We start from the raw sequence: 72,089 nt of genomic DNA on the forward strand, positions 1-72,089 counted from the left end.
GGTATACGCAACAGCGAGTTTCAACCTATTAAAATGTCATCCCATCACAATCCTGTGCGTTCTCAACCAGAACATTTCTCGCAAGAGCGTACCTTCCTCCTCTATCAACCCTTCCTATGCCATGCATTTTATTGGACAGTGTGTACAACACTATGGCCCGAATTCACGAAGGTGGTACAAATGAAACAATGATTTAGACCATGGACAAAAACCATGGAGCGCCAAGTGTCGCATGGCCTATTTCATTACGAAATTAGTCATTTCGTCGATGAAATTATTATTTTGTAACGAATTGACAACATTTTGTAACTAAATGAACGTAATTCGTCCACGTAATGATAGTTTCGATAACGAAACGGTCATTTGGTCCAATTTCCCAATTTGCCCAATGACCAATTTCGTAACGATATATTCCGGGCGACACTTGGCGCTCCATGGTTTTTGTCCATGGTTTAAACCATGGTTTTTGTCCATGGTTTAAACCATGGCTTCATTTGTACCACCTTCGTGAATTCGGGCCTATATGAGATTTCCTGTGGCAATCGGCACTCGCCTCACAGCACATAAAGGTTTAAGGGGAAGACAGAGTTAAACGTGTGTTACGGATTAACCTAATTCTTTGATATAATGCTTATAGAGTGCACCTGTTAATCCTTTTTGTGCCGGAGACTGTGGACAGTGTGTACAATGCTATGGGTTTTTCTGTGTCAATCAGTACTCACAACACACAATGGCTTAAATCCATGGTAGGAAATAGGCATTACGATAAGCCGACGTGATAAACTGCCATCTAGCCCACACTGGCTAAATTCAGAGTACCTATTGATATCTATATCGGCTGTAACTACCCAGTAATATTAATTCGATTAGATTCTCTAATCACCTCGGCTGCACGGTAATCATATCATAAATACATGTTGGTAGTCAATATGGGCATTTGTAATACAGCAGTAACCACCTTCAAATAAATATTAAAAAAAAATCTACAGGCAAGAATCTAGGTCTTGTAAGAACCTTTAAGAAATGTACCTCTGATGTGTTGGTTGGTTGGTTGGTTGATTGGTTGTGAATATAATGGAGAACCCATCTCGTTAACTGATTTGACAAGGCTGGAGCTAGCCTGCTATCATCAGACCACAAACAGGTGCTCCTTTGTATACGCAAAAGGCCCTTTCTCAAACCGAGTAGAGAACATGCATCTTCCCCATGACTCTCCTTGATCTATTTTGTTCTCATTCTCTTTCTATCACCCCCCCCCCACACACACACACACACTCACACACACACACACACACACACACACACTCACACTTTATGGATCTTTAAGGCCTGTAATCCTTAAGTTTGTTTGCTAGGTTCTGATACAAATTTCTCTATTTTCTTCTCATTCTCCTTCTCTCCCTCTCTTTATGAGTCTTTTAGACCGGCAATCTTTTGTTACCATGGTTACTGATACCCTATGCCAACGTACTCTGTATTCTTGTATGTACACTGTTCGAACTGGTTTTCACATGTTAGATAAACAGAATGTGAGCCAACATGTTCCGACACAGTCGTGAACATGAAGGTAACCAAAAACAAAACACACAAAACACACAAACCCCCCAAAAAAACTATTGCGTGACAGTGAAATTTAAGTATTGATGTCCACTTATATCCCCACATGCAGTAATCAATGTGTACGAGAAACTAAAACGATCAATTCATTACAACCCCCGACCTATCCTTGCTGCTATTTAATCCGTTCCATTAGCAACGTCGCGACCCGTCGCTTCAGCATCAATCAAATGTCAAAGGATAAAACAAAACAACAAAAAATGCATTAGCTGATGACCTACTTTCGCGCATCAATGACAATGTCCTTTATACATCAAACTTGGGAAGTGGTGGATAACAATTAAAGTACCCATAATCCACAGCTGGGAGTTTATTACAAGCGTGTACAACAGTACGTTAGTGATAATCCATTTACGTGATTAATAATCTTGCGTTATATCTTCACACATGAAGGATCTTGTGCGTTAGAGCTGAAATCCAGTCCAAACATAAGTTAGTGTGATATGAAAGAGTAAAGTATTACGAGTTCAACGTTAAAAGTTTGATTGAAATTGGGTGAAAATAAGGAAGTTATGACATTTTGAAGTTTCGCAAATTTTTCAGGAAACAGTTCTTGAACGGTCAATAGGAATACGCAAATATATTGCCATATTTTGTACATAAAATTGTGAAATTTCCAGTTTTGCATTCAAACGCAATTATGCCCGAGGCTCAAATCCTCATATATCTAACTGATCACTATCAATGAGTATTCTGAGTTATTCAACCAGGAATAAAATCAATGTTTCAGACTTCAATAACAAAAACATTGATTTTCGTCATTTTTTGTATACGATCAATGGAAAATTGTGAGGTTATGATACGGTTAGCTCACTCGTTTGCATTTTCATATCCACTGCACAAGAACTGTTTGCAGAAAATAGCAAAATTTTAAAATATCATAACTTTCTTATTTTTCATCCCATTTCAGTCAAACTTTTACTGTTGAACTCACAAGATTTTACTCTTTTTTGTCAGACTAACTCATATTTAAACTGGATTTTCTCTTTAATAATTTCGATCGTATCAATAAAATTTATTGAGTTTATAGGAATAAAGTTTGCAATATTCATCACAAGGAGAGGTAATTGCTAATAAAGAGAAGAAAAATTACAGGTAATTGCAAAAATCTTTACAAGACAGTTACGATTAATGTCTGACCCTCCCATTTACATAAAACCCCTTCACAATCACATGCACTGTACGTACTGACCAAACCTAGCCAAAACAATACATTTTCAAATACAGTCAAGCTCGACTAGTAGGACCTCAACAAGTCGAAGAAAATTTTTACCCTGTGTGCCACAAACATGTGTTGATTCTACTGACTGTGTAGGTCGAAATTCACTTAAGTCGAAGATTATCACTTAAGTCAAAGATGATTATTTAAGTCCCTCTAAATTTGACTTTGGTAAGCGAGATTATTGTACTTGGTTATTTTTTCTGAGGTTCTGGTAAGTCCGATACGATTTCATTCTATTCTCTCTCTCTCTCTTTGATGGTTACTTCGTCCTCCTTGATCAGTCATGAAATATTCATTCGTTTAATTACTAAAATTTAAGGTAACAGACATGAAAAAAATACCCTTGGCTATAGATGTAGATGAAACAAACGGACTAATATTCACTGCTGATGGAGTACAATGCGATGCGATCCTGTACACACACATTATTCGAATTACCTTTAAAAAGCTGTCAAAACTTGAGACATCAAACCTGCTATTTGCCATTGGGAGAAGAGATTTAAGAAATGTTTTATTTATCACATTTGATGCATATACGTAGGTCAGTTGTATCACAAAATATCCTACTATATATAAAGCCTTAAATAAGCCCAAAATATATGGAGCTATCGCTATTTTTCTCAATAAACCATAACTGTCGTGACTGTCAATGACTGTAAACGGTTTACTCTAGAAACAATTTCATTGTTATCACAATTATTCACATTTTGTATATTTGATAATACTTTTACTTTTTAAGCTTCTTACGACAAGGAGGTAAATTGCAAAGCTCTGACTTAATTGAATCTAAGCTGTTGATGATTACAAAGGAGCGTATCTAGTCTTTTCGCACATGTGCAGTACATTGATTGTTGACCTTATTAACCATTATTCTTTGACTATGAATTATAATTAGATACTACCTTTTTTGTCATAAAGCAATGATTTCAATACACTGTACCGACTACTCTTGTTATGCTCCTGCATTTGGTTTCTACATTCTTTTGGAGACTTTTAACAAAAATGAGCGTTATATAGAAAGGATTAAGTTTTGCCGTCTTATACTTTGACAGAATACATGCGCTCCGAGACAACAGTTACACAGTGCAAGGGAGGAAATATGGACAGGATTAACAAGTATTGAACACTAGGTGGCGCAAATTCATTATCAACATTCAAGGGCTCTGATCAGCATCAGTAGTGTTGCGGAAAATAATTGTTAAATACCGAGGAACACGGGTTTTCTTGGCTAAGATTGACTGTGCAAAACACTAGATATTTACAGAGAATAATAATTAATACGTGTCTATGATTGCATCAATCCAAACGAATCTTGCAAGGAGATTGACAATGGGATATTGAAGTAACACAGTCTTTTGAAGCGAAGCTCATACAATAGACTCTTTCAAAAATTTACTCAAAATCCATGTCCGTTCTTTAAGTTTATGTATTCTGTATTTCATCTTACTATTTACTTCATGATCAAATTTATCCTTTTTAATTCTTCTCCATTAAAAGACGCTTAGTGCATAGAAACTTTAGTAATAAGCGTGTTATGAATGATAGTTTTATTATCATTATTATTATTATTATTATTATTATTATTATTATTATTATCATCATCATTATTATTATTATTATTATTATTATCATTATTATCATTATTATTATTATTATTATTATTATTATTATTATTATTATTATTATTATTATTATGAGCACCAGTGGCTCTGTATTTGAATAAAATAAACAATCAAACAAACAAACAAACAGCAGGACAAACACACAATTCTACATTTTATGGCTGTTTGTTTTCCTACATGCGGCCTAGTAACGAAGCATTTCATTTACCTGCTTCCTCCCATTAAGTTCCACGGGTAGGAATTATAATAGATGATGCTAGGTAGGGTAAACTGCGAGCTTTGTCTTTGTTTAAGGAAACTTTTGTGGACAAAGCATGCACAAAATCTGAATACATCACTGAACTGGTCTACTCGACGCATGCAATTTGTAAAAAGCTACAATGACTAGACGTTAGATTTTATAGATAAAACTAAACTTTTCTCAGCTTTCTGATTCCAGCCTAGGGAAAGAAAATATCGTTACAAGATTGTAGGCTATACATAGATCAAACAAACGCGTTGATACAGATAATGAAACAGATGGACAAAATCAGTATGGTGTATCGGTCTTTCAATTGCATTATTCTTGATGCCTTGATCCTTGATCCCTGACATTACATTTAGTGTACAGAAGGAAATAAAAAAAATACCTTGATAACTATTTTCACACTTCTCATGCTCTTTCGAAGTTTCTCGACTATTAATTTTTCAAAACACGGTTAATGATACAATATACGAGTGCATCGGTGATAAAACAATAGGCCTGCGATTAAACTGATGGACAAATTGCCCTGGTTATGAATTAAATAAAAGTCATCGTTACAATTCATTTCCAAATGGCATCTATGGAACATAATCAATGTCAATGTTTATCTTGAGGTCTCAGGTCTCCTCAACGCGTCTTTGCCGATCATGGTGAATTGCGCCATCTACCGTTCCACGTTTTGCTCATTCCTCCCTAACTTCACACTTCCTTCTACTGAAATCTCTTTGTATCAGCGCGGTATATTTTCATTAATCGAAGAAGTGATACATTCGTCTTTCCAGGAGGGAACAGTTTCAAACACCTTCACTACGCACAGCTCAGATTTGCACTTTTGCACATATTTTTGGATGGGACTGACGTTTGTTATGTATATACCTTATCATTAGGTGAAATCCCATTTCATAGTAAGCAAACAAGCAAGATAAAACCCGACATTATGTTAGCGTTCAAAATGAATCTTCAGAACGTTTAGAAAGATAGCAGCATCTAACCCCGATTAACCAAGGTACCCATGCACCTAGGAAATTCTTTTGTGCCCCCATAAAAACTGACAGCTATTTGAATAATTAGTGTAGCCAAGTCGAACTCCATCTCTTAAATCTCCTTGATAAACTATCTACAAAAAGGGTATTATAAAAGTTGAATAGAAAAAAATGTGACTTGTCATAGTCATTAGCAATAATCACGTCACCACAGAAACGATTCTTTTACATGAGAGATGCATTGTATCATTGTATTCATGTAGTCAGTAATCTTTAAAAGCATTTTTTAATGTAATGCAAACGTAGGCTTTACCCACAAAGAATGTCACTTTTTTTTTCATTAAATAGGCATTGATAAATAATTTACTTCTAAAATTTCAAGGAAAAAAACATGTGTTTGTATATCTTACAGTCAAATTGAATTTCACACAATCACAGATGTCTCATAGCTTGCTTTAATTTATATTCCTAGATTTTTTTTCCTAACTGTTGCCATTGTCTTTGTTTTTATTCACAGAATTCATTTAAAAGCTGCAGAAAACTGCTTCTCAAAAATGTCCAGCCAGTAAAACGTGACTGACTTAACAGTATAGCCTGAGCTTTCGATAGCAGAATCTTCGTCAAAGGCAAAATGACAAACATAAAGGGTAAGCAGACACTTAATGGACTATAACATAACATGCACTACACGGGAGGGGCTGGGGAAACAGAATGATGAAGAAAGGGGTGTGTCGGGTGTCAAAAGCAGGGAGCCAATCAGGACGAAAGCAACGGAAAGTGAATGGAGTGCGCGAAATAAAAAAGAAAGGTACCTAAAGGGCAAGTGGGTGGATGGGCCATGTCGGGCTATGTTCATGGTTTTTGTACAATACAAAACACATAATGGCCTCTTTTGATAAATACCTCAAATCGTGATGGTGTTGAACTTTCGGGGAACTAAATTGCCAAGAACTTGGATCTTGCCATTCGACGTATCACGGAACCAAATTCGACTCTCGCATTAATGTGAGCTATCACTATCGCGATCCAGCGCTACGCGGCACTTCCACGTGTAGTGCTCGTCGGGTACCAATACGACGTGCGCGTCACAAGAAGTGAAACGGAATTGCTTCCATCTAATATTTCCCGTCGTACAATATCGATAACAATTCCATTGGAGCTCAACTTGACGATAGACCCTCACTGGAATCGGTTCGACTGGAAGAATTCGAGCGACGGAGTGCTGAGTGTTTTGGTGTGTCCTGGTCCATTCGGACGTAACCAGTAACGGTAAATAATGTACTTTAACAAGCCCTTTGGCTCTTACTGTATTTCTTCATTGTGAATGTATGCTTTCTCCACCTTTTGAACATTTTATCATGTGCATCGAGGTGACGCGAAGTGAAAACTCTTCTCTTGTTATAAAATAAATCTGTTTAGATAGAGATGAAGAAACTCTTCAATATGCCTGTTTCAAGGCGTATAAAGGTAGCACAATCTATACTCTCTATTAACTCTACAGGTCTTGATGTACAGACTTCCGATCCGCCAATGCCACTGCCAAAGATGCTATATAGAATGTGGTTGGTATCTTGTTTAATTCACTCTTCCAAAATAGCTTATACTACATGTTGAGTCATTTCATGTTGCTCGTGAAATCGACCGCTTTTACAACTTCCTGTTAGCAACTATGATGGTAGGGCATTTCTTTCTCTCTCTCCCTCTCTCTTTTTAGTTTTTGAATGTGGTTCGTGATAATACCATTTTTAACTGGCATATGGCACTCGGGTGCTTTAGACCACATCGACTTTCTGTCTGAATAGATATTATGAACATTACACTCTTCTTGTTGTGTTACACTAGCGATTTTATTTTGTTGAGATTCTCGATGGAGGAAACTAAAATTGTGACTTCAGATATCTTCGTCTCGGTGTCCGCTAGAATCTGAAAGATCGTTTTAAGAATTTATGCAAACTGTGCTTTCAAATTGATGAGTTGATTGATGAGTCTCGGGTGATTATAATGTCGGCTTACATCCCAGCATGTCTCTGTGTTTATATTGCTGTTAACCAAAAAAAAAAGGACAAAAGAATAGACTGATGTGATTTGATCCTTGGTCTCTTATCTTAGATAAGTGCGTTACGATACAAACATTGCAGTTCTTCTTCTTCTTCTTCTTCTTCTTCTTCTTCTTCTTCTTCTTCTTCTTCTTCTTCTTCTTCTTCATTGTAATCTCTCTCTTCCACTCATGAAGATTCTTGCAGTGGAAAGTGGGTGTGTTTGTTTCGCCAAGGAAGTGAAGTGCCGAGTGTCCTATTCACATACGTATGGTGCAAGTAAAAAATATTCCAGAATGATTCTATGTTTGGGTTTAGGCACTGCATTTTGTTAGTATTCGAAGAGCTTGCAACCAAACATTTGCCAAAAGGCGCTAAATCCATTGGGAAATTATAGATTTAGCGCCTTTTGGAAGCAAGCTCTTCAAATTTCGACGAAGTGCTTCTGCGGACAGAGCCTTTACTACATCTGTTGGTAGACAGTAAAGAGTTCCTTGTACGCAAGGTCCTCGGGAAGAATGGTTGCTATGCCTGTGTGGTTCAGTATCATTATCTGGCGAATAATACAGGAATTCATCATTCGTGGCATGTCTTCTTACACTCAGACATCAATACAGATATCCAGCACATTAAAAAAAAAATCAAGTCTATCAAAAAACAATATGATTTATTGGCATTAATATCTCATTTAGATACCATCTCCTCTATACTTAGGCTGTATATTTCTTTCGGCTGTTGAGTAGTCGCCTCTTGTGTGTTATTGCATTCTTTTTTAATGTGTTTATTCTCGTGGGTATATATACATACACACACACACACACATATATATGTATATATATATATATATATATATATATATATATATATATGTGTGTGTGTGTGTGTGTGTGTGTGTGTGTGTGTGTGTGTGTGTGTGCGTATATTGAGTAAGTTGTCCACGTGTTGGCGTGATAATATCATCAAAAACAAAACTGAAACAAAGTTCATGCTGTATTCACCAACAGTATATTTCGGCACAAGTGTTGATACTGAGAGAACAATAACAATTGTTATTATTCTCTAAGTATCAGCACTTGAGAAAGAGCGATTCTTCGAATCGCTCGAATATTTGTGTGCCGAAATAAACTGTTAGTGAATACAGTATGAACTTTGTTTCAGTTTTGTTTTTGATGATTTACATATATGCATATATATATATATATATATATATATATATATATATATATATATATGTGTGTGTGTGTGTGTGTGTGTGTGTGTGTGTGTGATATATATATATGCCCTATATAGATATAGATACATATTTCCAATGACCCTCATGTCTTTTTTTATCGCTTCTGCAAACTTACTACTTCGGCCCTCCTCTTTTTCTCTTAGCAAATAACCCCCATATACATGCATCCTTTTCATTATTTTCCCTCCGGCATCATCCTTGCCCCGTGTATCCCCTGTCGCTCCCGGTGCTCTCATGTTTTGTCTGACCTCATCCATCACAAGGAATTCCATAGCATTAGCAGCCAGTCTTCAGCTCCTTCTTCCAGTGGGAGCATCACGGTACAGCTGACAAGGCTCTGTGACTCTTAAACCGAAGGTCCGGAGTTCGAGTCTGTTTTGGTGTTGTCATGTTACCTGCACAAAAAATGTCATACCCTCAGTCGCGGTCCTTGGTGATGTTAGTGGTAGCTAGACCATGATAATGGCGATGATACAGATCAACAGGGAGGAGTTCCTGTGGCTCCTTAATTCAATTTATGCAAAGGAGTGTTGTATAGTTCAAGCCATGATGAGAGTAATGAAGACAGTGGTCTTTACCCTACTCAGATGTAACATTGTGGCGCATCTGCAACGATTTTGCGACTGTTACACATAACAGGTGTACTGAAACCAATCACTTGCGCACCTCATCCGTTTATGATCGTATGGAGACTATATGAATAAGGTTCAACTTTGCACATCTACAAGTACGTGAGACACAATTGTAGCACTTTTATGGGTGCAACTTTGCACCTTTCAGACCAGTGAGCACCTTTGAAGGTGCAGCTTTGCACCATTCTGGTCTGAAAGGTGCAAAATGGCACGCGTAAAGGTGCTCCCAGTGTCCCACTGGTTAAGGTGCAGAGTTGAACCTATTTTTCTTTAGAGTGTGAAATGAAGAATCGATGACAAAAATCGACTACCAGGATTTATAATTCTAGAGTGTGTAACCTACAGATTGGATGCCACGGCACCACAGAATTTCAGCACAAGAGGCTCTAATTTCATTGATGCTCTTGTCATAAATATAGCTTGCCGGTATGAGTGGGAGAGGAAATCATTTGAAGTATTGGGCATTCTTACTGCCGAGGGACGTAACTCCACTTCCCTTTAATATCAAAGACCACATTGTACTAATGTGAAAGGAAGGTTAATTGCATGCATTGCATCACCGTGTTACACCAACCGGATCTCTTGGTGAAGAAAACCCCTTACTGAATTAAAAAAAAAAAGAAATTGAAGGCGAGAATATCAAAAACAAACACTACTAGAAAACTAGACAAAAGAACGAAAAACAAACCTGGATCTACTGTTTCACATTTTGTTAAGTCACGCGTGATGGGAACCTTTTTACTTCAAGCTCTGTCGTGAACTCGTGATGTCTGAAATTTGCTTGGGAAAAGGGGCGAAAACAGAGCAAATGGTAGACGGCAAAAGATAACAAGTAGACTTGCTAAGGGGGTAAACGCTGCATTTTTTAGTACAGATATCCTACTTGGCACAGATGTTCCCTAGGGCAAATGAAAAATTTTCATCTAAAGAGACAATCTGTATCTATGCCAATAAGCCTTAATTTGCATAATTTATGCAGAAATAAATATAAGAATCATTTAAAAATACATATGCATCCAGCAGAAGTACCTAATTTGGTAGAAGTATTCTATAGAGTAAGTGGAAACATTCCTGCAAAAATTGATTTCATACCTATTTAAATAAACATAAAATTTGCATAATTATACAAGTTATTGTGCAAAAATCTGCATTTTTGAAAGAATTTCTAATCTATTAAGCACTGGATCTTGTAGAACAAAGTTTGAACCTGGGATGGATGTTCCTTGGGTCAAAACCAAGTGATTCATCTAAAGAGACAAACTGTCTCTATGCAAACAACCTGTTATTTGCATAATATGCATATCAAAATCTACACGTAGATAATCAGAACTAACAAAAAGCAATTATGTGACAATGTCTTAAATCGCTTTGAACTTAACATCCAAAAAGCTAATAGAATAAGACAATATTCTCACAACAACACTTTTCAGTAGCTTAAAGTTGTTTCCATATTATTTAATCAACTTAGGTATTCTATGCATGAATTACATTAATAAGTATACAAGACGTGAAATTTCCAAACATGATCTTTGAAATGATTTTTACTATCAATTTTCCCTCATTGCATAAATGCTTTGCAGGGTGGGAAAAATAGCAATCGATAGTGACACTCTTTAAATATGATTATGCAAATATAAAAGTTGGGTCTACATAGGAACAGATGCAAATCGGAACAATATTGCTTACAAAAGGATTGTTTTTCCCTTGCAAACACAACTGAGGTCATGGTTAGAAATCATTACAAAAATCACTACAATAGTGAAAGTGTATATTCTGATTTTCATTGTGTTTGTAGGCACCCAAGCGAATAAGGGGCTTTTTATATCAAACTGATTATAAACTTGTGTAAATTCTGTGGATTATGTGGATTAAGGGTATCTGCACACATTATGAACTTAGAAGCTTGAGTTTAGAAACAAAGTCTGTTTCTGGAAAAAAAAAAACACAAACCGTTCCCTCAGTATACTATGAGCTGCTATGGCATGGAAACTATGCTAGGAATATACACAATAACATTTTGATAAGGCAATAATTTATGCAAAAATTGTCATGTGAACAATAATCTTAGTCTCTGACTGAAAATCAGTAAATTTCAACAATAAATCAAAGCAGAAATAATATGTTCATTGCCATTAAAGTGTATTAGAAGGCGTTCACAATTAGGATGTGATTTGTCAACAGATCGTCACATGCTATTGTTTACGAGGATCGTAAATATCATATTCTCCCTGTTTGAGATCGTTTTCCCTTGGGTAATGTAACTCCCTGGCGGTCCAAAGAATGTTGTATTCCACCACATACCAGCTAATACTTGTATAGATGATTATGACCTACATGATCTTGAAGCTTTTTCCAAAAAAAAAAAAAAAATCACATAGTTATGTTAACTTATTTTGTGTATAGATGTCAAAGGTTGAATAAAAAAAAATACACAGGTAAAAGTGTAAAAGGTAAGAATGTCAGAGGTTATACATGTGTATACATCAAACTTAACTTTCATACATTAAATGCAATGACGGTGATGACTATACCATGTCACTGACTTCCATGTCCTTTCCTGCTCATCAAGAGGAAACAAAAACACTTGAGAGGAGAGGGCTTAACATTTTTTCGATAATGAACAAGGGTATCACTGTCAGGAAAGAACATGCACAAATATGTACTAAGTTTCATGATACCTTAATTCACTTTCAAGATATGGAAGAAAAAGTGAAATATAGCACTTTCATCAGAGTTTTGACCTTTTGGCAGGAAATTTCCCAGAGAATCTTCATTAGGTAATACATGTGTATATTAAGTTTCAAGAAAAATCCTACAAGCATTGCAAAAATATCAGGGAAATAGTGAAATTTTGAGGGCTCAATTGACCTTGATCTTTGACCCTTGACCTTTGACAAATGACCTCTAAATTCCCTAGCATATCCCTGCCAGTACCAAGTTTCATGAAGACACCTTGAACCATTTGCGAGATACAGAGACAAAAGTGAAATTTTAACATTTTCACCTGACCTTTGACCTTTGACCTCTTGACCTGAAACTCTGAAGAATCTTATTTTGGTATGTGTATATATATATATATATATATACATAGTACATGTATGCAGTCACTAAGTTTCAAGAAAATACCTTCAGCCATTGCATAGATATGGGGGAAATAATGAAATTTTAGTATTGAACTTGAACTTTTTGACCTTTGACTTCTTGCCGATTTTACTTAAAAACTGCTTAATTAATTGCCCCATCATACGTCATCTTTGGACCAAGTTTGGTGAAATTTGCTTAATCCCGTCTTGAGTTATCACGTAAACTGAAACAAGTCGACCTTGACCATTGACTTCAGGTACATTCGGGTATTAATATGCACAATATGCTAATTAGATGGTATTTGCATAGAGAAATAGTGTTTTGAAACTACAAACGAGAAATAATGTTTTGACATTACAAACCATTTCCTTTTGACTAAAGGATATTCATAATACTTTGGTAGTTTATATCATAAAATGTTCTTATACTGTAAGAAAAACTAAATGTTTTTACTTTACTTTCTTTAGTAATTATGTAAATTAGCTGGTAATGATGGTTCAATTATTCAAATTCTTTTCTCATTTTGTTTCATAGAGTGTTTCTGAAGGGTTATATCTATCTAGGAAGAGATTTAAGGGGGGTTTCATTGTTTACGAATCAATTTGAATAAATCGCATAATTATGCAAATTTTATGTTTATTTACATAGGTATGAAATCAATATTTGCAGGAATTGTTTCCACATACTCTATAGAATACTTCTACCAAATTGGGTATTTCTGCTGCGGGATGCACATATATTTTTTAACAATTTTTATATGTATTTTTGCATAAATTATGCAAATTAAGGCTTATTTGAATAGATACAGATTGTCTCTTTAGATGGAAAAATTCCATTTGTACCGAGGAACATGTGTGCCAAATAGGACATTTGTACTACAAAATGCAGCGATCACCCCTTTTCTCGCCCTTAGCAAGCCTACTAGATAGCGCTCGTCTTGTTGCACAGCAAGTTCGCTCATGCGTTTCGAGCGCGTCGTATGCTGCCTCACCCGCAGCCGAAACAAAGATGAATCAATCACTTAATTAAAGTACCTCATCACAGCTATAGCTTGAGTAGAATATTATATCCAATTTTCAAAGGAGACAGAATAGGCTCTGTAATGCTATCATCACTGCGTGCAAGTTAAAAATAATGTGATGAATACGGACAAATAAAGCGATGAGATAAGAGTTTAAATTTTACTATGCCTTTACACTACGGCAATTACAATCGTAACATATTAGGCAAATTGAATTAGGTGTTTTAGTACGGCCTGCACAACTCTCCTTTGGTTTGTACATAACTTCATTAAAATTATAGTGTTTAATTGCCCTGTTCCTCAACTGTCATCAGTTGTAACAACTTTGTAAAGCACTCAATGCAAAGAATCTATTCTTATGATATTTCATTTCAAGAGAATGATACAATGCTGGGGATGGGAAGCTAGGACAATGACGTCATAGCCATCAAATTTGCATACTCAATTTTGACCAATCTGCCAGTATCGTGAAAGAAAAAGAATGTGAAGGAGTGAAATACAATATTTCCCTTATTTCGTGGGCGTATTCAATTTGACCAAAGCGACGTTATGGTGATAGTGACGCCAGAGCTATGCTTAAGAATAGTGCGGTGCTAACACCCGACGGATGTCTGGCTTGGTGATGCTCTGCGAATGCTATACGTACATGTATAATTATCATGCAGAATCTTGAGGGGATGGGTTGGTTGTAGTGCGGATATATATTATAAATAAACCCCTCAAAAAAGTCCTGCAATTCCAATTTGATGTATCATATTTCTCTAAAACTACATCATTTCATTCAAATGTGACACCGTAAGAAAACCTGATAAATTTTCTGTACAACGACAACTCATTTGTTTACATTATACATTCCTGGAATGAACAGTACGACTTAGTATGAGGAAAGGTCAAATGTGAAATGTTGCAAAATACAGCAAACGTGTTATGTCAAACAGTATAATTCTCATTTGCTTTGTCGTTTCAGGGAAGGAATGTGCTTGAAAAGAATGCATTATGAGATTATCATAAGATTCCAGCTTCATCCATGAATTAGAAATTGCAGTAGTACCTGCAGATTAAAATTAAACATAAAGGTTAACCAAACAGTCATCTAATGTCTGGGAAATGGGAGTTTTTGAAAGTGATTTCATTTCAGCATTGCCTATTCCAGTGGCCTTTTTTTCATCAAAACTGTACAATCAATAGCAGAATTGTCACGATTTTCACTTTTGATCTGTCTCCATACTCAGCTGTTTTGCACATTCCAAGAACACCCAATCATAGCAAGTGATGTGTCATTTTAAAGATAATTAATCAGGTTTTCTTATGATGCCATATTCAATGAAGATAATGCAGATATAAAGAAATATGATATATCAAACTTTAATTGCGGAACTTATTTTGAGGAGTTTATATACATATCCTCTCTCTCTCTGATATATCCTCTCATTGATAGGTAAAATTATAATTACCAATGAAATGGTGACACACATGTACAAATTCAAACGGCATCATTAGTACTATTCAGTTGCATTAAGGATAGTTATACATGTATATAATGAACGCAATTGTGACAGAAATGATTTTTAGTGATAACGCCATTATACTACCATTCTCGACACATTAAGCACACAATCATATTGATCTCGTTGCTTTCTCCCGATCCTAGACTTATTTAAAGTATCTCGCATGAACTGCACTAAACATACTAAACGGTAAGAATCTGAGCGATTAAGACGCATGCTGAAATTCTTTAAAATGTTCTTTACATGATTATCTATTCAAAATCAGTCAACGCATGATAATTAATTGACGTGCATGACATAATATACATGCTGGATTGTATAAACGGCTTGGTCCACATATACACCGCTAACTTGTTTTTGCATGTTTTTAACATCCGCTCTCAGTATTAGAATTACAATACTTTTTTCATGGTAGTTATGACTTCTATATGATACCACTATGAGACATCGTTTATTGATAAGTAAATAAGATTATTTGCAAAGAAAGGAGTTTGAGCTGTGCTATACAGAAAACCCGTTTGTCAACGTCAGAATAGCTACAGCGGCAAACAACCTGTTGCCATGGTAACGGAAGAAAGCCAGCGCCTCACGCAACAGAAGCTCAGATGTGAAGTATAATGTGTGTGGTGATTCTTCGCTCGCCAGTTGGTTTGTCCAAAAGCAAAGAAACGCAACGTTACGTCAAGCACGCATTCGTCTCATCCTTGGCATATATTCTCTGCGTGTATTTTATTCTCCCTTCGCTTTCCTTTTCTCCATATGTTGAGTAATGTCCCTTGATATCCCTACTGAACGTTGAAAAGTACGCACCGTAATGCAATGTATCACACTATCATATTACATATTGCGACACAATGGCACATCACATACGACCTACATTTTTTTATTCGAAAAACTCAATGTTGTTTTAATTTCCTCCAAGGTCCAGCTTGAGCATAGAATTCATTTTTCACTATAATAGAATGGTGAAAATATGTATGGTAGGAAAAAACTGCATGGAAGGTCAGAAACATTAATATGAATATCAATAGCAAGACTGCGAAAATAAGAAAAGAGATTTCTAGATTAACATAATAGGAAAAGATACAGAGGACAAGAAACAAAACCCCTTTGTAGAAGAAGTCATAAAATCCTACTTACTAGGCATCCGTCCAACAATGATCTATTAAAATCAGGGATAGCCGTCTACGTCAGAGACGTTTGAGAGACACTTGGACGTCTCCGATTTAAATCACTTTCATAGAAAAATCGAAGCGACTTTCCGGCTGCAAAGTTATTGATTCATGCATTATACGTTCCCTATATAGCCCTGTACATCCTGAGTTCTTTGACGAGGTAATGGCATCTTTTGGAGATAATAAGCTTTTCCCGTATTGTGAAATGATAACAAACAGGAACACTTTATAGATTTATTCTGCTTTCACGGACGAGAGGCTTCATGAAAAGCATTTATAAACAAGGACACGCATTTTCCTCGGATAATTGCTTACATAGAAAATGGTGGGATGAATAGAGAATATAGATAAGTTACACACTTGTTGTCAAGCGTGTTTGTGCTATCATATGAAGTACATCTGTGTCTGTCATGAAAGCATAATTCTGAATGCATAACCGAATATTCATGTTATCAAATTAGCTATTAAATTCTAGTATTACCGGAAGTATGTGAGATGAGTCGAATTCATTTCTTCAGTCTGGTTTCATATTGCAGTTATATGATGTCAAACTGTATTTTTCACAGCAAACTTAGGAATGGATATTAATGAATTATAGACATCAATTCTGAATTGTAAATAAACTCTAGTATGGTCATCAGAGTGAGGAAGAATAACCATGATGCATTTGGTTTGAGTTGCGACTTTGTTATGTAGGATAATTGTGAAAAGATGGCTAGATTCATAGCTTTAAGTATGATATTGTACGATTGCAATCCATGCTCATGGCGGCTTGGTAGTGCAATAGCAGCGCCCTTGAAAGGATGTTGTTTGGTGAAAGAAGGCCCTAGAAAGAGGAGAGTGAAGAAGGGAGACGTGGGAGAGTGTGAGGAAGGTAAATAGTGAGAATTGAACTGCAGCGGTGAGCAGGAAGTTGAGGTATCACTGAGGGAGATTGGGGAATATACAGGGCCGGCGCAGTGTTTTATAAAAAAAGGTCTTCAGAGAAAACACATAACCTTACCGCCAGATCTATATCTATTTCTATTTTAGTGCCACTTACGTACTTCCGGGTTGAAAAAAAAAGTGTGGGGGCCCAAAGTGATGACACCTTATGTATTCCTTTGTATGGTGCACAAAAAGTGTGGGGGCCCTAGCCCCAACGGCCCCCACGGCTGCGCCGGCCTTGATATATAGACAGGGACAGTTGTAAGGAAGAAAAGAGTGAGAATCAAGTGAAGGGTTCGGAAGGCGTTGGGAGAAGAAAGATGAACCAGAAAGGAGGGAGGAGAGGGGAAAGGGTATAAGGGGATGGTTAGAAAATCATGGAGATTAGAGAGAGAGAGAGAAGTGATGAAGATGTGAAATTTCGAACGATGTTTCAACAAATAATTCTCACAAAGAGAGTATCTAAAGAATCAAACGTGAAAACTCCGATGAATTAATCATGACACGAAAAGGTCCTGGTTTGATCTAGTTTATTTTTTTTTTTTATGCTCAAAGAAGTTGACTTGCATATTTTAACATTTCTTGTGGTTAGAGTACAATGGAAAGCTGGTGACTTTTTGGGCTAACCTTTGCTACCATGTGTTAAATAAGTAACAACAGCCTATCACAGTTCACGTTCTAAAAAAAAAAAAAAAAAACAAGTAAAGATGTTCTAAATATTTCACTATTTTGATTTCAATATTAAAAAACGTAATACGCAACACCCACAGGTAGAGGAGGGACTTTCATCCAAGTATCTAAAACAAACCCAGAAAAAGAAACATCAGCACGTAATCCATTTTTTTCTGCTTTGTGTATTTTTCATTTGTTTGTAGGCATTGCTCATTGGTTTCTGAATTTATCTTCGCGGACATTTTGTTAAAAAGCATAAATGGAAATCATCTTATGCAACTACAGGTGCACAAAAATGTTACGATATGAATCGATGTTTAGAAATGCCTCCTTGAGGCTCCGTCTGGGTATAGTATCTACACTCATTAATAGGCGCGGTTTGACGTATCATAGTAAACTATATCAAAAATATTTAAGTGCTTTGATTATTATTCATCTCTTGACGCTTAATTTTTGACTGTTCCGACAAGATGTGCCAAAAGCCTCAAAGATCTTAAGGTTATTCCTATCATAGACAATTATCGACGATTGCCTTTCACGCCAGAAATAAAGTAAATAAAGTGATGTAAAGTCGTTCACCTTTCACGAACGAACTTTTGTGAATGACCTACCCCTTCCCAGCTTCACAAGACCCTGATAACATATCGATTGAGTAACATGTAAATGTTTACATACTTGGAATTGCGATGGGGAAAAAAAGAAAACACACACACACACAACGACAAACAAACCACGACGTATCTCGGAAATAGGGCATGGTTCAATAACCGATCTAAAACCAATAATTTCTTCATTAGTGTTGTGTATTTTTTTTTATTTTTTTATTTTTTTAGAAGTGGAAGCACTGCTTGGTGTATAGTGGATGAAATCTCTTGACCTGTAGAGAAGAGATCGTGCACTCGAATGGAAACATTCGTTGACAAGATGAAGAAACTCACATTTCTCCTCTTAAGACAGGTGCAAAAATCGCTACCAGGCAATTGGGAGAGGGGGGGGGGGGATTGATGGTAGCGCCTTCTGGAAGATCACTATTATAAGTGAAAGAAGATGCCGTGAGTAAATCGAAGTCATACTTTTGCAATCTATACCTGCTGCTGCTTAGATTGCAAAGTATTGGTTTTAGTTTTCATCAACTGGATCATTCTTATGTCCGTCAAGTCTCAGGAAGGTTTCTTCGGTTGTCGGAAACATCCATTGTTAGGATTGGAGTTAGATTGAACGTGTTTATCAGTCGGTGTCAAGGTGTAGACATCACATCCATGAATACATTTGGAGTATCTTGGATGAAAGAATATAAAACATGTTCATTGTGTCGTTAAAAGACACGTTTTGAGATAACAGTCATAACCTTTCTGTAGTCATAATATATTGTGTGATGAAAGAACAACGCAGAGATTGCAAAAGACAATCTTATCTTTAGCAAATAATTTAATAATTTGATTCTCAACAGCTCCGATGCCAAGTTCCATCTGCGGATGTATGATTCTGTGAGAACAGGTTATACCTTAGGTAAACTTGTTTGCGGATGCGGGCAATGTTATGATGCATTGAGGTAGGGTAACCTGGCATACTTCATAGCTTTGATTTGCGCATGTGCAGATATTGGTAGTCTGTGGTTTGTAAGGTGAAAGGTTATAATCCAAAGTAAGATCTACCACTCATGCACTTTGATCTAGACGCACAATTATTAAAAAATACATTGTTCAACATTTATTTACATGCTCAAATATATGGATAGCTTTCCGTGAGTAGGGTAGGACACTTGATATTGAGTTTTTCAGTTTACCTATTCCCATTTCACATCACAATATTGGACATGCTGGAACATTCAAATTCATGAAATTCTTCCGTCGAGAAAAAACACTGATCAATTCAGTGGTTATTACGTCGATATAGGGCAATTTGTCAAACAGTTGCAATGCTGGACCATACTTTGCAGCATTCTTGGGCCAGTCTCTAAAAAAAAAACGTGCTGGTTGTCAGGAACAACATCTGGAAGGTGTATACGAGATTTGAATCATAGCTTGTTATTCCTTTGTGTGCAGTGAGCGCCGACTGTCACAGTATAACCCACAGTTGTGCCGTCCCAGGTTACTTAGGGAAAACAGTTAATATGTATGTCCGTCTTTAGCTAAAAGAAATTGACATATATAAATGAAATTACAATGATTTGTTTAAAGAGATCGCTCTGATTGAGTATCAGTTTTGGATCTACTTCACTGAGGATTTTGTAAGCTCATATCTGTCTAATTATTTTCCCACTGTGATCGTTAAACCAATTTTCGAGAGAAACTAATACGAACCCCGAGAGAAACATACAGCTTATAAAAATCTGGAAGGGGGGCATTTCATGAAACTTTTCTTCGGATTCTTTTTGTTTTGTTTCTGACAAATTTGCTTTCAGCCAATCAGATGCAAGGATTTCTGCAGCTTATAAAAGTTTGTCAGAAAGAACCCTGACAAAACATTTGATGAAATACCTTCTACCCCCTAGACTATCGATGTAATTGCTCGTGATTCTTGTGTGACGACATAATACGCCCTGAAAAGTTTGTTAACCTCGCTCTATTGTAGTTCTTTATTTGACAGGTGCTGATCAACACAACACACGCATGAGCACACACACACACATACACACACGCACACACACACACACACCACACAAATAAATGCACGGAAAGTTTCGTTGACTCATAAAGACCTAGAATAAGTAAAAAAAAAAAAGACACGAAACAGGACAGGAAAACAACAGTAATTTGCTGAATGCCTCCGTATGTTGCGGTTTGCACATGTACAATCAAGGGTGTGCTATCTCGTATAATGGGCGTACTTGAAATCCGACATTTCCGCTATTGGTGCAGTAAGGTCTAAAATTAACGTGGCATCCGAAGTCCTTTTGGCATAATGAAAATAGGAGCGAAACATGATAATTATTATTATTTGCTGAGACAATTAATTGCTTTCAAGCTTTTTTTTTAGCCATTTGTCATGTAGATTCTATTGAGAGGAAAGCAATTACCAATAGTAGGCATACATCATAAGAACGAATAAGATATCCCTGTGATAGTTTTTCTGCCTCTTTAGCTGGCAATCGAACTTTCAATCGTTGACGCACAGTAAAATAGGAAATAGTGCGCTGTATTATTTGTTGCGCGCATTGAAATTTCAATTTCTTTACTTTTTTGTCCACTGATTTCAATTAACCCTCTAAGCGCCATGCTTAGTTCCTGTCCTTCGATTTATATGTGCAATTTACTCGCTGACATAGAAAGGGTAAAAGGCAGCCAGTGAATTAGGAGAGTTACAAATGAGTCGTATCGAATCTTTCACTCATAATCTCCCTGTAAAAATATTAATCGCCAACATAGTTCTCTTACGGGGGCATGTTTTACATGTTCCCACATACATAAGTAGGTTTCTGTTTGTAGGTTTTAAGCGAATTTTCAACAGTGAAATCTAAAAGGTACATGAAATTCGATTCTATTGGGGGCAGTCTTCAACAAAAAAAAAAAAAAAAAAAAAAAAAAAACCAGAAGAGAAAATAGAGCAAGTATTAAATAGGACATAAAAATGAACTTGACAAACAGCCTGCAAATATAGCATGTTATGTAAAATGTTAATAAAATAAATGAAAATAGGTATAGATTTATTACGTTGAGGAGTATCAAACTGTAGATATCATTTTACGTACTGTTTGTCAGTCGGATCGATGTAGAAATATAACAAACATATTTTGATTCCTTTGTGTTTGTCCCGCTGATATTACGAAGAACGGAGATGCGGTGATGTTCAGTGATAGTGACAAGTAAATCATCCCAGAACTATCTCTTTGTCATGTAGGGCTGGTATCAGTGAAAACCGAGTAAAGTTCGTACTTTCTACTTAAGGTCACCTATTGGCCTAGATACTCGTACTCGAGTGCGTCATCTGGTCGTACGGCGATGTTTTGCCCTGTCAGCCTGTGTGTGGGTTTGTGTATGGGTGTGTGTGTGTGTATGTGCGTCTCTGTGTGTGTATGCGTGTGTGTGTGTGTGTGTGTGTGTGTGTGTGTGTGTATGTGTGTTTGTGTGTGTTTGTGTGTTCAGTGACATCATCCTCTCGTACCGTCTCTGTTGCAGATATCCGCGGTCATAGCTCCCCACAAGTTATCATGTCAACTTGCCTACGATTCGAATAAACAAAGCGATAGTAGCTAATCGTTTTTATAAAACTGTTTTTTTTTTATTAAACTCTTTCTATCGTATTTTACGGTGAATGCAGTTACTATAGCAGAAACGGAAATACTCGCAGTTGATTGGCTGCTGCCAAGTTATCACCATGGTGACTACAATGAAGTTCCAGTTATTGCTATGGTGACGGGCCGCTCTTGCGTACCGGCTAAGATTCTGAACGTATAATTACGACGTTATCTTCAATTCCTTTGCTAATAATATTTTCATATCTCTACTGCCTTTTTACTTCAACTTATTTATGTATATACACGTGAGGTCTTGTAAAACTGATGAAATGTGCCGCCTCCTTATCATTTTGGTGAGTGTAGGCGTGATCTCTGCTTTTCTCACCATTTCATGGTCAGTTAAGAACGCAATATACACAATTCGAACCAAAGTTTAACTACTAGGTCAATATGTGTTAAGTTGAAAATTATGCGTATTAGATTACTTTTTCGTGTTTGTATGTCTGTTTATTTGGTGGATGCCGTAGTGCAAATTGTATTCACTGTTCAAGATGAAATTAGTAAACAAAGTGAAATAAATTTAACAGATCGTTGAGAAGAGGTTACATAAATCGTTTATTCGTTTCGTCACAAATGCGACTTCGCAATAAATAAAGCCATTAAATTGCAATGATACAACGGGCTTCAACGCACATCCAGTCTCAAAAGATTTCTCAATTTCTTCATGTGTGTATTTTCTCCATCCATCTCCCTCTCCGTTTTAATTTATGCCTTAAAGGTAGGGGATACCTTTTACAGAACTCCCAAAATGCAGCAAAACATTAAATATGAACCTCAGGGGACTTGTTTAGGCCACTGCTTAGAAATTTGGAAGTCAACAGTTATCTACAATTTGAATAATGCACAAAACTCAACTACTCAGTAGTTCTGTGTGTCAGCCACACTTAAGCCTTTTTGTTGCAGTCTTCTGTATTTTTTTAATCTATAAACACAAATCTAAAAGTATAAGAGCTGATGTAATAACATATAGAGTGTGTGGCAAGAATGTATATAGAAATGTTTGTAAGTTTTGATGAACTTTATTCACAAAATATACATGATGGACACACATGCAGTGCAAGGGTCTGCAAAGGTAGCCTAGTAATGTACTGGAATTTACGGTGAGCCCCGAAAAGAATTCAATTCAAAATCTAACGGTCAATAAAAATGTACTAAATGTTACCTTCCACTTTCAATACTTTATGGGAGTTTCTAAAATGATACTCTCTTCAACATACCACTGTGTTTATACAATTCTTCATTTAAGGCATGCAAATGGGATTCCCTACCTTTAAGGTGTTGATGAATTACACGGGTCGGGGGGGGGGGGGTATTCGAGAGAGTATAGAAGAGCAAACGTGCGCCGGCGACTTATTCATAGGCCTAAATTATCCACCTAGTCTTTTATGATTGATTCGAGACATAGATGCTTGAGGTCGTGAAGATGTCGATTCAGAAATAGACCCAAAATTGAGTTAATGTATAACTTTTATTCAAACACCAGTCGTGTTTACCTTTCTTGCACACCAAAGGGGATTTAATTTCCTTTTATATCAACTGGATGTGAAAAAAAAAAACGACGAAGAAGATTGGGATCTGAAATTAAAGAAATGGTCAATCATAAAAGACTAGACGTCAACGAACAACGCCATAATATAGATGTAGTGAATTCTATAAGACTTCAAAATAGACTTTTAATTGTATTCGAAATCGAATGTTGATGGGTCTTTTCTGACTACGGAACATGTATGTAAGTGCATAATTATAGTAATACGATATTATGAATAAATTGATTAATACAAATTAGCATGAACTTACGCTCAACATCACACAAAGCCACGCACGCGCCCGCGGACGCACACATCAAATATGTAACCCACACACACATTAGCACATAACTTACACACATACCTTTATGCAGTAAAGTACATTCATACACACATACATAACATAAATTATTATGACAATATAATTTATTCTTAAAAAGTCCCCAATGATTGACCCTCATACTCTATAAAGGGTTACAAGGATCCAAAACTTTGTTCGATGTACTTGCAAACAATGCTTACGATGATTAAACACACATCATTAAATAATGTTTATGCTATGTCCAAATTTGTCACGCGGATGAAACTGTGTTAAAGGGTAACTTGCTAAAGGCATGAACGCGTTTCTCCAGACGTTGCCGATTTAACGCTTTTATTGATGCCATAAACATTCCTTTTATCATGAAGTCTGTATCAGTCCTGGGTTTATCATTAACGCAAAAGGGCGTTGACTTACCCCAACTATACTCCCCTCAATCCCCTTTCCTCTTACTCTCTCCCAGTAATTCCTCCCCCTCCCCCCCCCCCCCCCCCTTCACGTCTTCATGTCTCATGCCTGCGGTGATTCTTTCTTGGCCCTGGTGCTGTACTATTCTGTGTATCATGGTTTTCTGGGGAATCTTTGATAAAACAATATAAAAAATGTCATCTTATAGTGAAGGTTGATATTGATAGCAGCTGGCTGATTAAGGCAAAGCCCCTCATCACAAACCTACCTGATCATGAGGCTGGATAAGTTTTTTTTTTCTTGAGGTTAAGGAGGTTACCTTTGTTTTGGTGTCCAGTCACAAACACACATGCTCTCACACACACACTCACACACACACAAATACATGCATGCATATATTATACGAAAAAACAAACAAACAAACAAAGAGACGCTGTAGTCTGGCCTTAAAAGATACTGAGCGGAGCTTGAGTAGGATCGATCCATCCCTATGCACACACTGTCTTTTGACGTGAAGCGTCGATCCACTCATATGCTAAGCAGTATCCATGACCAGGTCATGACCAGGTCATGACCAGGTCCTGTCGAGCATCTCCCAGAATTTGTTTTTGGAATACATATCTATTGGATGAAGTTATCCAAATATGTAAAAACCTTGCAAACAAACAATAAAAAATAGAAATGTAAGTAAGTTCAATTCAATTCAATTCAGTTCAAATTTATTTCCTTGTTTCGACAGAAACATAACTTACATTTCACTTCTTTAGTGAAGTTTCGTTACCGTATAGATTCCTAACATGAATGTCCGTACATGGGACTGGAAATCGTACGTCTTGTAAGTTTTGCAGTTAGAGATTGTATTCAGGTCACTAAAACTTTGTATCTTTCTTGTCTGGAATATCTCACACATCTTACTGAATCACGTGACATTGAATGTTGCATTGCTTCTCATTTTTTCTTTATTACTCTTTAAAAGGATGTTTTTGAAGTGCATGTTTATTTCTTGTCGATGTAGGAAATAACTGTCCCAATTCCGATCAAATTCAATCCGTTCTAAAAAAAAAAAAAAAGTATGTTCCACATTACATGCGTTGCTTTGTTTGAGTTCGTCTCGGGCTGACGCAGAGTCGGACAAAAGTGGCATGCGGATTAAAGTTTGATGAGTACAGGATGAACTTCACTGGTTGAAGACTTTTTACAGGAAATTTTCTGTGGGAGGACAAAATATTGGACCATGAAGGTGGCTTCTTCAATCTGTATGGGTCAATCGAAATACAAGTGATGGCGCTTTAGAGTCATCTTTTTTCTTGTCGGACATTGAGGGGGAGACCATAAAAGTGACGACTCACGTTCACACAGTGTTGACATTTACACGTGATAAGTAGGCGATACAATATTTGTGGGTGAGATTATGCGTTCTCGGCATGTTGAATCGCAAAAAGGTGACATAACCGATCACGTAGGCTACGTCAAGTCAAACACGGAAATCAGAGAGGGAATCGAACTTTGTGACATGCTGGCTTTGGAGTCAGAAACTGTATCGCGACTGGCTTTCTGAGTCTTTCGGTGATCCCTCCGCCTCTCTGGAGGAAAAGGAGGGGATATATCATAAATGTATATGAATAATATACACAATGAAGACTTGATCGCTTTCACAAAAATCAAACTTGATCGCGATCACACAAAGAGTTTGATCGCAAAGTAAGTTAATTACATTCTTGTTATTTTTGCGTCATTTGCCTTTCAAACTGCTAAGACAAAGAAAATGATAAGATATGACAGTAACTTTGATTCTTGATCATGACTTCAAGAAAATATTCCCTGATATTCAACAAGTTGGGTACGAGTGGAGAAGTTTATATCTAATGATGAAGTCACTCTATGAAGCCGTTTTTTAATCAAAATTATACATTTTATGTAGATATAATAATCATATATAGTTGTAATTATATATAAATATGTATATGTATAATCAGATGCGTGCATGTGTGTGTATATACATTATTTATTATGTGTCATGCATGTTTGCATATGTGTATAATATATGCGTCTATCCCATAAACTTAGAATGACAAAGTGGTTTAATTGTTTGATATAATGTATCACTTCCACATTTGTTTCTTAAACGGTACAATTATAGGAGCAAAATATAGCTATGTTCAAATCTGTATGTTGATTAGCACTATATTTTCCCCCGGTCAAAATGCCGGTACACACATACTTTCTTACCTGTTCATTTTAATAATAACTTGTTTTATCAACTCTATCGACAATAAAGACGAAAACTGATCCGAGATTACGTTCATTAAAAACAATCGCTAGTCCAAAGCAGCAGCCATTATACCTTAGACATTGTTGTTATGAAATTAATAGCTACCATCACCTCAGATGCGTCGCTAGTATAATAACACAATGAATTGATAGGTCTCTCCCGAACGAAATTTTGCACAGGTTCACGGAAGTAATTCACACCAAGTGTTAAGGTCACATCCTTTAAATGCTACCCAGCTGTGAAGGAAAAAAAAAGAAGAAAGAGTAAAGGCAGAGAAAAGTCAAAGGCGTGCATGAAAGGAGGATGAAGGGAGGGGAATTTTAACAGACGACCGCACATCACTGACGTACGAAGACGCGCGTGCCAGAACGACGAACGCACGCCCTTAGGACCTCAGAAAATACACCTTTATGTATGTCGTGCTGTAACCTTTTGAACTCGACCTGGTTCTGGAGCTAGGCCCTCTGACCCTGTGGGACCAGCTTGATTTGAGTGTCTACTGTAGTCCTCCTTCTTTAGCTTCTTACGTCCACTGGGATTCATACGGTATAGTGTGCCCCACTATTCAATGGAAGCAGGGTGCAGCATAGAAGGCGGGAATCCGCCTGAGGAGAGGGATTTAGGAGTTGGTAAAATGGAAGATTTCATGAAGATGAGGCTCACACAGAAAAGGAGGAGGAGGAGGGGAAGAGGAAGATAGAAAAATAGAGGGAGAGGGAGATGGTGTGTATGTGTTTCCTTACATGATATGGATTAATATGTGGTGAGCAGGACATACAGAGAACAAAAGAGTATGATGGTCGCCTGTATTTCGTCATGCTTGTCGAGTATAAAATACAGGTGAAAACAATACGGTTCCCCACAAATCAGTGTCTTTAAGTGTGTGTGTGTGTGTGTGTGTGTGTGTGTGTGTGTGTGTGTGTGTGTGTATGTGTGTGTGAGTGTGTGTGTGTGTGTGTGTGTGTGTGTGTGTGTGTGTATGTTTGTTTGTGTGTTTAGTTTGTTGGCAAAGAGAAACAGAATATCAAAGAGAAAAGAAGACATCTTTTATGCAGATAAAACGACTGGATGAATGAAAAATTGAGTGTCATTTACAGAGTACCTGCCCTCTAGATAGGTTTAAAGCTTCGGTAGGGTATATCTGGTCCATGGATATCAATTCCATCAAGCAATTATCAGTTGAATTATATAACTCTTTATAACATCACTGACGACACAATAGACATCTAGACATAATTATTATGTATTATTAAACTAAAATATCATATCGTAGTATAATACGAATATCAATCAGTTTTTTACAAAAATAGAAGCCCACCATGAAGAAATATATATATATATATATATATATATATATACATTGTATATATATATTATATGTAATATCGATCGATCTATTTGTCTTTCTGCATGCATATATGTGTTAAAATTTCACATATTGGCTCCAGAGAGAGAGAAAAAAAACAACAAACAAACTGGAAATGCGTGTATGTGAGTGTGTGTTTCATGTTTGTGCATGTTTGTGTTTGCCAAGGGTGTTATACGTGCGCCTGTCTTTCAAATACGGGGTAAAAGCCCCGCTATGGCGATGCGGGCATAGAGCTGTAGAGTGGTTCATTGGGTGATACTGGTTTGTGTATACATACAACTAGCCAGCTCCGATGGGGAGCACCAATCACAGGCTATGAACTGAGCTGTTACGACGATATCTGTTGAGCGGCGCTCTTACGGGAAAAAAGAGAGAGGGAGAGAATCGGGGGAGGTAGATGCTATTCCACTGGTTTTGAAAACCGCACTGAGTCACTGTAGCTATCATATCGTCCGCAGCAATTGCCTCCCCTGGATGTAAATGCAGCGAATTCTCGGGACTGCCGTACACGGAGTACATTTTGATTCACCGTTCTTGCTTGAATATAAAGTTTCACCTGTATACTCTCTAATCTGTAGGAACGGAATGCTGGCGGTCAGACCGTAATAGCTGCAACACAGGTTGACAGGTAAGAAAGAAGCCGCGAGTTTTCACCCGCTCTAGTCCTGTAGCTGCAGTAAAGTGTTATATGAATTTATTAAATCGACTTGTAGCTTTACCCAAGACCTCTTCCGTGGGATTTTCACTTGTTTTCAAGAATCTGTCATGCTTAACGTTTCTGAACAGCTCAATGTTCTCAAAGGAATTGCTGTTGTTTTTCGGTGGAAACTGATTCTTGCAGCTCCCTGCAGGGAATTTACTGAGGGGCCTAAGACGACAATACGAGCTTCCCTGAGGTTCCCCGTCAATTTCACTGCATGTGGTATCTTCTTGCTATCAATGAAGCACGACTTAAGTGTTTCATCTGTCGATTTTGCACGTATTTGAGTATTATTTTGCTGCCTGTTTCAGAGTCAGACGGGGGCGTCTGTTTGCGGTAGGGTCGAGTGGATGTACAATGGGATTAAAGATCCATACGGCAAATTTGTTTACCTCGCCAAACCTTGGCATATTTTTGTCATGAACGGTTCCAAATATATCGCTGCTTTTGACAGTTACCTCTGTGTGTGCGTGGGCGAGTGCTTGTGCATTTGCGCTAACACTGTTTTATTCTGCGCGTACCTAATCCCCTCGTTGGATGTTACATCTTGAGCACAAAATTTAGAGTGTTTGCATAAATATCCACCGGCGATCCAAATTTCTCTTTTGGCATGGAGCGGTATATTTTCTGGCTATTTTTATTGTTCTTTTGCCGATTGTTTTTGTTTTTGTTTTTGTGTTTTGCTTTTTTTTTGGGGGGGGAGGGGAGGGTAAGTGTGTGTGTGTGTGTGTGTGCGCGCTCGCGCAAGCATTTCTTACAAATCAAAATTTTCGCGAATCGTGCATATCTCGGGCAAGCCTTTAGGATGTCACTGAGAATGACTGTTTGAAGAAAAAAATTGTACATTGGTTGGTTGGACTGATATGAAATAGAATCCTGAGTGATCTACAATGAAAGAAAATATCTCATCGCTGACATGGTTGATTCAATATTTCACTTTGTACAGAAAAACACACACTAACACATATACACGCGAAAAAGGTTGCTATGCCTGAATATCAGCGCCATAACAATAGGCTCTGAATATAGCACAAACAAGCACAATTTGCTTTTAGGAGAATTCACCCAAAATCAAAGAAAGACGTTTTTATGAAAGCTCAGTACGGACGACAAATAATAAAAGAATGTCAGCAGACCAGAATTAAGAATGACATGGACATTATTGTACGGCCGAGAAGCCAATACGAAAGCATTTTATTTCTGGGTGAAAGTGAAAAAAGGGCGAACTTCATTGGCATTCCTCCTCGAGTCTATCTATGATATAGATCCAGGGCATCGTGTTCTAGCAAAGACTCTTAAAAAGAAGTCAGCAAATTTCTACCATGGACAATTCCTAACATGTTTACATTTTGTTGTTGTTGTTGTTGTTGTTGTTTTTTTTTTTTTGATTTCGTGTTCCACAGTCGCATTATATATTTCCAAGCACGTGATTCAGGTGGTTACTATAGTATCCTTGAAATAACAGTGATTGGATAGAACGCTGCTATTCGAACAGTTGTAGTCATCATTTTACTCCCTTACTATATCTGTAATTATCTTTCCGACTTTTTCCTGCTTTATCATTGTTATTGGACTGTTTCCATTCATGATAAAACGGCTTCGGAAGTCCTCTTGAGGAAACGCTAATTGATAGAGTGATGAAAATGTTTCTGATAACTGCGTTTAAAAGTTTCTGGCCGGAGACCTTATAAACAATGCCGGGAAGGTTGGAATTAGCACTTGATGAGTGCGTACCTCATCGTAAGCATTCGACGATTAAACCCACATTATATGAATACACATGTAATATAATTGTCTTTTTTTCCCCGTTATTGTAACCCTTTTCCCTTTGGAATGGAGGGTTGTGATACTCAATTAAAAAAGTCCTTTCTCTATGAAACACCACTATTGAAATACATGATATGCTTTTGTAATTTATTCACTAGCGAGGTTGGGAAGGGGGCTAATCAGTGTTGTGGTATATCAATCACTTCAATGATTATGTTTGTATCCTTTATTATGGAAGTTATGAAATTATTGCAACCTACAAGCTTGTTCAATTATAGGAGGACGTAAATGTACCTGAACCACCCGTGGTAATATGAACAATTTATCTCTAGTATTATGGCATAATACATGTATATATTGGTTGGATGAATATGATACCATCATACAGGTTGTGTATGTATCTGTGCATTATGTTCATAGGCCTATACGGTGTATAAATGCATGCTTAAACCAGTGTAAACTATACGTGCACATATGAATATTTGTTTGTATATAATTGTATACTCAGTAATAAGCATGTAAATACATTATATATATATATATATATATATATATATATATATATAATTGTATATGTATTTGTATATATATATATGGATACATATTACATATTGAAAGTATTATGCATTTCAATCAAAATGAGTTTAATATGTACTTTTGGCTCACTTGACCTCATTTATTTTCTTCTGTATTGGTCAATAATTATGTCACTATAGAGACAAGGTTTTATTTAGGTTTTTTTTTTTTTAATGACTGGCCTATCATACAAGAACAACAAAGAAAGCCTGAAGCAATATAATTCTTCTCTAAAAACCATTCTTTTCTTTCTTTTTTTTTTTTTTTACCTGAGATACTTTCTTTTCGGCGGCTTTAATAATGAAACCTGTAAAATCCACCTGCATGATACAGTGAATTATGATGATGATCACCATCAAAAATGCTCTCTCTTCTTGAGCAATATATCTGCGTGTTTCTTACAGTCTCTATCTACCTGCAATATCTTGTAAGAGGCGAATCACAAGAGAAAATAGAATGCCCCTACCACTTCTACATTCTGTCTTGTCAATCTGAATAACATTGCTTGCATACAGGTGCCATTATCAGGTGTGATTACGTACGAGGCCCTATTAAGTGCCTTTTTGCATTGTGTATGCGTCAGCACACACACTCTGTTCAGTCAACACTCTCATATTTCTGCGGGTGTGTACATGACATGCCGTCTCGCTATTAATATGTGGATATGTTATAATGTTACATGATAGATTGAAAATGTTCTTCTTTGAAGACGCTTTCCTTTCCTCGTGCGCCGATACCAACATTGAAATAATAGCTTCCACAGTTCATATTATAGAATTTAACGAGGTAACACGATACGGAATATCAGGTATCGCATGAACCAAGCAAAGCAGCAACTATATGATTGGTTTCATGTATTTCTTTTACCAAAGAAATGGTAAACGATCTTTTAATATTTCATTCTTGAAGGATGGCTGTCCCTTTTCGACTCCTTTAAAGTACTTTTTTTCGGCGATCTGTATATTGCTCAGTTGTCGTGAAAATAAGTTAAAGATGGAGGTATGCAGAAAATTCCCCACACTGTGACACTGTGTGCTAAAAATAATTCATGGGGATTCTGTACAAACACAGAAACGTTATTGCCCAACATCAAACTTGATTCTTTTTTTTTTATTTCATTTAGTAATACAGCTCTTATCAACACACAATTAGACGATATTGGCTTTTGACACCTATATGATAGTGATAATGGTAATAACAATAGTGATAAGAACAATTCATTCATTCATTCATTCATTTTATTTTGTCACGGTACCGGGCTCAGCCGGAGGCTGTTTTTCAGCCAGTCCGTGAATTAAAAATACACGTTACACAATGAATTGTACAATACAAAAGTTACATAACTGAAAATGAGTAAGAAAACAAAACAAAACAAAACAAAACAAAACAAATCAGCATAGCAAAAGTTTACAAATAACATGAGGTAACATGAGGTAACAAAAGTACAAAACTTAAAACCTACAAATATGTACAAAACAAACTTATCAAAAATAATACAAAATTTAAGATAATTGTCATAGTAATATACACAAACGAAATCAGCTAATTGCAGACTGATCCCTCCCCCCCCCCGCCCACAATGATGATAATGATGATAATAATAATAAAAATGACAATAAGTAATAATAATAATAATGATAATAATAATAATAATAATAATAATAATAATAATGATAATAATAATAATAATAATAATAATAATAATAATAATAATAATGATAATAATAATAATAATAATAATAATAATAATAATAATAATAATAATAATAATAATAATAATGATAATAATATAAAGTCAAGTCGAATGACTTCTTATCTGTAGTTTCAACGGCATGTGCAATGTAAATGCGCGTGTTCATTTCTTGGTATTTCGTTCTAATTTTAGAGGCAAATAACCGTTTTGAATTCATTTATCACTTGATCAACAATCATCCATTGATTCATCAATTCAGTTGTTCATTCATACACGTATTATAAAGTTATATTCTCCTGTAAAAGCAAGTCAGTGTGAACCGCGGTGATGACAAGCGATTTCGAGCGAGTGGATCAAACCAGGGCTATTAAATCGCGAACCGTTATGCCAACGATGTTTTGTATAGCCGTAATCAGATCCTTACACATAGGTTACTTTGTAATGTGTTGTCATAGCTCCATGGTGTCTGGTAGTTTGGTGACGTTAAACGCCCTACAGAACGTCAGCAGGTGAATGTGTTTTCAAAGAGACATAATCTCTAAGATCTTTTTACAGCAGTGCTCTGCTATACTCACACGCCATTAGTTGACAGGATTGTCTTACCTTGAATGAAATAAAGGTATCATTGACCACTGGGTTGACTGGGAGCAGAGATTTAAAACTGTTCGAGTTATCACATTTGATGCATATGTGTGTAGGTCAGTCGTATCACAAAACATCCTACCATAACATTATAAAAAATTCTCAATAAAGCCTAAAATATAAGGAGATATGACTATTTTCTCAATAAACCATAACTGTAGACGGTTTATTCTAGAAACAATGTTATCAGAACTAATTTTGTATTAACACATTTTGTATAAGCATCATTTAACAATACTTAGCATTGATTACACTGATTAACATTTTTACATTGGTTGTTTCTATAGTTTTTCTTAAACATATGCGAAAAACGTTCCTAAAGCATAATACATGATAGAAGACGAATTAGAAATAAACAAAAGGTAACGTAACCAAAAAGCGTAACCCTACACTTCCTGTTTAATTCATTACCTTTCATATAGTTTTTTCAAACGTTTAAAAAAAAAAAATTCTTTGTAGAGATACCTGTAAATGTCGCGCAGCTGCCCACAGATCTAAGTTCATAAATATCGTGTTTCAGCATGTTTTTTTTTTTTTCTTTCATTGTCGGTCATATCAGCTATACGATAAAAGGCTAAGAGTACCTCCTAACGTGCTAAAGGTACATGCCAACACTTTAGACATTACACTGCTATCTTCGGAGCAAGATCTATGCATTTTCATTCCGCTGTAACACGTATCTTCCTCGAGGAATGACGTAAGGGAGAAAACCGACAAATCAAAAGATTACCCTCCTCGGTCAAGCTGTGAAAAGCTACGGAGTGAGGCGGCGAGTCGAATCCAATCTTGGGATAGGCACAGACCTCGTGTGTCACTGACCAAACGTCGGTAGCCAACTCTCCATTAACCATTGGCGGCTGTAAGTGCAATCCCAGATGCCTGGGCTTCCTCTGTTACAAAAATGCACTTGCAAGATCAGAGCTTTTGCCTTTGTTTAAAGACTTTGATGGTGAAATACTTTAATCTTCTTTTATACGAGACCTTCCTGAACAGAAAATAGCTTAATCAATCAATAAGATAGCATTTAGACGTAGATATTAGTGATTCAATAACTTAAAGTGTTGTTTTGACCCTGTACAATCGCACATAATTACATATATGCTTATACATTATACAATATTCTTTATGTGGCGTGTGACAATACTTGTGGGATTTCTTTCAATACTGTAAGGGTTCTCTACAATGAATCGACATGCCCGCAAATCGCTTCAGTGGTTTGCGACACACTGATAAAAGGAGTTGTAAAAGTATATCACATGCCCTATACCTAACGCAAGGTTCACAATTTGCATATCAAAAGGTGAACAAACTTTCATCGGTGATGCGTATAACAAACTAAAAAGGATTTATTATACATAATACACATGCACGCACACATGCATACACACAAAAACGACTTTGTAAATGGGGACTGTAAAAGTAGTTTTTATTACAGTGGTGGTGGGATGTGTAAGGAAGTGGTTTTGCTTTTGTTTTGTTCGCCATCTGACCATGTTCCACTGAAAGCCAGAAATTTGTGCGACACACTACGAACTGTTGTGCATCTGAATAATCACGGGAATTGAGAGCTAAATTGGCATTTGAGAAGTGATATTGTAGACTGGCTGTTAGTAGCTGCCAACAATTTTGATTCATAAAAAGAGTGAAAGAGGACAAAAATATAAAAAATACCGATAGTTTTTTTTTTTTTTTTTCATCGAACATTTGGCTGGGGGGGGGGGGGGAGGGAGGGAAGGAAAAGAAGAGGGTATTGACCTTTGACCCAACCACAAGCACTATTCCTCCCTCCCCCTCCTCACACACACACACACACATACTCACACACACACACACACACACACACACACACACACACACACATACACACAAGACCCCAAAAAAGAAAGAAAGAAAGAAAGAAAAACAAGCAAGCAAGCAAACAAACAAACAAAAAGAAACCGTTCCCCTGCCCCTCATGTTAACTCGACTGAATTCATGAACGTTCTGGGTCTATGAACGTGTAGATGCATTTAATATGATCGCATTTTCCTGCTCCTATATGCACTGAAATATGGCCAGTCATGACAGAGTGTGGACGGGAGGGGCTCTAGCCAGGCACAAACATGAAAAAGGATTGTATTAAACTGATTTGTTCAGCAGACAATGGAATGGAAATGCCACCATGTTTTATGTCGCGGAGTACCCCCTTAGCATTAGTCTGCAGTTTGCATCAGTTGAGATTCTTCGTATGGCAAGCCGTTTTAACATTTAATCCTATTTCTTGATATCATGAATTCATTTCTTGATATCAAGAATTAATTTCTTCATATCAAGAATTCGACTTCTTGATATCAAGAATTTATTTCTTCATATCAAGAATTCGACTTCTTGATATCAAGAATTCATTTCTTGATATCAAGAAGTCGATTTCTTGATTTATTATCAAGAATTGCCATTAGTAAACAACACAAAATCATTTCTTGATATCAAGAAATAGGATTGCATATCTTCGTGCCATGAAAAAAAAAAAAAGAGATAAACCTCAGGAAGAAGATAAGAGGATTACAATGAGCATGTGATAAGAAACAGGAAGTGAGAGTCGTGTTGGCTTGGTGAGAATGACGTCAAAATGACTTAATAAAAGCTAGAGATTGAAGATGATGTCAGTGATCACAGAGCCAATTTGACTTTTCAAGCCATTTTGATATTATTCTTACAAACTATAAACAGCGAAAGATCAGGTCGTTGTTTTGATAATCAAAACCGAAAGACAGCCGCAATGTCTCGCTTATCACTATTTTGTGCAATAATTAATTCTGTTATGATATCTTTTTCTTCGCATTTTGTAGACTCGAGGGTATCAGAACCTAATATCTTGGAAATATGTTGAAAATTTTCTCTTGCTCTGGACGTGAAATAATGAAAGGAATGAACCAAATCCTTATCAATACATTTAATTGGTATGGTCATCAAATAATGAATGTCAAGGCAATGCTTGTATTAATTGCAGGTGGTTTGTTGCAGCATTATCACAGTTGAGGATGATAACAGTGGTTGCTTATAGAATCAGTGTCAGTGGTCCTGCGACTTCATCCGATTCAATACGAGTGCTTCCATTTCTCATAGAACTGTCTGGCTCTATTAAGCTTAATACTTAAAACGAAAGCTTAATATTTTCTTATCTAGGCATTTAAGCCTGAGTTAATGACGTATATTTCGTATATTTCGAGAAAAAAAAAATCCAAACCTCTCCTTTAAAACACTAACTTGCTAACAAAGGTCAACAACATATGCTTGTTCTTTATTCCGTCCTCTCCATTCATGATTTTCTGAATATATTATGCTTATCTGTATATAGCTGTTTTGAAATATCAAAGTTTGAATACCAACACCATTATACTATAGGCTATAGACCAACAGGGTATATACACAATGTAATGCACACTATGAAACTAGGAATGTAATAGGATAGTTTCACATCAGTGCAAGATATAACGCAGCATCGGAAGTTCAAGTATTGATAGAAACGACCACTATGAAATATGTTTTTGTATCTTTTAAAGGGGTTGTATAGTTTTGGTAGAGATGCATGGGGATTCAGCTTTAAACTGATTGCAAGATAATTAAAACCCATATAGGTAATATCAAAAAGCATATTTAAATTCTAAGATAAATTCAAAGTTTATTTGATGAAAATCGGTTTAAACTGCCTAGGATATCCACACACACAAAAAAGAACAAGTTTAACAAAGCGATCCTAATAGAAGGTGGATCCCAAACTATCATTAGTTTTGTTTAAGATATCTTAGCAATTTCAAAAACAATTTTCATTATATATGAACTTTAAATTTTTCTCAGAATATTGTTATCTCTTTCATATTTATTTCATAATTCCTCATTATCTCAAAAAAAGTTGGAAACCTGAAGCCTCATCTCAAGAAAAACTATATCATCCCTTTAACAATTTATAGTATGATTGCTTTCAGTGTTGACTGGTAAAGAAATCCCCATTATATTGTTGTGTGCGCTGTTCAAAGTCCTTGCCTGAAAGTCTTCATATCCCCGTGAGATCAAATCTTTAGCCTGGTCCGACACCATAACATCTGATGTGAGGCGGGTGTGTCATAGGGCTACAAAAAACACTCTGATGTAATATGTAATATTATGGATATTATAACTGAGATTTTATTGCTATCAAGGCTCAAAGGTGATGCGTCAGACTCAAAATATTTTTATTGGTGGTAATAAAGACAGACAATGCTCATGCTACCCTATCACGGCTCTTCCACGTGAACATGATGTTCAAACTCGCAAGCCATGGTAATACGTACACATACCATGCGGTGACTAGGATAGTGGTAATGTCAACACGCATCGGGATTAAGTGGAAGTCTTTAGTCCCTTTTATAGCCTTTTGTAATTATTTGCTTGGTCTCTCCAGTTTGATAGACTCGCCATTCAGACCTCGCATCAATAAATCTCACTGAAAAATTCTGAATTGCACTCGGAAACAAACAATGACATGTTTTTGCAATCGACGGTGTTTATGTTCTGAACAGAGCCCTCAATAAGATAGATTCAGTTATTCAGATTCAGATTCTGATATTGCAGAACATTAGAGATCCCTTCATGAGAGAGAGAGAGAGAGAGAGAGAGAGAGAGTTGTTGTCAAAGACTACACATTGGCTAAATTGATATTTTTCCTTATGTGTGGTTAACAGTTACTTGTCAGTTAAAGACTTGTGCCGATCACTCTATTCACTGTAGCTGGATATACTGGTTTGATAGCTTGTTTACTTGTAATGTTCGCGTATGGATTATTTTCTGACCATCGTGCATAATTTGGCCATAGTTTGCTGACCATGCTCAATCATTAGTCCACTTTGTGTCTTTCTGTGTGCAGGAAAGCGGCAATTCGACACGGCATCGTCTCTTCTCGCCAATCACCGACACGACTGCCGACCAACATGGCGGAGAGCAATGTCTCGTCGCAGAAACGAGTGATGCTGTGGGCTCCACCGAGGTCACTGTCCACGGCCTTCGAGCGCTGCATCAGCGTCCTGAACGAAAGCATCAATGTCGACATCAACCACGAGATGTACACCGCCGCCTGCCACCTCGGCCCTGATCGACAGATCAAGATACCTTACCTCTTCGAGCCCATCGTCTACGAGCCCAAACTGACCTACAAGCACGTCAAGCGGCGTCTGGAAGGAGACTACGCTGGGAAGGACCTGGTCTTTTGTAAGGAGCTGGCCTACACTGTCGACGGGAAGCTGGACATGCTACCTTGTGGCTATCGGCACACCTTCCTCATCAGACATCCGGCTAAAGTCTTCTTGTCGTTCCAAAATTTCTTGAACAAATTCCCCAACAAGCTGCTACGGCTAGAGCTCCGTACAATCTTACCAAAGGGGCTGGTGTACCAGGAACTCTTTACTCTCATGAAGCACACCATAGACAACCTGGGACAGAAGCCAATCGTCATCGACGCCGACGACCTGATGGAAAACCCCGAGGAGGTCCTCCGGATGTACTGCAAGGCGATCGGGATCCCCTTCAACCAGGACATGACACGTTGGCGAAGATGCAAGAAGGACCTGAGTGAATGGACTTACTCTAAGCGGCTCATGTTCGTCAACAAGGTCATGGGTCAGTACGACCGGGCCTTCAGCACCCCAGGCCTCGATCCACCCCCAACGGACACAGACGTGGACATCAGCTGCCTACCGAAGAAAATCAGGGAACTGGTCGACATCAGCATGCCCTACTACGAGCAGATGTATCAATACCGACTTCGGTCCGATAACGTTGATGATGCGTCGTTACAACAAGTCGGGACGTCAGCCTCATCATCCGCGTCATCTTCTGCCTCAACATCCGCATCATCCTGTGCCTCAACGTCGGCAGCAGCAGCAGCAGCGTGCTCATCGATGGCGGCTGAAGCACAGGACGCGTCTGTAGAGGAATCCTCAGGGAATGTATGAAAACGACCGTCAAAAGTGCGCGGTTTATTACTGTTTGACTAGCAGTCGGACTCTTGAATTAGTATTCCTACCTCGTTGGTACTTATAACACCATCTTGGTTGGCTTCATGTGTGTGCAAAGTGTGCAATGGAGGTTTGGGCACTATGTACATTAATGTCTAGTGTAGGCTGATGCACGTTTTAATGCCGTGATTGCTGTATCATTCTCGGTTGCATCAACCGCTTGCGACAAATAGTGTTAACAGCATGTCAAGGCACTAAAGCGCATGCATTGTCCATTACACATAGCGCTTAATAGAGAATCCGGCTGGATGGCTAGAAGAACAAATTTCACGTCTGATTCGACGTAGGGTTGCACTTTTCACTTCAGTTGTAGTTCGCCTCCACATCACCAGGATGACCGGGAGATGAACCCTGATGTTTCGCGATGCGGTTTGCCGAGATGTGCCGACGTTGTGTAGGAGCAGACAAGCAAATAATGGCGGGAAAATAAATGACGCAAACCTTTCCTCGATCGCGAGACAGAAGGAAAGACTGAGAAAAAAAAAGAACGCTCATCTGTGTGGATTTCACGGCGAATAGACTGTTTTTCTTTGTTTTCGTGACAATTGAGAAAGATGGAAAAGCTCCCTCCTTGGATATGGCATAGGGCGTGACGTAACAACCCGCCACGATAACTTACGCTAACCGCATCGATATGTCATACAAACTGGACCTACTTTATAGACCAACAATCTATCGTGTCCTATTGTACTATTCTTGTGTTCTTATATTTATACAGACTGCGGAAGACCGATGAAGCGGTGCGTTAATAATGACCACTGACATTTTTTTCTTTTTAAGTAAAAATCCACCACGGCATTTATTAACCAACATTATGACGTACGAAGCAGCGATACTAAGAGTACTTGGCGAGTTCAATGATATTTTCTAGATTTTCTGAACACGGCACTCTAGTATTATTTGTCATTTTCTCCTCCTTGTGCAATCAGGAACTCAAAACATGAAATAAGAAGAAAGCTACAGAGAAGATCGACGTTACCGCAAGAAAGAAACTTCGCAAAACATACACACAAAAAAGTGAAATTAAGGGAAAATTCGAGCGAATGTTTAGGAAGTTATAATGTATATTATCAGCATTATTTATTTCGTTGATTATAGTTTAACGCATCGAAAATCATGCATAGCAATCTCGTCCACATGACTGCGATGACGCTTATGAAGAACTCAGGAGGTGTAGGATACACATATTATCAAATCATGGTTAGTTCACACTGGAATATTAACTTCCTCAGTCTTAGACAATATGTGAGGAGAAAGGTGATGCGTGAGATAGTCATACTCTCTTACACAGTCATGAAGAGACATTACTTTCACGGGAAATGTCAAATTACTGACATTTTTTATGCTCGAAACAAAAGGGGACCTCATGCTAATAAAGCATTCTCAAAATCTAGTGACTAAAGCACAATCAGACTGTTTTGAGCTGTTTTCAAGTACCCACGCAATGCCTTGTCTTCTTATACATAATTATGTCTTACCTTTGAATGACCAACTTTACACTTGCCTAATTTCTACGAATTGTTAAATGCTATGCTACTTATCTTTCATCACATCAATACAAGGCCACGTCAATGTTTCGAGTGGTTAGAGATGCTCTTAAAAAAGATAAAATTTGAGAGGTAATGGAAGACGACTCGTTATCAGATATTGAAAGACCGTTTAATGTGACTTTATTATCTTCGATTATTTTTGTTAATTGTAGGTATTGTACAACAGTATTAATACTGCTCAATACTGTGTTCACAAATTTCACGGGTTTTTATTTTTTTTTCAGTCGAATTGCACATGGGTATTTTTGTTTCATTCATTTCTATCAAGGTTGAATACCTCCATTGTATTCTCTGCACGTGACTGTGCACCCTGTCGGGCAGCCAGCCGTGCAGAGCTTGGACACGATGCGTCCATTGTAATCTCGTGCTACGAATGTGAGTCGTACTATCTGAAATTCCTATCGCTGCTGTGAAAACATCGCTGTGTGCTTTCTTCACGGGGATTTGATTACACGGTGTAAATACCATTGCATGGAAAGACTGATAAAGCCCTGGTATACAGTATGAGTATGTTTACTCTTTAAGTACCCCGGGTCAAGAACTCGTCAAAGAAACCGAGATGCAATTCGTCAACATCCCCCCTTTACTTTTTTTTTTCTTTGAAGGAAGACCGCATAACTAGCTTTGCACAATGTGTTGGCACATATATAGTGTCAACATACAAGCACACAACATTTGGTCTGAATACATACGTGACATAAGAGAATTGAATGATATCTTTGGGAATTAACGTCCTGCTAAAATGTCAGAATCCATTTATGTCATGTGTGTGTGTGTGTTTGTTTGTTTGTGTGTGTAAAATATCCGATAACAGTGCTGGATGAATATAGTGGAAATAATTGTAATTACTGTACGAGACATTACATGATACATGTAAGGAGGATGCTCCTACGCAGGGAGTTTGCAATGGCCTGCCATAGTCACATTACATCGTGGATGAACACGAATATACAGTAAGCATCCCATGCTTGGTACGCCACCGTCATTTTCCACCTGAACTCGCCCGTATTATACTTTGCCTGTACTTTGCCTTCTGCCCACGCAAAAACTTATAGAACCAATTCAAAAAGTAGATAGTTTAATTGATTATTATTGTATAAACATACACACACATACACGCACACACACAGACACACAGTTATACATAATGTGTCGCAAAGTTCCGATATATCTGTTTATACATTGTTATACTTCATTGTGAGAGACGAAGGTGCAACATTTGGTCAGTATTTTCAGTTTGAAGAAAAGTTACGGACGTCTTGAGAAACGTAAGAATGATTAGCAAATTGCGTCAAAATATCAGAAACGTTGAACAGGGAATGCGCATGGAGTATCTACGTATAGCCCAGCCTATCCCGTAACTTTCAAGAGATTGCAGTTAAAATGTGACATGCCTTGCGAAGTTGCAATCAAAACTCGGCACTTTTGTGCGTAGAGACAGCTAGTTACCTCTTCAATGTCGCACTGTGGACATTATGGGTAAATGTATCGATGCAATTGTGTATTATGCCAGTGGCAATGGTTTTTTATGCATCATTGTGACAGCTTATTATAAGCATTATTCTGAGCTTTTTCTCTGTGTCACGATTCGAGTTGTTATGTTCTCGCTAGAAAGTATTCTGTTTAAAAAAATGATCAACTTAAGTATATATTTGGTTCTGGTTCTCAATCTTGAAGCATTGTTTTGTCATGTTTGTGTAGGTTTTTAACATATGTTTTCTAACATCAAATACATATTGTTCACATCATTCATAGTACGATGATACATTTTTTTTTTATAAGAAAACACACTGCATTATCCATTGATATTTTTATTTGAAGTTGCCTTGTATATCAAAAGAGAGCAGAAATACAATATTTTCATGAACTTCTCAGAGAACATGTGTACGTTATGTACGTGATCAGACTAATAGAATGCTTCTGAGAGCAAAAGAAAAGTTGTTCTCCCGCCCAACCACCATCGATAAAAACAACAACACAGCAACAAAATACCGACACACATCCTAATGTACACACAAAAGCAAGCACATAACAAACCGACATACCCATATTGGTATACTCACCGACGTATACGTACAATCCATGTGTATCGAATTCTGTGAGCATGGAGTGCATCGCAGGCGCTCGAGTGGTTTTTCCGCTACCTCATATTAATAGATGCATCCACCTCAACCATTGTCAACCGCCCGCTGAATGAAAGTTTTCCCCATTTCTTAAAGTGGTACAATAATCTTTCCCACTCTTTAGCTGATAAGCAGCTGACCTGATTGTGGATTGAAATAATACATGACAATTAAAAGAAAGCACTGTATGTTTTCGACGAGCGTTCGACGAATGCGTACAGAAAGTCTGTGTCTTTCTACATAATGGCAGTGACATTAAGGATGAATTAGATTGGTATCTTACTGCATGTTTGGAATTGGTATGTGTTTATATGTGTGTTTGCCTTTTTGTTTTGTTTGATCGAATTTCTCCTTCACAACTGCGAAGGAGTTTGCGGTGAGACTCACCAAGAGCAACCTGTCAACATAATTTGTCATATTTTTTTAATGATATTAATCATTCCGACCTCGGAAGTGACTCAACTATCAACGGTTAAGAAAATCAACAGGTTACAGAATTCACTTATACCTCTGTGAGGTACTCAAAATGATAAGGCAAAGAATATGTTTAGAGGAAAGAATTTGACACCATCTCACAGGAAGAGGGATCGAATTGTTATCTTCTTAACCCGCTCGCTACCAAAATCTACAAATGCCGCACACTCCGGTCTTTGCACAGTCATAATCTACCGTGTTTCCAGAGTCAGTGAGTCAATTGACCTGCTACAGGCAGAAATATGTTGTAGTATTGATAGTCATGGCAGTGAATGTAGTAGTGGTAGTGTCTGTCGTTGCATTGTTGAGATATGAATTCTGCTGCATCTTATCAGATGTTTGAGGATGACGAATGCGAGAGGTATGAATAATATATATTCAGACAGAGCGGGAAGTCTGTACGTGTGTGTGAAAATACGAGTGTACAGGGTCAAGTACATGACATTGTGTGTAAGCGTTGATGTGTTTGCTGTATGTCGTGATTGTTTGTGTGCATACCAACAGATGTCCATATCGCAGGCAGTCATGTCCCATGTGAATTAACCTCTGGTCGACGCGAACCTGATCAATTCTCTATAGGGATTTTAGAATCTCGGAAAAGGGAAAGAGTTGATGTCTTGCCTGCATCGCGTACGTCAGTACCCAGCGAGTAGATCCCTCTCTCACTGTGTAATATGTGCTCTCTCTCACCTGCGACGCCACGAATGACCAATGATATGCAAAGGTTACGTTCAGCTCTGGGTTGATTTTCGTAAGAGATACTACTGATGGGCGGTGAGTCAAACGACTGCGATATTAGATATCACAACAACAGGCCAAGAATATATAGCAGATACATCTCTCTCTCTCTCCATCACACACACACACACACACACACACACACACACACACACACACACACACACACACACACACACACACACACATATCTCATCTCCTCCTATCTTCTCTATTCTCTTTTCCTCTCCATCTCTCGTTTTCTATTTATTTTGGAAGCACACCAACAGGTTTACTTGCGGATGTCTGCTGTCAATACACATGCATTAATATTTGATGCCGCGATCTAACACCCAGCATTGCTTTGACCACGTGGTCATCTCACCACCGTCAGATGGTGGAAGTGATGTACTATGACTTTTTGCACGTGTCAATCTGAAAAGAAAGTCATCTTGAGATGAAATGTGGTCAAACAGCGCGAAGCAAAATAGGTGGTGACAGATGACAGAGTATCACGTGTACCACTGGTGACAGCCAAAGCTGATATCGATCAAACAACATTTCAGGTAGAAGAGTTGTCGCTGAGAAGTATTACTCGAAGCATTTTGACGCCATATAAAGCCTATTATTTTCTTTGTGCAATCTTAAGCTTAATGATAATGATCTCTATATGGTTGTTCTGGTATATTTCAGAAATATAACGGAGTAAAGCAGGATTACGATAATGATTCAAACAGAGATATCATCAAGGAACGAAAACAAAAATGTAGTTTCAATAAAGAGAAAGAGAGAAAGTTTATTTTAAGCCAGGCTGACACTTGCACGACCTTTGGCCACGATTTTGTCGTGGCAAGTCGTGACCAAAATTTTGAACATTTCAAAATTCTCGTCCCGACATGGCACGCAGTCACGACGGGTTTACGCACACTTCACGACTAGTTTGCGACTAGTTTGCGCACTGGCACGACACGAGTCGTGCCAATGCGTGCCACAAAATCGTGCAAGTGTCAGCCTGGCTTTACGTGGTGGTCTTACCCTTCACGACACCTTCCTAAGACCCTCGGCGATTGTATTCAATTTATTACAGACCTAAAAACAGTGAACCTTTTAACAAAATCGGACAAAATGTCAGGAAGATTATTGTGCTAAATATTGATAAATCCTCCAATCCTCCACCCATCTGACAAATCGGCTTTGCTCAAGTGATTCAGTTCACCATACATTAGAGAAATGTCATGTAACATCCCCCACAATTCAAGATATTGAGAACCTATTTATCTGCAGATGATAATTCTAATATGTATATATATGAATATATATATATATATATATAATACAAATTTTAATAAAAAAAATTCACTGCTATCACTACGTAATGCTGACGCCATCGTGTCCTGTTTCTAATGTTTCACCACGCAAGCAGAACCAACGAGAGTGAACTATGCACACAGGGATATTTTCTCTTCATCACACGGATCGTTCGGTACGACACCTCAGACCCTATGGCGGAAAATTACCAGCTCAAAGGTTGCGTCTCCACCAACGTCATGGAGCTCCGGTCAAGATGCTAAATCAAATCATTGCTTGACAGTTGAGAATGGGAGAGAGCCATTATAGGTGTCTTTAGACTCTTGAAATGCCTTTTTGATATCTTTCGATTATACAAATCTCTCTCTCTCTCCTTTTTCAAGATTCTCCTCTCTCTCTCTCTCTCTCTCTTTTTGTCTCTCTCTCTTTCTCCCCTTTATCTGGCAATCTCCGTTAGCATATAAAAGGAAATAGGGATTTCATTTGTTGTTCGCAATGAATTCAACATTTCTTTGATTTCTTTGTCTACTGACTGAGTGTAGAAGACAGCCAGTGAAGTAAAATTCATGTATAAATGAGTGATGGTTTATGTCTTGTATTCGCTTTAACTCAGCTGCTAACAGAGAGCTAATCACTAGCAACACGCTTCAGATGAACGTTACGGTATATAACTATTATCATAATTTCAATTATGACTCTAATTGTAATTACAATAATAATAATAATAATAATGATAATAATAATAATGATAATAATAACAATAATAATAATAATAATAATAATAATAATAATAATAATAATAATAATAATGATAACAATAATAATAATAATAATAATAATAACAATAATAATAATAATAATAATAATAATAACAATAATAATATCATTATATCAATAGCATCATTATTACCATTAATATCATTCTACTACTATCATTTTATTTCATTGTCATCATTATAACTACTACACGACTACTACGACTACTTCTATCATTATCATCATATAACTACAATATCATCATCATCTGCACTATCAAAATTATTGCATATATCCGTTCATATTGATATCATATTTGCATGTTTCTTTTAACGTCAGCTAGAAGCACGTGATGCAGTGAGAGAAAAAAGCATAGAGCTTGAAGGGGATGTGTGATTTACGAGGCATACTCCATTAACATTTCTCTCTCGATATCTCGACATCTCGATGATAACTGGTTGGTCGCTATGGGAATCATATCGCCGGTCGTCGTACAACCAATCGACAGTCTCCATTATCTCTCCCAGTCACCAATCGCTCTTCAAGAGTTGCGATATATCATGATATATGCGTAGTTTGTGATTCGATTAAACTTGAGGGGTTGTGTTCACCAACGGCTCATACAAGAAGGCTGTAAATTCTGGAGTGAATTGATCCAACACGAGCGCAGCATCGATTTTCTTGACATCTTCAGAATACTTGGCTGTGCAATATATATTTGGATTGTAACGATGAAGCGTCGAAATAAATGGTAAAAAGGTAGCGATAATGATTTCTGTTTTTGATGAAACTGAAATGAAAGAAAAAGATACTGGAAATTCCAAGAAACTTAATGCTTTAACCTGTTCTATTGATTTAATTTCAAGAAAAATTCGCATCGATCGCTGGTGTCTTTACGCCATTCTCGCCTTGCAGATTTTGCTAAGACTAATTTTAGAGTGTTCTGACCGTCGTCGTGATGGGAAAAACGACACGAAGAAAAAGACAACGCAAGAAGGCGAAGCGGCTCTTGGATAAACCTAGTTATCAAGGCACGCACCCATCAACAGCGTCCGCCTTTTACGTCGACAGTGTCACGATTTAGATGAAAATGGTGGAAGGCATGAAACAATAGATGTCTGTTTCAGAAGGAGAGGATATTGGGAAAAAAAAACAAAACGAGCTCTAGATGGAAGTAGAATCGGAGTTAAATCGTTGAAGAAGAAATGGAATGAAAACAATAGATAATGATCGATGCATAATGAAATATGCACAATCACAGTCACATGTCTCACACGGTGGTAACGGATGAAGGCTGTCATGGGGGAGGGGCATTTTAAGGTATTTGCCTCTCTCTTACCTATTTGCTTATAACTCGAAGGTTAATTTTATTGCCTGCCTTATCAGCCCCTCAGCAGCAACAACAATAAAATGTTCTGTAACGTATACAGTTGCCAGACGAGAATAAATTTATAAGTTGCTAAGATATAGGCCTATCTTTCTGCTCGTGTAATCTTAAATATGAAAATTGAAACTGCTTTTTCGAAAATTTTCTGAAAAAAAAATGTCATTTGAGGTTAGAGTTTGCACAGAGATTTGTCAATGAACCTTTGACCCGGCAAACATACAAGTCTTTGAATACGAAATTTAGTGATCAAACATACAAATGTCAACGCTGTAGTACACATCAATCGTGAGTATTACGACAGAGAGTTTCTCTCCCACAGTATTTATCAAATCTTTCATGAAGAGGCAAAACTGCAAATTGACCAAATTCTTTCCACCATATTTACAGCCATTTCGTTATAAATACTGACTTCTAACTACAAACGATCCTGTGGGTGATATCAACGAATAGACGAAAGGCGTAGAAAATTTGGAATGACGATATAATCTATATGTTTACACCTTAATCATGTCTTCGATGTGGTTCTACAAATGGAGGCTTTTATTATAGTTAATGCATGTTACTGAGCTAGGTAACGAGTAGTACATTTAAGATTTATAATGCCCGACCTTTGATTACGAGACATACGAACCCAGTAAAAATGTATCAATGCCCAGCATCATGGTGCTATAAGTTCATCAAAAGTGTGTTGGCCTTACCATGGAGCTACAAACGACCTTACCATGATTGTGCATAATAAAGTTTTAGCACCAAATCTGCCAGGAGCGATTCCGTTCCATGGGGAGGAGGTTGCGTGTTTGGGCAGGCCAAATTGGAAACGTGCCAAATATCAACTTCCACAAGAATTAGCTTTAAATACCAGGGGAATAAATTGCGGAAACCAGTCGAAATAACTGAAAGCATCGCAATAATAATCTTTCGCTTGGTGATAGTTAGTTTATTTAATCATCACCACGGGTCACCCACTTCAGCCAATGGCTGTTCTTCTGTGAGTCTGTGAAGTAAAAACCATACAATTACAAAATACAACATTTTATACATAGTATAGGAAACGAAAAACAAAAACAAAACAAAAACAAACAAACAAACAAACAAACAAATACACAAAAGCAAAATATACAAAATCATGCATATAACATAAAACACGTGATAAAAAATGGGTGATATGAACATTGCAAAGATTATGCAATATGCATATGCCGAAAAGAAGTTTTGTTTTTGTTTTTTTAATCAAGCCAGTATGTCCCATTTTTTTTTTCAGAAAAGTTTCAAGACTAAACGTGCCATAAACAAAAGACAGATGGGAAAAAATCCACTAGCGCTCTTCTTATAGAGATAAAAAAAGGAGTAAATACCGGTCATCATTACGTCACTTGACTGATCGGACCTAATCTTTGCACTAACGAGAGCAAAGCATTTATTTTTTTTTTCATTTCATCTTTCTTTAAAGCACGTGAAGCCCATTTAAGTTTACCATCTAATTTTCCAAAATTGCAAACTTGGTATAAAGGCAAAACATGAAATGCAAAGAAATAAATTAAAAAAAGGTGAAGATAAAGAGTAGAATGAAACGTGACAGAGAAAATGTTTCATCGCTTCAAATGATGCACAGTATCACTCAAATAACGTAAAACAATGAATTTAGTCAAATTTAAGAAATTCAAGTGATAAGAAAAGAATCTAAACGTCCTTTCTTCACCTCGTCACATTGATCAACACACATGTCACACAAATCGCTGTCAGGATTAAAGGAAAACAAAACCCAAAGAGCAATGTGGATTGAGTGAGAGTAGCAACATTAGTAGAACACATCAGTGAAAATTTGAGGAAAATCGGACAAAAGTCATTGATTTTTAAAGTTTTGGTGTTGTAATGACTGATTAAGGAGACTACTAGGATTCATGTGTGGACAGCAATATAAAGAAAATCTAAAGAGAATTCCACAATTTTTTTTTCCATTTTTATTTTTCATAAAGATTACATATTCCATCAACTTGATATACTGACATATGTTAAGGGTAGTAATTATTCCCCCTGCTTTCTAAAAGCAGTTATTCAAGTGATCTTTCAGTACTTTGGAAAAGTGAAAACATGTTGAATTTTCTCTATATTTTCTTTGAATTGTTGTCTACACATGATGTCATAAACTCAAGTAGTCTCCATATCCAGTGGTTCCAACACCAAAACTTTTAAAATTCATAACTGCAGATTGTCTGATTGCCCAATTTTCCTCAAACTGTTACTGATGTGCTCTACTCATAATGTTGCTTTCACTCAATCCACATTTCTCTTTAGGTTCTTGGTTTCATTTAAGGAATACAGAAATGTAAGGTTGCACGGACCTTGCGGAAAAGGAATGAATATAGCTCCTTGAACACTTTCTACTATAAACACATTCTATAGTTTAACATTCTATCTCTATGTTCTACCCAATATTCTTCCGACGTACATCGTATTTATCGGTATATCAACGTTCTGTATCTCATCTATCAACATTTTACCACATGCACGATTCTACTTCTGGTCTACCAAACCAACATACTGGCCGGGGTTTACGTACATGCATTACATAAACTTATACCAGTATACCCATGTTCACCACTCTATCTACTTTTCGAACAGTAAGATCAGACTGTATACTACGTGCCTATAGGCCCCTTTACTACTGAGCAAAGTTCTCTGTATAACAGTTTTATGGTTTATTTACTGTTGACGGATAAGTCCATATCTACATGACCCCTCTCTTTCTGTGGGGAACTATTTTTGAAATAAAGTTGAAATATGATACTTTTACTGCCTAGATGATGTTTCGTTATAGAGGGCCGACATTAAATCCTCTACAAACGGCTGCGCTGTGTAAACAGTCTATAACCCCTTATGATGTTGGTATATACTATCAAAAATGTGAAAACCAGGTCATAGACGCTCAAAACACCAGCGTAGCCGGGGTGTGGGGGAGGGGGAGGGGGTTGTCGCTTCCCCCGCCCCCAAGATTTGGAAGGCAAAAAAAAAAAAAAAAAAAAAAAACACAAAAGGAAAATGAAGTTGCTTATGTAATGTGAAGCCGTTCCTTATCAACCTTTCCAAAAGTAAGATTATATTGTCCAAGAGTTTCACCAAAAGAGTGCACCAGATCGTTGAATTTCAATTCTGAAATGCAAAATCTCTTTTTCTTGAGCGGGGTGATATACTGCTGTATCACCAGAATCAGAGAAGAGTCCCTCTATGCCCAAGCTAAAGAGAATGATAACCTGGATACTCATCAAATACCTTGAAGGTAAACAGACTGAGGGAAATATAGCATGGCATAGTGGTCACTCTGGGTGCTGTCGTTGTCTCGTTTCAGGTGATAATTTTTGTTTGCCCTGGAAATCAAAGCCCGTTGTAGTTCAAGATGTTATATGAGTGATAACCATCTGGATTGGTCTCAGATAACGAAGTCTGATTGTAGAATGATTACAAGGTGGTCTTGGGGCAAACAAAACTCGTATAGTCAGGACTGACATTGGGAGACTGAGGCACTTCATCTCGTGTAATAGGAATTCTGGAAGTAAGATTCTTGTATTCTTTGTTTTGTTTCGTTTTTCCTATGTAATATCAAGAATTTTAGTGGTTTGTGAGACTGGGTAGACGAACCACTCATAAGAGCATTTAAAAGGTGTCAAAAATTCTTTAAGGATACTGTTTACCATTGGGAGCAGTGATTTAAAGATGTTCAAGATATCACATTCTTTTTCATGCATATGTGTAAGTCAGTTGTATCACTAAACATCCTACATAATATTATGAAAATGTCGCAATAAAGCCTAACATATAATAAGGAGATATCACTATTTCTCAATAAACCATAACAGTACTGTGCATGTTTTAGTCTAGAAACATTTTTGTAATAACTTTTGTTCACATTTTGTATATCTAACAATACTTAACATTGATTATACTGATTCGATTTTTTACATCGGTTGCTTCTAATCCTGACTCACATTAAATAGCACTAATTTGAAGCCCTAAGGTTGGGCTTTTGTTTCATCTGTAAATAGCAAATAATGTCTTTAGCGCTGGTGATTTTAGATAGAAACACAAATAGAAACACCCATATGATATCGAATTTACCAATGAATATACGCTAAATGCGGATGTCGGAATTAAAGTTATTAAAGGCTTCCTACTGAATTAAATTCTTGCCATTCCCATCAACAAAATACATTTATTTCACAGGCATAACCTTATAACAAGTTAATATGGAAGATACAAAGAAGATACAGTATTTTCCATGAACTGAAAATAACCAAGATGTAAACGTTAAGAAAAGAAAAGATGTGGATAGAGTTTTACAATAGTGAGAAAATGATAACGTCTGTGTGCACTAAACGATGTAGCAGCAACAGCGATACTGCCGTGGAGTATGCAATAAAGTAATTATACCTTTACATACTAGTACTCCATAGTGTATCAATTGGCAAGGAAAATCATTGGACTGCGATATAAATTCACATGATAGTACGTGTCAAGGTCATGCGAACCTGGATTAAACATCCCTATTCATATACACTAATTCTATCATAAAAAATTAATCAAAAGTTTGCTGACCCGTTTTATTCAGTCGGACAGCTCATGGATGTGTCACTAAACACATTTTCAGTGCGACTGCACGAAAATGTTGCATCCTAAATAGTTGAAGGTAAGTATTAAATGAGCAAGAAAAAGTAACGCTTTTGATGGTAATAGACACTGATAGACGCGCTTGATAGTACCGTTGGCCTATACCTCTAGTAATCCTGCTTCAAGGTGATTCATTGCCCGTTCCCTGGAAAGCAGGAATATGCTAATTACCACAAGAACATGTTCCACGTTAGAAAGAAGGCCTTTTCCCCCATGATTAGCCCCAATCAATGAACTTGTTATGATCAACTTGTTGACTTTTTTTTTGTAACAACACAAGTGGGAATCGACAACTTTGTAACTGATGTCTTGTTCAAAGTTGGAGAGTGGAAGAACTTCACCTGTCTGCATAAACGAGGAGATCTCACTAACAACTCGCGTTGAACGTGTTGAAGATACCTTTATTTGTTAAGAAAGTACAATCAGTTGATTATATACCCACAATTACTACTTCTATGAAACTAATATTTGCTAAACTCAAGGTTCAAAGAATATTTGCCCATGATTATTTAGAAATCGCACAACCTACATAGTGTACGCCGTTTGAGCTTAACCTCTGTGAAACCATTTTGATTTCATTGTTTTTATGAATAGTTATAACACTCAACTACATACTCCACAAATTCCACCTCAAATTTATCAACCGGTTTCAATTATTACATGATTTATTATCATACAAAGTCCGTTCACATTATACAAAGTTCGTTCACATCTGTTCAAGTGACATATTGATGTAACAATGAAAACTACACTCTACCAAGGAAAGTCAACTAATATTCGGTCAAATCAGGGACAAAAGCCTTCATTTTTCAAACAGAAAATCATGCTGGCGCAATGCTGCCTCAAAACAGACCACTAATATCCGGAAATTAAGAATAAACAGGAACAAAGCAAAAACAAAACAACACAAAACAAAACAAAACGGAAGAAAAAACCCCGAAGGCTGATTTTCAAAGCACCACCAGATTACTTATAAAATGTTTACATTGTCTCATAATGATGATACAATAATAGTTTTGATTGTAAAAAGTTGGGTTCAGTTTTGTTTCTCTGTTTTAAGACCATTATAACTTTTTTTCCAGCATACCTGGCTTGCCTTTAAAATGCAATAATTTCAACCCATGTTAAAGCTGGCTTTAAACCTGAGTTAAATCAGATGCGCGGAATGGTACAACGAAAGAAACTGAAAGACTATAGATTATCATTGTTTACGGGAACAACGGTATAACGCGATTTGCAGAATGTGATGCAACTGTCACCACGTCACGAGCCTCCCATAGAATTAGACACAAAAATATTCGCTAAATTCTGTCTTTTTTCGACATGAAATCAATAGAAAGGAAGATGGTATACCCTTTGCTTTTGCATCACATTATCGTTGTTTTCTTTTAAAGAATATTTGCCCATGGCGAATATATTTGAAAAATGCATAACCTCAATGCGCTATTTGAGCCTAACTCGTGTGACACGATTTTGGTTTTGCTGCCTCGTTATTAAACTCAACTATACTAAACAAATTCCATCCTCTTCAATGAACTTATACGCGTTAGGCACAGATTTAAAAATGTACACATTAATCAGTTTCACTTATTGTATGAATTACTTTCAATGCAAAGTTCGTTCACATTATACAAAGTACGTTCACATCTGTTCAACACATTGGTGTAGCAATGACAACTATACACTTCACCAAGATCAGGCAACTTATATTCGGTCAAATCTGGTGTCAGAAGCTCTCATTTTTAAACCAGGAAATCATTCCGGCGCCATGCTACCTCAAATCAGACCATTGATGTCAGGAAATTAAGACTAAACAGCAACAAAGCGAAACAAAAAACAATCGTAATTAACAAATATTACGTGTACATCGTTTCATGTTGATGAGACAATATGTTTGATCTAGATTTGTTTTCTTTCTGTGTAAGCTCACTTTTTGTCAGTATACCCTGCTTGCCTTTAAAATGTAATCATGTCACTTCATGTTAAAGTTAGCTTTCATCAGTGTTCAAAGAGTTAAATGCCTTTACCCCTTACTTTTGCATCAGTTTATCGTTGTCTTCTGATATACGCGATAGCGACGATGCAGTAATATTGGAAGAGAATATAACTGCATGTTCGTTCATTAAAATCATTTTTAAGCAGGCCTTTACACCACCACTGGTGCGTTTGTGACGAGATGATATTATTGTCGCTCCTAATTTGGGTACGTAACTGCGACCAATCTCACAATATTCAGTGAAAACGTGCGAAAATCTAACATTTCATAGCTCTCTTGCTTTCATCTCCGATTATGATGAAACTTCTATCATTCTTTTCGACTGAGTTGGCTCTGTGATGTCGAAGCCAGTGATACGACATGGCATTTACCTGAAATATGGTGTTATCATCCCTGGTTATCTTCCGTATTTATCTGCAGCGGAAATGAGGGACGTTGGTTGGAGACGGTCACTGTATCAGTAGTCATTCGTGGTCAAGATCGTGAGCATTTTTTTTTCCCTGTAAGAGGTAAAAAGTACTCCTCACATCCCCTTAGCCCTATATTTTGCCCCATAATTTTCTCCCATAATGCTTTGATTTCACTTACCACATTATTCCATTTTTATGAACACATCCTTTGCTACAATTACAAACAAATCACAAAAGTTTCCAAATTTTGTTCCATAGAAAGGCATGATGACATTCTTTTTGTAATTATCAGGAAAACATTGTCAACATTAAGCGTGATGAAACACAACGTAATTCCAGATTTAGAATTCAGATTTAAACAATGGCTTTATCGGACCACAGATGTGGAAATTCTACTTTCTTGATTGACAAGCAACTGTAAACTGGAACCCTAAACAATATCTATGAAATTTTATTGGTGATGGACATTCATTTTTATGGTGAGGACAGAAATTTCTCTCTCTCTCTCTCTCTCTCTAAAAAAAAAGACAATGTCACGAATCACGTTTTGAGAGTTGTATAAGTGGAGGGGTATTTTGACAGGGTGTCGCTGTTGTGATATGAATGTTACTATACATTCGAAGGCTATAATTGGCGAATGTTGAACGTGGCAATCGAAAAGTTCTACATGTGTGTAAGATAAGGTTCAATGACATTTGATCCTGCGACAATTGCTCCCATGAAATATCTGCACGCTATACAGGCGAAATATAAATTCTACCCACGGACATAATCCTAATCCTTATTCCAATCCTCACATCAAACTAAACCTAAAACCCTATCACAGCCTCAACCCTACCCCTAAGTCCTTGGAGATACTAACACAGTAATTTCCTTCGGCAAGGAGATCATTAAAAGAACCTTTGTCCTTTTCTTTGTTCTTCGGCGGAATTATTGGAGGGAGAGGTGTAATTTCGTGACACCCTTTTGAATACAGAACAATATAATAATGCTTGTAGTATGTCCATGCAAGTAGGACCTACTGTGCGACAGAGACCACTTTGGTTGCTGTAGATATATAGTCTGGTCCCAGTATAAGTAACTGAGATGGTACAGTATTTGTAGCTGTGGTGTGACGAAAGAGCAACTTTTTGTTTGCTTTCTTGGTGGGGGAAAATTGGTTATTTTCAGGTCATGTTTTGATCTTGAATTGGGATAGAGTGTATGTAGCGGAACATCATTAATGTATATTAGTGGTGGTGGAAAGGTTTGTCAAAGTACTCCTGGTGGGGTCAAGGGGCACCCCATCTACCCCCCCCCCCCCACCCCCCACCCCTGAGATACTTATCAGGTGTGGAAAACCTGGGGGATTCTGGATTTCAGATTTACTTGGAAGGGTTCTGATAGCAAAAAGTGTGCAGATTCCCCAAGTTAACTTCATCGTTTACACATGCACTGCACACGGGTTTACCAAATAAGACATTTAACATGTTTAGAGAGTCTTTGCGATTATAGCGTGAGAGTGAAATACAGTAATGTATACCTCTTATTCTTAGCAATTAAACAATGACAAAAACCAACAATAAAAAAAGTGACCTCCGTGACTAGCTATCATCATCATTATTTGATATCTTGTGGTTCTCTTTGCAAAGAGAAACATGATAATAGTTTAGTTGCATTCATAGTTTATATTATATAAAGATATATCAATAGTGTGAATGTTTGAATATTGATGTTGATATAAGATAATATGCTATATGACATTTCTTTATGTTTTTTATGTTGTCGAAAAGATTAGTCTTTTATGTCTTCAGACATTTGAATGCTGTTTATGTAAATGTATTTTATATTTTTCTTTCGTAAAAGCACGTGAACAAAACAAACATTCATCCCCCAATATGGACAATAAATGATTGAAAATGAAATGCAAGTCTTCCCTTGCCTGCCAAAAGTGGGGGATGGGGAGTGCACCATCTCCCCCCCCCCCCCCCCACCCCGATCTACGCCAGTGCCTAAAATATCTCTATTGATTGGATGGGAAGCCTCAAAATGTAAAAAACACTTCAAGCGCACTTGTCATTTTGATAACATTGACTTTTGGCTTTGGTGCGACAGGCGATACTGTTCTTAGAAAGTCAAGTTTGCCCTCAATGCCTTTCAGAGGTCTCGATGGTTGCAATCGTATCGCCGGAGAGCCGATCGGTCATACACTTGAACTCTATACCTTTATTGACTAATCAGCAGCCAGCTTGGAGTATGAGCGAAGACAAACCGAGTCTTCTTTTGTTGCAGATTGAGTTGCGTCAACAAACCTGCGCGTTGCCCTTGTTCAAAACTTCCCAGTATTATTCACGATTTAGTAGAACATTATACAAATACCGAGTGCATTGAGGGGCACGGTTAAAACTATTCGGTTTACCTAGGGATGATTTCTCAACGGTGCTATGCCCGGATACTTCTAGGGCAAAATAGTTTTAACTGTGATTCGAAAAAACAAACAAACCCAGTCGCTATTTGTTTTGTACACCGCATCATTCTTAATTTAAGATATTATGCTACATCGAATCGGTCAGATAGTCTTATTAGTCTTATTAATGATTAATTGATTAGCTATGATTATCATAGATACGCGAGCAAAATATCCATATGGTTGCATCTTGCAAAGCTGCTAGCTGACTGCCGGGTAGTACTGCACATAACTATAGTGACTGCACCTTTGACCAATCAGAATCGAGAATTCGTCAAATGTGGTAAATGTATATAAAAAAAAGGCCTATAGGCCTACATTGTATGATTCCGACAATTTGATTGATGAAATAAAGTATGTTGAACCCATCGAATCAGCAATGACATTGACTAGTGAAAACAATGTACAGAAAGTGGAGGATATCACATGGAGTTCAGTTCGATGCCAAATAAAGGCACGAATGACTCACCAGAACGATGTTTTATTTATATATAAAAACATGTACCGACAAAAAGTTCGTTCGCCTTGTAAAATGTCCAAATTTCATACTGCACAACCACAATGGTTTAACCGCTTGGTCGCGGGAACTGTTGATTAATCAACAAATTCCATTTAGCTCGAAAGCAGCGGCTTACCACCGCATATAGGCGCTGTCAGTCATCAAATTGTAGTTTCCCCCCTTTAAACTCACTCGGAAAGATCGGGAAATGTCTTACGAGCATTTTCTATGGAACGGAACGTTTCCATACTTGTATCTAAAGGCCAATAGTAAATATCACGTAAGTGTAAGGTTCCAACATTTAATTCCAATCTGAGTGAATTACTGGGAGAATATAGCTCGATATTTAAACTTGCATGACATGTTTTTTCCCGCCCTGGAATAAAAGATTGTTTACGATCTCACTAAGGCTCGTTCAAATTCGAAATGAAAAACCCGCTGGCCTGGGCTTTCTTTTCTTTGTTTAGAGTACCCCTTCGTCTGTTGCACATACTTTTCTATTACAAAAGAATTGCATTGCTTGAGAGCACATGAACACTCATACTTCGCGATCGAGCTATGTACAAGTGTTGATGTCGAAACCAACAAAGCATACTGAACAAAATATAAGCACAATTAGACTAAAAGGCAGTTTGACCCATCCATGGCATTACCATGTACTCCAAAGCGGTCGCTACGGTCTGAATATTCAGGCCAATTCAGTTCAGTTCAATTCACGTCAATTCAGATTTTGTTTCCGATATCGCATAAGTTCCTTCAAGTATAGCGTGCAATAATTACAATAAGCTAATGTATTACCATGATTACAAAATACAATTACATGTACGAACAAACGTTTGAAAGCGGAGAAGGCAAGTAAGCATATTGATAAGAAAATTAAGCACGCCGTCACATTGGTGAGCACATAACTCTGTCTTTATCTGATTATAGTGCACATGACAAACATACACTCTCGTATGTATGGATGTATGTCTGTACATAGTATACGCAGTATAGCCATCTTTTTTTTTTTTTTTTTTTTTTTTGGGGGGGGGGGGTATTCTAATCTGTCTTTTCCGTGATTATCCAGGTTTCCACTTCCTGTAAAGATTCGGAAGGGTACATTTTGCATCGAATTGTTGCCATTAACTCACCGCAGATGATTAAAAAATCCATAGCATACAGTCTTCCAACCAATTCGAGTGACAGGCCAAGTTAATGGCACACTTGTCTCTTGTCCACAGAACTAACATCAAGTTTAGTTGTGTCTGAAACCGCAACAAGGGCGCATTGCTTTAATTACAGCTAGATACCCCACTCTTCAAGGGATCAGTTGAGGTAATCAGAATCATCAGGTCAAACAAAAAAAGTCAATGACAACATGAACATGAATCATTAAGAATCATCCGTTATTTCAAACATCACGCATGTCCACGTACTCATCAACTTGAATATATGTCACATACACAGCAGTCACATAATTATATTGTCATGGGATATGTATAAATTTATGAAAATTATGTATGCATGAAACTCACGTTCTGGAAAGGTTCTGGAGAAACAGATCAGACACCGAGATTGAGGAATATAGTTGGTTCTTGTTGGCGATATAGCTTTCTTGTTGTTTGGTGTCACTGAATGACGCATGTGATGCTTGATTGCCACATCTTCTCCTCGAGGTCATAATTGGGGGCTTGTCCGGGAATTGAACCCGGGACCTCTCGCGGACCATAAGGCGATACATTTGTATATTAACTGTATGTAAGTTACCAAAACCGAACAATTAGTAGATTTAACATTTACAATCATTGTAATGGAATCATATCATCGAACTGTTTTACAAAATAAATGTAAAAAAAAAATGTGTGCTGTTGTGGAATTATGTAGGCTTATGATTTGCATTATTCCTTGTTTATGCATTAAATGATGTATGGCATTCCATTTCTTACACAGAAATAATACAGAACCAAATGAAATAAAAGTTACAGATCATACACACTCACACGTCTGCAAATACGACACATTTAAAGGGATGGTATAGTATCGGTTGAGGTGAGAATTCAGCTTTTAAGTTTTTGCAAGATACTCAGAAACCATTAAATGAAATGTTAAACAGCATATAATTTTAAGAGGAATTCAAAGTGTATTCGATGAAAATCGGTTTTAAAATAGAGATATCAAAAAACAAAGTAAAAGGTGGGTCCCACCTTTCATTAGGATTGCTTTGTTTTTGATATCTCAGTAATTTCAAAACCAATTTTCATCAAATAAACTTTGAATTCCTCTTAGAATTATGTGCTCTTCCATATTGCATAAAAAGGTTTCTTATTATTTAAAGAATGTATCATCAAAACTGTTGGAAACCTGAAATCCCATCCAAACCGTAACTGTACTATCCCTTTCATATTTTTACAGAAGTCATCCCAGAATAAAGTGCTTTGTTGACACTTTCCAGTCTTTATTGCAAGTAGGCGGAGAGAAGAGATTAATAAGTATGATTAATGCATGATGGCAGTGCTACATAAATGTGTACATTAAGCAAACGCACTAAAATCGAAGTTTGTGTCAATTATATCATTAGCAAGCATTCCATTCTGGCTGTAAAACTTCTATTTTTACATTTTGAATTGCACGGATCTAAGAAAGCAAATAATTGTACATGTATTGGCGAATTTCGGCATCTGCAATGACAAACTCAATTTGTTTTCTTTATTCTGCATGAACTAAGATTTCTGAAAAGAAAAGATGTGTTGCTACTATTATGCTTTGACAAACTCACGGCATATCATCGGCCAAACGGTAGCTGCATGACTCGTGCTTTCCCAAAGCAATTACACAAAAACTACAGCCTCTTTATTCATATCTGATCATATAGCATATGTCACATGTTTCATATGTGTCAGTTCAACCTAGACTACTCTATACGGTCACATTTAACATATTGCACCTGAAGCATAACTTTCCGAGAGACAAAATTAAGAATCTACACAGGATAACGATATGGTATCTACGGAATGAAAACAATCCTGCATTCTAATTCAAAGAGAATTTAGATAATTTGACCTATGCGTAGATTCATGTAGCTAATCAATGCATTGATTGCTGAGTTCAATCACTCATTATATTCAAGCTACAGTCACTATCCTCTGACAGAATACTGCTTAACAAAGATTTAACCCTTTTTCACAAGAACTTAAAAACAGATCCTTACTCCTAAGATCACAAAAAGGGTGGATGAGCTGATTGTGTCTACTGGCAAAGCTCATGTCTTTGCAGAAAGAGGAAATGCATAGACAACACACGTACAACACATTGACATGTATATATGTACATGTACATATCATAACACACACACTAATCACGATTAACATACGTTTGCATACACCACTAACAGTGTTTGTACTTTGTTCATGATCAAAACTGAAATTGAAAAACTGTTTCAAAACTGAAAAAACAACCAAACAGAAAAAGTAACATTGATTGATATATATCAAGGAATGTGTTCTAGTATGCATTTTTTTTTTTAAATTTAAAAATCTTTAGGAAAGTTGGGGACAGCTTGGCAAATGGTACCTTTATTTCATGGTTTGTTTCAGTACAAAAAAAAAAAAAAATCACTGGAATTGTGATACATGTTACATTGTGTCATGTACTTGACGATGATTGCGCTTTATTTGTATTCAAATCACAGAGAAATAAAAACTTGTCTGAAGAATGCACTCTGATAGTACGGATTAGGCCTTAAACCAGACCACACATACCATTTAGCCTGCTGATAAAGGGCCTTGAATATCAAGATTATCCCAACAAAGACATTGTAATATAAGATATTACAATACAAGTACAATATAACAAAACACATTACAGTACATTCTCTTCTACAGTGCATAATGGATACAAGAATTGTTTGCTGCTTTACAATATAAAACATAATATCAGTACTACATTTTTGAGTAATGCATGTAGAGAGACACTCAAGGCAAATTAGATAGACTCTTTCATTATTGCAGTTTTCTGTAACATACACAAATGTCATCACAATTTATTGACTAGAGGAATGCATAGAATGATGGCATCATTTGGACGGAGATTCATTTCTAAAAGTGAAAGCTATATTACTACATCTATGATATAAAAATCCCACGAGTATTATTCATGAGCAAGGTATCTTGTGAAAGGCAATGAATCAATGACTGTGTCTGCCACGGGCACTATCCGTCTTTCATGGTATACAAATTTTATACCAAAGCAAACCATTGTCCGTTTTCAGCAGGGTCTATCCCAGAAATCATGAATTGGATACTTCTTTGACAGTTCCTTCATTGGCTGTGTTGCTGAGAGATTGTCTATTTACCCTCAAAAGGGAATAACTCCATGCACACAGCTAACTACTCTTGTTGAACATACGTTGCAGCTGTTGATGCTGCTCTTGCTGCTTCTGTGGTTGCTGCTGTCGTTCTTGGTCTTTGAGGTTCTTGATGTTGTTACTGAAAATGATATTGCTGACCTTATGGGTGGAATGATAGTGTTGCTGTCTAATGCTCTGCTACTGTTGTTGCTACTGCTATTGTTGTAGTGTTGCTAGAGTTGTTCTTAAATGTTTTGTTGCTACTGTTGTTGCAAAGTTGACAATGGTGATGTTGCTGATAATGATGATGTTGCTACTGTTTCTGCTGATACTGCTGTTGCTGCCACTCAACTTGCTTGAAAAGCAAACTATCCTTTCAGTCACACTATCACAGTCATATTGAGAAGCTTTATAGTCATATTGAAAAGCTTTCTCAACCTGACTCTCTTTCTTCTTTTAGGCAATTTATTGCAAAGCACTCATCCTACAAATACCATGGTATCTATGTTGCAACATAATGCACAGGTCCTTAGTCCCACATACTAGCAATGCTTCACTCCCTACACAGGTTATTTCAATACTAGCTTTTTGTCATGTAGTCAGTGTTCAATTTTGCAGACTGGCATTTGCTGCAAACAGGTTTTTGATAAGCAGAAAGCAAAAGTAACAATATATTGTGGAAAGGCACAAATGAAAGAAAGACTAAACTCAGTCATAAAATGAAATAGTTTGTTCGACAATCTCAGAAAGGTGGTGCTAAAAAGAACAAACCCTACTTCTTCTGCAGCAAGATTTGCATTCTGATCGCTTAAGAGATCTAATGAGCATCTTATTATCAAAGCTCAGCAAATCACCAACTAATCTGTTTATGTCCACACCAATCCAGTTTCATCTGTAGTGAAAGATAGAATAAGAAGACTTCAAAAAATTTCAATGCCAAAAAGTGCATCAATGTCGGGGTAAGGAATTCTACAAAACAGCAACAGCACTCACATTTTTCTGCGAAAATTTGTATTTCAAAACTTATTGATTTATTCAAGCTTCATAATAACATTCTCTCCAACTGTAAGGAAGTTAAAAATGTACTGACTTTTTCTGTGATTAATCTCCCCAGCCATGTCAAAATTTTAGATAGTTAGGATGTACCTTGGTATGTATAATTGTTATGCTTTCCCATATTGCTTCGAGTCACAAAATAACAATGTCATACATGTCTACTTAACATAATAATAAAATACAAAAGTACACCTGACATAGGTCTTTACATAGAGATGGCAAAATTATCACAAGAAGTCATAGTGCACTTCTTGATGTATTATCTAATCATTTAATACAGGCAAGGTAAGCACACACTTCATTGTCAGAGCAAGAAATTCTGGCTGTGTGGAAAAATGAATTCCTTTACAGATACTGGATAGATGACATAGCACAGCTACGAAAGTTGAAATTTTGTGGGATGGATTTGTACATTTCGTGCAATGAAAAACAAGTGCAAAAGTAACAGCACCTGCATTTTTGCTTGTAATATGTAATACTGCTGTATACTTTGATACCACAAACAAAATTCATCTTACCAGGCCCAGAATGAAAAATTACTCTCACAAAAATGGCCATTTTGATAGTAAACAATAAAAAAAGCTGATATAGTGAATATTGATAGGTTGGTTGATATTGAGTTTCCACAGACAGTCCATCCGCATTGTCGCTCCTTGTAGTCCCATGAAAATATTCAACATCTGTGCTGCTGATTGTTACACAATAAAATTATCTAAGAATATTTCATTTCATTTTATTATTCTTACTGTGACAAAATGAGACAAATCAGGAGTAAAATTCACTATACCTTTGGAAAGGAATGCCAAGAATCGCTCTGCATGACCCTTGACCTCTCCTGTGGTAACTGTGACTGCTTTCTGAAGGAGCTTCTCCCCTCCCTCGGACAGGAAGAGCTGCTTGATGCGATGGTCTTCCACCAGATTCCTCAGCATTGTTAAACCTGGATAGCGAACATGAAATACGTTCATTACGGAATTTGCAGGGTTCACATGTTTTCATACAAAGTGACATCAGTCACGAATATGCAAATTAGATGAGGTCATGAGGTCAACGTCTCATAGGTTTCCCACAGGTTTCCACTCAAAAGCCTAACAGTAAATCCTTGGTATCAATTCACATTTGCAATGACATGACAATGATAACTTTTGCTTGTGGGAGAGTTAAACATACTAAATTATTTCAGACTTTTCTGATCTTGACCATGTACAACCAATGGAAGAGCTAGGAGGCAATGACATCATCACTTTTGAATAATTAATTGGCATATGTGACTGGGAACAATATCTCTGTGCCTTGGAACGTGCAGTGCTTTGTACATACACATCAATGGAGGTGGTACATCATGGAATTTACACAAGTTGATGGGGGATACTCACAAAGCAGGACATCTATGGAATGTTGTAAATGTCTCAGGATATATTGCATTAGGCTTGGAATGAGTCCATGGGCTGCTAGAGACATGTGGATCACAATCTGTAGTGGGACACAGAAAGAAAGAGTCCCATAGAATCAGAACTCTGTTCCCAGGTCAAACAAATTCAGTGAAGCATTTTTTTTTCTTTTTTGGCACACATTTCCCATGGGTTTATTATTAAATTTCAAAAATACTTGTATCATGTACAGTTAAACTCGCATAAGTCGATCTTCTCGGGACTGAGCAAAACACATCGACTTAGGCGATTTTCGACTTGTGCGTAAGTCGAAAAAAATCGACTTACAGTTTCACCACAGGTACATACATGTATGTTTAATGTACATGTATGTTGTCTACTCTGGAGCCGAGAGCTGGAGCGGTGTGCCGCAGCACGGGTCGCCCAGCAGGGCCGCGGCTAACTTTGCATGGACAGTGCATTAGTATTGGCACAGGTCCGATTACTTTACACCCTTGTTAAACCTTGGGGAAGTGAATATGAACGATATTTGAGCAGTGATTGATTCCAGTTTACCATACCATGGCTTGAAATGCGTGTAGAGGTGCAATTCTGATTTACCCGTGCCCGTAACTTTTCCCCGTACTTTCCGCTTTGAAAACTCAGCAGCTTCATCCATTATACCACTCCACTGCACAGCGCTGCAAATGCCAAGCTACATGTACACTGCAAGCTCAATACTGTACATGTAAATGAACGCATGTGTACTGTACGAACGCTGTACGTACGTAGCGCGACAACTGACAGGGCTGTACCAGCGGACCTCCAAATATGAAGAGAGTTAAACGATCCCATGCGATCGCTTTGAATTTTGATTTTAGATCATTTTTTTTTTTTTGTCACCTCAAACTCATCTGACAAACAAAATAATGATGAGTAATAAATAATGAATAATAAATGACAGTGATTTATTACACAATAAAATCTTATTCGACTTAGGCACAGTGAATTCAATGGTTTTTCCGTGAAAGTGTTCTTGGAATTTCATCGACTAAGGCGAGTATTCGACTTACAAAATTTGACATGTGAGTGAATTAATACACGTACGTCAATGGGGAAAAATCGGGACTTTTTAAAATCATCGACTTACGCGATTATTCGACATATGCGACGTCGACTTAGGCGAGTTTAACTGTATTCTAAAATCATCTCGTGTTTAAGAGACTTACAGAACTGTGTACACTACTGTTAATGTGAGTGATATCCTCTTCTTTTTTATAAAAATTTTTATTCAAGTATAAAGTTTAGTACCAATATTTGACTTTTTCAGAAGTCTTTGAAAACATTTAGACCTTGATTCAAAAAGGTAGTTTGAATTTAGTCCATGAATCATGCAAATTTTGACTGCATGAATACACCTGATGCATCCCAAAGGCCAACAGACATCCAATAACTGAGTGCAGACTGATACATGCAGGTACCACTGGGTACAAGGTACATTCATTTGCTTATTTTCAATAATCTCTGGATTTCATTTTGAGTGTCTTTGTGAATGCCGGTCTTAGAGACTTTATTTCACATCTTTACAAAGACTATTATGAATTACAGGATGCTTTTCATACAGTATGTTTTTGAGTCTCAGAAAAAAATGTGAAAAGAGCTACAATCCTTCACCATCAATTCATCGACACTGGCATGATTTCATCCCTATAAGAATACCATTGTTGCTTGTCATTCTTTCCTGCTTATAAATATTTCCTATCATACATTGTTGAAAAATACAAAACAAACATGAATGTTGATAAATGCACACTTGTAATCCCTGCATATTTATTGCAATGCACAGTACTGCACTTTATCCTACAGCCAGAGGAACCTTCGGTTATTTTTACCACGAAAGAATAATGAATACTTTGTGTCAAAATCTGAAGCTGTTTAAAACTTCCAGGAATGCATCTCAACATTTTTCAATCTCACTTTGGCTCCTACAATTTTATTTTTTTTTTGAGGCCCAATGAGATCATGAAGCTTTTTCATTTTACTTTTCGCCGACAGCGCGGCCCACCTGAAGGATCATTGCGACCCATCAGTTGAGAAGTGGTGCGTTAGAGCATACTGTAAAACACGATATTATTGCGAGTTGCCTCAAACATTCAATGAGTATAGTGTAGACAAGAACTTTCACATGCATTTTAATTTCGTGAATCTTGGCTCTGCGAAATTTGCAAAATTAAAATGCACATGAACATTCCTCGTTTTACAGTACTACCCCAAAGTCCCATTTAAGACTCACGTCTCCGAATGCCACCAAGTCATAGAGAAGCAGTAAATGTGGTCTCCTGCTAGGGTGGCCCGCTTGATTCAAACCTGCCACCAGTCTCCTACCGCAAAGGTCAAGGGCCAAAAGACTGGCCTGGTAGGCCAGGGGTGTGTCCATCTTCAGTGCAGGCTTGTAGGAGGTCACAGCCTCTCGCTTGGTTGCCTTGGATACTGTGGATGCTGTCGTGGAAGTAGAACTCCTGTTTGCTGAAGCTAAAGAGAAAGCATGATAAAGTTTGCAAATGATTGAAAAATTGCCCTACATTGACGTAAATGATGTAATTCACATCAATTTAGGGCAATTTGTCAATCAGTTGCAATAAAAATAACTCAATGGAAGAATTTCATGAATTTGGAATGATAAAATTTGCTGCTGATTCATCGCATGCTTGTGTAGAAATCATGTATGCCCCAAAGGAAGTGTCCATGGGTTAATATCCAGTACCTACCCATCCTGGAAGTCTTGAGATTAACACATACAATTGAATTCAGCTCTTACTAGACATGCTATTTCACTGGCACATGTATTCTCAATAAAAAACAAACAAACAAACAAGCAAACTGATAAGAATAAAAAGAAAAAATACATGTCATAATCTCAGTGGGATAGAGTTACACTGTTCAGTTGTAATAATGTGAAAGTCCTCTAAAGTCAGTAAAGACACAGTAAGGATGAAAAGAATTATGTAATGCATTTTCACCAATGATTAGTGGCAGGACACATGTTTCAGTGGGTGAGCAGAGTGGAGTTAAGTTATGATCCCATGATGATAAATGTCACTCGTTTGGTCCCTAAGGTACAAGTCAGTAGCTTTAAATGTCAAGAAAATGTGCTTGAATGTATAAACATGAACACACAAATCATCATACTATTAGTGGGCACAGAACATACATTTCAGGTCCATTTAATAGCTTGCCAGTGAACAATAGACAAGTTTCTATTAATTTATCTAAAAATAAACATGGTTTACATACATTGTAGCACCCAATAAAGATGACTTGAGCCAACACATGCGGCAGACACAATGGGGACTTACCAGCACTACTCCCACGATGCTTGACCTCATTGCCTCCGCCTTCCTGGTGACCTTTGACCTGTAACAAGTCAGAAACGAGGTCAGCCGTCTCCAGGGACATCTTGGAGAGAATCTTGGTGAGGAGAGCGTCCCTCTCTGCCAGACTGTCGGCCATTTCCTGAGCTCTGTGTACAGAGAGAATGGTTCGTCACTTTGGTCAACGGACTGAAACCGGCTCCTATAGAGTACCAAAGTGGGATGTCATGGCCACTCATCACCATGGAAACTGGTTCTTAACAACCTCACTTGGCCTGAATATCTGTGAACACTCTTGTTGCTAACCATGCTTGCACCTGGTTCCAACACAAACTACAACAAAAGACTGTGACATCATCACTTTGGTACTCTATAATAGTGCATGTACTCCACTTCCTGGGGTAACATCAATGAATCTTCACCAATTCATACCATCCCTAATCTTTATCCTACTTTGATGAGATTTCACTGTTGTGCTCACTACGTTTTAATCTTTCTTTCCAAACTAACTTTTTTTCCTGGGGCGGAATTACCCTATAACGCTCAAACTGGACAGAAGTATGATGTCATCAAAGAATGGGCAGTCATACACTAGTGTTGACTTCCAAAGATTATGAAAGCATGTCCATTGTCTTGTCTGCACAACTTGGAAGCAGAACATTTAATAATAAAACAAAAGGGATGTATGAAAATGTGTATTCTGAGCATTTGAATGTTTGAAAGACACAAGAAATTGAGTCGCCTCACCTTGCTTTATGCCGCCTGGCTGGGTTGTGATGCGCCATTAACTCACTAACATATCTCTGGATCTCCTCAGGATCTGTGGGTTGTACCAGGCACTGGACTACATGGCATGCAAACTCCTATGTGATGGAACAAGACACAACCCAACATTGGTTATGTACATATTCCTACATTGTCAATTTGCAATTGCAAAATATAATGTTCCAACATTTTAGTAATCATCAATTCATTGCCCAAAATTAACACACAGGCTTTTCTCCTTTTTTTCATTGATTGCTAAAAAAAAAAAAAAAAAATCAAAATGACTTACATGTATCTATGACATTCACTTTTGACCCACTGTATGCTCTGAGTGACCACTGGCACAGAGAGCCCCATAGGCTTGCACACACTGTTCCTGGCACAGAATGGGATAGACTGATCCAAACAACACAATTCTTCCCATCGCTTAAAGGCATCGTACAGTGTTGGTTGAGACCTAAATTCACGTTTCTAACATTTTTTTGGTGAAATAATGAGAAACCTCTTATGAAATATGAGAGATCATGTAATTCTATGAGGAATTCAACGTTTATTTGGTGAAAATTGGTTATGAAATGGCTGAGATATCCAAAAAAGAGCAATTCCAATAAAGTGTGGGACCCACACTTTATTACGATCGCTTTATTTTACTTTGTTTTTGGATGTTTCAATCATTTCAAACCTGATTGTCATCAAATAAACTTGGAATTCCTCTTAAAATGGTATGATCTGTACTATATCATAAGTGTTTTCTTGGTATCTCGCAAAAAGTTAAAAGCTCAATTCTCATCTCCACCAATACTGTACCATCCCTTTAAAGTGTCTGCCTGTACTGACACAGTTTGGCCATAGACAGTACTCCGAGCAGTGTAAAGAAATTCAAGCAATCGTTTATTTCATGCAGCGGACACCTTCAGGCAGTTTGATCTAGAATGTGACACAATTTATTCTGCAAATGATGACCATGTTGAGAAAACAGTGTGGTCAGTACATGTATTTCTGAGACTAGTCAGGAAAGGTTACAGCTTGATGGACCCATAAAATAGTGCCTGTATGAGAAAGCGGGTGACAAGCAATTTTGCCACCCTGATTTCACTCCTGCTTACCTCAGTGTCTTGATGACCACAAACCATCCAGGCTGCCACGGACTCACTGGCGCCACTTTTCAGCAGGGCCTTCCGCAAGTGTGACTGCAACTTTTGCTCCCTTTGGACAGCCTCTAGATCTAGGTGAATCTGGTTACCGTGGTGACCATTCTCCCTCCCTAAGGCATCCTGTCTCGTAGACCCCTTTCTCCTTGTGTGATTGTTGTTGGAATTTAAAGTCTGTCTGTTCTCTCCTCCTGCCTTCGGCAATTGCACATTCCCTTTGCTCCTGCCCTCATCTCTTTCATCATCCTTTGACTGGTTGAAATGGCAACCTTTCTCCATGGATTGTCCATCATCATCCCAGGCAAATCTAACCTTTGACCTGCGCTCTCGAATGCTCCTGTTAGCCACTGGTCCACTGTGAAAGGCTTGGCCAATGGTCTCAACGTACCTATAACCAACACTGTGGCTTGGATTATCAGTCTCTCTCTCCGCATCACCTAAATCACAAAATTCTGTGATTTTCGTTTCAAGATCACCTATGACACCTGCATTCCATTTGCGGCACGAGGATTCCGCCAAGATTGCGACAACCTCGATAATGGATGCTACAAATGCCAGTTCCGATTCGCTGTAGTGCACTTTGACATTTTTCGCTGGTGTCCCTGTCTTCGTCGAGCCTCCTTCCCAGAGCTTCATGGAAGCCTGCATGTACAGGGCTTCCGGGTTTCGCTGCTGCTTGTCTGAGTTTGGCGTGACGCTGAGGGCACGGTCGAAGCTGGACCGCGTGTACGTGTGCAGGATGTCGACAGCGCACAGAGCCCCACAAGAGATGAGGAGGCGGTGGACTGACAGGTTTCGGGCGACCGCTTCTGACCTGATGGTAAGGCAATGTAGTGGTCAGATTACTGGAAACGCTGGACTAGATTGGACATTTGTTGAAGGAGATTTTTACTAAATATAGGTATTAACAGGGCGGAAGGTTTAGATATCTGCTGCCCTCTTTTCTCTCTGCACCAATTTTCCTCTCTCCTTATATCAGTAATTAATCATAGACAGAAAGAAAAATAAGAAACAATGGAACTGTTCCACTGACGTGTGAAACAAAGACTGTATGCTATTCATCTTAAAGGATGCCACGGAAACCTGAAAGAAGGGTTTTCCTTGTCTGCAAAGACAAACAGCAAGATATATTCCACCTGTAGCCTAATGAGAATAAGCGGAAGAGTCCAGTGGAAAATAATCACAGAAATGTGTAATTCCGCTCCTTGTTTGAATTGGCTCTAATTCACGAAATAAAAAATCAGAAGAACAAAATGGTAGAATTACAACTGATTGACAATTGCCTTTTATCAATGTATGTAGCGCTATTAAAGCATTCAGTATTTTGGGTAATAGCCATGGTAAAAATCATAGATACGCTACATACTCGGGTGGCTTTGAATCCCACCTGAGTATGCATGCTCATGATTTTTACCACGGCTATTACTCAAAGCGCTGAGGAAAAAGGGTAGAAGTTTCATCAACATCACCATATGAAAGAACACAGTTTCACATGTTTCCATGACAAAGTCAAATCAGTCACAACCAGTTAATATGCACATTAGATGAATTGATAATGTCACCACCTCACAAGTCTCTTACTGACCTGAACAAGTATCTTGATTAACTTTCCAGTCTTTTTCTACAATTAAATTCAAATCATAGTCTGTCAAGTCAGATCATCGTTGCAATGTGATAACCTCCTGATGATGACTTCCAGATACGAAGGTATTACAGTTGCCTAATCATTGCTCAAATACATGGTTTCTCTGACATTTATGTGTACAAACCCTTGGAAGAATTGGCACTGATAATATCTCATCTCATTTTCATATCATCCCTGGGGTGACAAGACCTCGTATCTAAATTGAAATATACCAAAAATCTCCCCACTTAATAAGAAATACTGATTTGAGTTTGAAAACATAGCAATCATGACTGTAATCCAAAACAATGTTTCTTCATTATTTGACACAGAAATCAATATTAATATTATCTTGCTAAACTGTTGCAAAAATTGAAAAAAAAAGACCTATTGTAGACAATAAAATATAATGATTTTGAGAAACGAGGTCTTGTCACTCTCACGGACAGTATGTGGCTGTGCTCAATGTTGCTGTTTAGTTTATAACTTGTTTGTAACTTACAAAATTCAGCATCTGTCTTTTTCTATGTACTATTCTGATGAAACTTCTACCACTTTTTCTGTTCTATTTCAGTCTCTATC

At 37.3% G+C, this 72,089-nt stretch overlaps 2 protein-coding genes across 3 annotated transcripts in view; one reads left to right on the forward strand and one right to left on the reverse strand.

Annotated features, from left to right (window-relative positions):
* The first annotated feature begins 6,858 nt into the window (after positions 1-6,858).
* LOC140242677 (uncharacterized) lies at positions 6,859-40,767 on the forward strand. Of its 2 annotated transcripts, none has more exons than XM_072322435.1 (2): positions 6,859-6,957; positions 38,369-40,767. In XM_072322435.1, exon 2 carries the CDS (start codon positions 38,433-38,435, stop codon positions 39,450-39,452), a length of 1,020 nt encoding a protein of 339 aa, XP_072178536.1. In that variant the 5' UTR covers positions 6,859-6,957; positions 38,369-38,432; the 3' UTR covers positions 39,453-40,767. The 2 variants fall into 2 exon arrangements, with proteins under 2 accessions (XP_072178536.1, XP_072178537.1); XM_072322436.1 differs by lacking the exon at positions 6,859-6,957 and adding an exon at positions 28,628-28,728.
* A 21,842-nt stretch (positions 40,768-62,609) lies between these two features.
* The window catches only part of LOC140242454 (uncharacterized), a 24,331-nt gene continuing 14,851 nt past the window's right edge, over positions 62,610-72,089 (reverse strand). The window contains exons 9-15 of the mRNA XM_072322188.1: positions 69,839-70,697; positions 68,715-68,830; positions 67,953-68,116; positions 66,890-67,128; positions 64,603-64,699; positions 64,014-64,166; positions 62,610-63,062 (exon numbers count right to left, since the gene is read on the reverse strand). Of these exons, the coding sequence (XP_072178289.1) occupies positions 63,037-63,062; positions 64,014-64,166; positions 64,603-64,699; positions 66,890-67,128; positions 67,953-68,116; positions 68,715-68,830; positions 69,839-70,697 (1,654 nt within the window). The 3' untranslated portion in view covers positions 62,610-63,036. The remainder of the gene's footprint in view (positions 63,063-64,013; positions 64,167-64,602; positions 64,700-66,889; positions 67,129-67,952; positions 68,117-68,714; positions 68,831-69,838; positions 70,698-72,089) is intronic.

This window comes from Diadema setosum, chromosome 19, assembly GCF_964275005.1.
Source record: "Diadema setosum chromosome 19, eeDiaSeto1, whole genome shotgun sequence".
In the NCBI taxonomy this organism is placed as follows: domain Eukaryota; kingdom Metazoa; phylum Echinodermata; class Echinoidea; order Diadematoida; family Diadematidae; genus Diadema; species Diadema setosum.

Excerpts from the sequence above, each read along its gene's own strand:
- LOC140242677 (XM_072322435.1), top strand. The coding sequence starts at position 38,433 with ATGGCGGAGAGCAATGTCTCGTCGCAGAAACGAGTGATGCTGTGGGCT.